This window comes from Miscanthus floridulus, chromosome 1, assembly GCF_019320115.1.
Source record: "Miscanthus floridulus cultivar M001 chromosome 1, ASM1932011v1, whole genome shotgun sequence".
Classification (NCBI taxonomy): Eukaryota; Viridiplantae; Streptophyta; class Magnoliopsida; order Poales; family Poaceae; genus Miscanthus; species Miscanthus floridulus.
In genome coordinates, this window is record NC_089580.1 from 158753519 (window position 1) to 158825119 (window position 71601).

At 45.1% G+C, this 71601-nt stretch overlaps 4 protein-coding genes across 16 annotated transcripts; 1 reads left to right on the forward strand and 3 right to left on the reverse strand.

The window, feature by feature from the left end:
* Positions 1 to 5685: 5685 nt before the first annotated feature.
* LOC136545144 (receptor-like protein kinase FERONIA) lies at positions 5686 to 8788 on the reverse strand. Its single transcript, XM_066537176.1, has one exon. The coding sequence runs from the start codon at positions 8625 to 8627 to the stop codon at positions 5946 to 5948; it is 2682 nt and encodes an 893-aa protein (XP_066393273.1). The 5' UTR covers positions 8628 to 8788; the 3' UTR covers positions 5686 to 5945.
* Positions 8789 to 12256: 3468 nt separating this feature from the next.
* LOC136545154 (uncharacterized) lies at positions 12257 to 20843 on the reverse strand. 2 transcript variants are annotated; one of them, XM_066537191.1, is made up of 18 exons: positions 20535 to 20841; positions 20274 to 20420; positions 20110 to 20200; positions 19887 to 20005; positions 19324 to 19514; positions 18872 to 19082; positions 18482 to 18719; positions 17501 to 17895; positions 17164 to 17263; positions 16820 to 17013; positions 15981 to 16319; positions 15643 to 15732; positions 15338 to 15556; positions 14278 to 14517; positions 13506 to 13715; positions 13144 to 13410; positions 12861 to 13064; positions 12257 to 12777 (listed from the first exon to the last, which is right to left on the reverse strand). In XM_066537191.1, the coding sequence occupies exons 1-18, from the start codon at positions 20673 to 20675 to the stop codon at positions 12625 to 12627; spliced, it is 3549 nt and encodes a 1182-aa protein (XP_066393288.1). In that variant the 5' UTR covers positions 20676 to 20841; the 3' UTR covers positions 12257 to 12624. The 2 variants fall into 2 exon arrangements, with proteins under 2 accessions (XP_066393288.1, XP_066393282.1); XM_066537185.1 differs by having other exon boundaries at positions 20274 to 20843.
* Positions 20844 to 22055: 1212 nt separating this feature from the next.
* LOC136545167 (uncharacterized) lies at positions 22056 to 27394 on the forward strand. 11 transcript variants are annotated; one of them, XM_066537212.1, is made up of 10 exons: positions 22056 to 22281; positions 22854 to 23336; positions 23553 to 23615; positions 24426 to 24488; positions 24622 to 24684; positions 25204 to 25266; positions 25371 to 25430; positions 25767 to 25904; positions 26042 to 26155; positions 26621 to 27394. In XM_066537212.1, the coding sequence occupies exons 2-10, from the start codon at positions 22926 to 22928 to the stop codon at positions 27020 to 27022; spliced, it is 1377 nt and encodes a 458-aa protein (XP_066393309.1). In that variant the 5' UTR covers positions 22056 to 22281; positions 22854 to 22925; the 3' UTR covers positions 27023 to 27394. The 11 variants fall into 11 exon arrangements, with proteins under 11 accessions (XP_066393309.1, XP_066393362.1, XP_066393298.1 ...); XM_066537201.1 differs by having other exon boundaries at positions 22057 to 22281; positions 22905 to 23336; XM_066537238.1 differs by having other exon boundaries at positions 22057 to 22281; positions 22905 to 23336; positions 26081 to 26155.
* Positions 27395 to 28727: 1333 nt separating this feature from the next.
* On the reverse strand, positions 28728 to 34214 carry LOC136499607 (probable inactive receptor kinase At5g58300). 2 transcript variants are annotated; one of them, XM_066495207.1, is made up of 3 exons: positions 34023 to 34214; positions 30173 to 31526; positions 28728 to 29609 (listed from the first exon to the last, which is right to left on the reverse strand). In XM_066495207.1, exons 2-3 carry the CDS (start codon positions 31446 to 31448, stop codon positions 28975 to 28977), a joined length of 1911 nt encoding a protein of 636 aa, XP_066351304.1. In that variant the 5' UTR covers positions 31449 to 31526; positions 34023 to 34214; the 3' UTR covers positions 28728 to 28974. The 2 variants fall into 2 exon arrangements, with proteins under 2 accessions (XP_066351304.1, XP_066351307.1); XM_066495210.1 differs by lacking the exon at positions 34023 to 34214 and adding an exon at positions 31731 to 32281.
* Between the last annotated feature and the right edge of the window lie 37387 nt (positions 34215 to 71601).

The following is a 71601-nucleotide window of genomic DNA, read 5'->3' on the forward strand; positions in this document are numbered from 1 at the left end:
AAATCGAAACGATTTCCATCGTAGGGGCATGACAACTTTGATTGCCTAATCGATCTCCATTACCATGACCTAACTTAATTGCCTCTGCAAAACACACGTTAGTCATAGTAATCTTGTATTGTCATTAATCACCAAAACCCAACTAGGGGCCTAGATGCTTTCACGCACCATCAGGGGTGGCCCAGCCCACAAGATCAAGGCGTGCACGATGCTGCTCGACGTGCACTGCAAGCTATTGTATAGTACCAAATAGGATACTTTCCTTGTAACCCTACCCCTCCAGAGTATATAAGGAGAGGCAGGGGTCTCCTAGTGGACAGATCGATACATCTCATATTCAATACAATACACTAAAGACACAGGACGTATGGTATTACGTCGATCAGACGGCCTGAACCTATCTAACTCATGTGTCTCTGTTGCCTTCTTGTTCTTGATCACACGCTTCTCTGCCGATCAATCTACCTTCGTGGGATACCCCTCGGATGACTGCCGATGATATTCTGTCGACATGATTCTAGATGAGTTCTAGTTTTTTTAAAAAAGCTTTCATATCTCCAAGTATATGCAATCTAATTAAATTCATGTTCAACACTTATCAAACATGTTGAACCTTTAGGTTCTGGATCCATCTCCTTGGATCCTAACAGGTCTAGCCAATAGTTTAGCTAATTGTTAGCTAAGCACACAACTAACAACTATTTATTAGTTGGACCAAGCTAGCTAATATCACCTAGTATTAGTTGTGACCTATTAGCAACTAATGGATGCAAACATGCCTTTGCTCATATTGCCATTCAATCTATCAACATTCACCAATGAGGTAAATGAACTTACACTCAAATCTTATAAATTGTTTTTTCATCTTAACAAACTCTTCAATTTTATTTACACTGTCGCTACTCAATACCTGAACTACACATCCAATCTATCCTGATCTAATAACACTCATATGTATTAACACCCGGAGCACCTAACCCTTGCCACCCTAAATCCTAGCACATTCATACAAGCGAATCAAATCAGTACAAGCGAACCAAATCCTAGCACATTCATACAAAGCGAATTAAATTCATGTTTTCCACTCCTTGCCTTCTTGGTTGCTTGAATCGGTGAAGAAATAGGAAGATCTAAGGGAGGAACCAGCGAGGCAGTGCTATGATCGGATTGGAGCTCAGGCTTTTGGAGAGGAGAGTGAAGAGAGGAGGAAAAAGGCCGGGTGGCGCTGTGGCGAATATATAGCCGAGTCATGCCACAATGCTTTGCGCGACCGCGTCACACCATCTCGTTTGGCATGACTCTGTCGTGCCAAATGCAGTGGCGTGACTGGTCCTCCACGTCATCTCCACATGGCTAACTCGATCCACGAGAGTCACAGTGGCACCTGACCGCACCATGTGCTTTGGTGTGATAAAAAAAGACGGCTTCTTAAAATTTAAGTCTAAAATATGTTGTTTTTTAATACTCCATCCGTCCACAAAAGAATGCAATTCTCGCTTTTCGAGAAGTCAAGCAATTTAAACTTTGACTGAATTTGTATAAAACAATACTAACATTCATGATTCATGACACAAAATAAGTACCATTAGATTATTTATAGAATATATTTTCATAATAAATTTATTTGGAGGCATAAATATTAATATTATTTACTATAAACTTGATCAAATTTGAACTCGTTTAGCCAGCATGGTTCCTATAATTGCTTTTTTTTTGCGGACGGGTGAGTATTAGTTTTTTTTCTAAATATAAAAATTCCTGTTCTCATTTCCTCCATTTCAAACAGGCTTAGCCTTTTAAGCCTGACATGGCAGCCCAGTTTGTTCTGTGCAGGGCTTAAGCCCAAGCACCTAGCCTTTTAAGCCTGACATGGCAGCCCAGTTTGTTCAGTGCAGGGCTTAAAGCCCAAGCACCTCACTGAAAAACGTGAGCTAATGCCTAATGCTTTTAGCACGTCTTTTTCCTACGAGTAGAGCAGTCCGCCCGGCGACGTGTTTGGTTGTTTGCTCGCGCCCAGTCGCATCAGTATTGGCTCGAGAATTGGTTTGGTTCTCTCCTCCTTACTACCAAAGTCTACTGTAGAGGACAGCGGCGGCCCGCTATTTACCATTTCGCTGCATGAAGTCCGTGGGCACGTGACTATACGATACCAATTCAAGCTTCCGTAACCTGCTTCGTGAAAGATAAGAGGACAACGACGGCCCGCTATTTACCCTTTCGCTGCATGAAGTCCGTGGGCACGTGACTATACGATACCAATTCAAGCTTCCGTAACCTTCTTCGTGAAAGATAAGATATGCATGCCACCGTGATATAGCTTCCGTCCCGTGGAACATTTGGAAGGGCGGGAAGGAACACACGCTTTCAATGATCACGATGTCGATACCGGCCAAATCATCAGGAACAGTGGAACACCACGGCCTCCAATCCACGGCCATGGTCTCACCGAGCAAAAAGCCGGGGGCTGCTACGGTCCGAGCATCGGACAGTAACCGCGCGCCGGCCGAGGCTGTGGCAGCGGGGCGCGCGCACCAGCAACAGTTTTCCCGCGCGCCAGCCGAGGCTGAGTAATCGCTGACATCAGCATGTACAATGTTTTTTTAAGTAAAAAAAAGTAATAACTACTAAACTAAGCATCCGGATTAAATTTCGATTGCATAGTCTTATTCCTTGCAATAAATCATTCAAAACAATATCCCACATGAATATATTTAGATAATTTTTTCCACGAACATTTATCTCACAAAGATAGAACATTTTCTTTTATTGAGCATAGATAATGTTCTAGGTTCAAAGAACAATGTTCTGTCTTCGTAAGAAAAATATTCTCGGTTTAAAAGAACGGTATTCTAGTTTTAGATTCAGAAAATTGATATTATAATATATATAATAATAAATAAATAAATACATGACATAAATAAATAATAATAAACGCCATGTTTGCTTGGCTTATAAGCCGTATTTTTTCAGCCAACGAACAATATTTTTCTCTCACAACAAATCAACCAACAGTACTTTCAGTCATGGCTTATCAGCCAAGCGAACCGAACAAAAATCTAGAGCAAAGCATAAGAAAAAAAATAAAAACACGTAACAGAGAAAAATTTAAAAGAACATTACGTGTATCATAAAAATATACTATAGAACATAACATGTATACTAAGTGAACATCACTAACTACACCATTAAGCATCACTAAATACATTATAGAACATCGCGTATATATTACATGAACATTACTAAATACATCATAGAATATCACATGTATAAGTGAACATCACCAAAGCATCCTAGAACATCACATGTATATTAAATAAGCATCACATGTATACTACGTGAACAACACAAAAACATCATAGAACATCAAATGTATACTACGTGAACATGATAAAAAACACAACATAGGACATTAAATGTATACTATATGAAAATCACACATATATATACATAGGAATATAAAAAATAAAATTAGTAAAACAATTAATTCGAGTAAAACAACAAAGAAGAAAAATACACATAAAAATATGATTAACAAATGATATATATAGAACATAAAATAAATGAATAACTTAAATAAGGATGAAAAAATTTTAAAAAAAAGAAAAAATAAAATAAGAATGAAAAAAACCTAGAAAACTTAAAAAGAAAAGAAAAAGGGAGAATAAATAGAAGCAAGAAAAAACAATATAAGTAAATCAAAAAGAAAAAATAAAAGGTAAAAATAAATAAGAAAATAATAAGAAACGGAAAGGAAATAATAAGAATGAAAAAACATATAGAAAACTAAAAAATAAAAGAAAAAGGAAAAATAAATAGAAGCAAGGAAATAAAACAATAAAAGAAAACAAAAGAAAAAGAAAGGAACGAAAAAATAAATAAGAAAAGAATAAGAAAACATTACGTACCTGCGTCCTGCGGCATCCCGCGCACGGTTCCGCACACCGCCTCCCGCCTACTTTTCCGCGCTCCGTTCGGCGCACTGCTAGGGTCCGGCCGTTCGGATGATTTCCGCAAAAAGCCTTGGCTGCTGGCTCCTCCATTTCTCATTGGACGTGAGCTGTTCGTTTAGCTGATAAGTCATAATAGATAGTATTGGTTGATTTATTGTGAGAAAAAAATATTATTCGTTAGCTGAAAAAGTACGATTTATAAGCTAAGCGAATATGACGTGGTACTGCGCTAAACAAAACGGCTGCATGTTCCACGGGGCAAGTTTAGGTCAGTAAGTGCTACTGCCTGGCCGTGCCCGTGCACCGGCTCACCACTTTGAACATGACCGCAGGCGTAAACGCGTGTGATTCCGAACGCAACTGTTGACAGCTGCCAGCAAGTGGCAGGTGCAGCAGCCCCCTCGCACGATCAGGGTCGCAAGTTGGAGCCCATGAATCCTTCTACCGGTGTCATCTCCCTTTCAATTTTCTGTTCTCAGCAGAGTTGATCCTTGCGCGAGAACGGTCAGGTTCTGCAAGCTGGATTGCAGGCACGACTTGCTCACCAATCTTTTTTTTTTCTTTTTAAATTAAAGATACGACTTGCTCATCAATCACCATGAGCTTTAGCCTTCTTTAAGAACGTTCGGCGCATAACTGATGCAGAGTGACACTGACACGCCTCGTTTGTTATGACTCATGTTCCGTAGCTGGGTATCAGGATATTGATGCAGTCTTAACGGAAGGATAATGGGGGTTGGCAGAGCCTCTAGCTGGAATTTGGAATAGCCAGGCTTGGCCGCTTGGGTGTGGACAGATGGGCTTGACGGTGGGAGAAAACAACTCACAAATGCGAGTAGAGCACAATCTGTGCCCTATCATTGGGCAGCAGATCAGGAGATGTGAACATGGGAATCAACAACCATATCGAATTGGTTCGTCGCCTCTGTTCCAACCGCACAGGCGCGACCGCCCGAGGCCAAAAACTGTGGGGGTTCTCCCGTCACCTCGGCAGCGTTTTCTCGACTGCACCAAAACAACCCTACAGGGCCTGTTTGGAATGCGGGATTTTTTCCCTATTCCTGTGTTTTTCCTATGAAATTGAACTGATTTCTGTGAAATTCCTGCGTGATTCCTGTGAAATTCCTGTTTCCAAGCAAGCCCCTAAACAAATTCCCAGCTCAGATGGGTCGTCGAAGGAGCGAGCTTAAGAAAGCGAAAGTGGCAACTGCCAGTGAATGCCAAGAAAATGGAACTAAACGGACACAATCCAGTGCATCATTATCATTGGTTTACATTTTTTTTAGATAATGTCTCATTGGTTTACATGATCTTTCCCAACTCCAGTATGAAACAAGAGGTATGAAGCATAACCCGCCATATTCTGTTAGTCACCATCACACAATCAATCAACATCCGCTACACAAAAAAATAGTATATTAGTGACCATAACACCTTAAGAGCTCTCGTGAACCGCCCAGTGCCTATAATCCAATGTGAAATGTCCACAGCGTTCACCTTGTCTAAAGGAAGAATATCTCAGCTGCCAGCTCGATTAGTTGTCGAAGACGGTCTATGGATTGTTTGACAATTGGAATTTGTCTGAAGGACAAAGACCGACACAACCTCAGTTCTGCTAATAACCAGACAACGATCTATCAACTTGTAATCCATAAAGATTGAAAAATGATTATCAAGTATAGATGTCGTATTCAGAGTTGAGACTCCTCCTAACAGCACGTCACACAACCACCCATACGAATAGTTCGTGCACATCACTTTCTCATTCAGTAAAATACTAGTTGGGTCAATAGCAGCAGTACAATACAAGCCATTAGATGTATAGTCATTACAATACTGGAGAAGAAGTACAAGGCAAGGCAGAATATCTAGTATGAAACAATTCTCTTACTTCTGGTTCATAACTTGAGAGAACATCAACAGCACGAACTCATGAAAAAACACGCTGAATGAATAAATTATGCCTGCAAGGTAACGAATGGGACCAGCTTTACCTCACCGCCCCTTGGGGTTCATGATCTGTGAGAAGACAGCGCTAGGCGTCAGCCCATCCGAGTCCATACTCGCAACGCTTTGATCGCCCATGCTTATAGAAGTGGTGGTTGTGGTTGTGGTGCTTGATTCGATCGATGGGTTATTTGGATCCTTCTTTCCGACCATCACAAGGGGAGTGCCCTCGTCCGACATCCCACAACCAAGGCTTCCACTCTCTTCTGCGCTTTCCTGCATCTGAAGGGCAAACTCCAAGTTCCAGAGCACATCACCCATCGAAGGGCGGTCAATACCCTGATCAGAAACACACTTCTCAGCTGTCTCAGCAAACTTCTTGAAGCATTGTGGAGCTATCTTTCCCTTCAGGTAGGGGTCAACAATCTGATCAAGAATGCCCTTCTTCTGGCAGTGCAACGCCCACTCCGCCAAGCTAACTTCTTCTTTTGGAAGAGTAGGGTTCAGGGCAGGCCGTGCACAGAGGACCTCAAACAGCACAACACCAAAAGAGTAGACATCAGATTTCTCTGTGAGCTGCTGCCTGCGGAAGTATTCAGGATCAAGGTAACCAAAACTGCCTTTGACAACTGTGCTCACATGAGTATGGTCCATAGATGGGCCAGTCTTGGACAGACCAAAATCTGAAACCTTGGCAACCCATTTCTCATCCAGGAGGATGTTTGTTGTCTTCACATCACGGTGGATGATGGTGTGCTTGGCACCAGTGTGAAGGTAGTGAAGCCCACGAGCTGCACCAATGCAGATATCCAAACGCTGCCTACAGGTAAGAGGTGGCTTCTGGGTCTTGTACAGGTGCTCGCGGAGAGTACCATGAGCCATGCAATCATAGACCAGGATCATTTCATTCTTCTCCTCGCAGTACCCAATCAGTGACACCAGATGACGGTGGCGGAGCTTGGACAGCATTTCAATCTCGGTCTGGAACTCATGCACACCCTGCTCAGACAAGGGATTGCCACGCTTGATAGCCACCTTAGTTGTTCCCCCATCAATCTCACCACGGTAAACTTTACCAAATCCACCCACACCAAGAATAAGGGACTCATCAAAGTTGTTTGTTGCGGCCTTGATCTCAGCGAAAGAGAAATGGCGGCACAGGTTGGATGGCAAAGATGAAGCATAGCTACCAGTAGTGTGTGACTTGGCTGAACTGGAAGTGTGTGAATTGCCATAAAGAGACAGGGGCAGCCAACCAGAATGTCCATCGCTCATGCCTGCATCCTTCCCAGCATTCCTCCTACGCTTGCAGATCACAGAGAAGCAGCAATACCCAAGTGCAAGAACCACCAAACCTCCAACCACTCCACCGACGATAGGCCCAACAGTTGACTTCTTCTTAGTTGTCCCATCATTCGCCGGGGCAACACTTGGGATAGGATTGAGCCCTGCAAGGCTACCATTGGTAAGCTGTAACTTGAACACCTCCATGCCATTGAGGATAGCATCATATATTTGTGGTTTTGTGTCAGGATCCGGATGGAGAGCTATCCATAAATCCATGGCCCCTACACCCGGTGTGCTCACCACATAGTCCTGATACACCGGAGTGCCAATAAGGGTGGTAGCACCACTCATGGCTGCCCACGCATTCACATCAGCACCCTTGACTGCAGTCTGGTTGTTAATGTAAATTTTGAAGACCCGCTGATTGATCTTCGTGATCGGGTACTGGATCTCACAGAAATGCAGCCTGATAAGGTACATGAATCCAGCATCCACCTGCAACATCCATGTGAGATTGAAGTTCATGTTCACTTCCTTAGTTGGTCCCATGGAACGCGCTGTGCCGTAGACATCCTCTGGTGCCACATACTCCGGCACATTGCTTGGATATGTGATGGTGACATTGTTCTCCTTCGGGTAGCTGACCCCGAAGCTAGCGCCAAAGATGTAGGTTGAGTCGTCGTCCCAGGACCGGTAACCGCCCGTGTCCTTGGAGGGCGAAATCGCCTGGCCTCCGACGTTGAGCCGGTACATGGTCTGCATCGCCGTGCCAGCATCGATTGGGAACTGCTGGAGGTTGCCGTCCCCGGCAACCATGTTGGGAGTGGAGATGTCGAAGAGGTCGGGGGAGGACACGACCTCGATGCCGTTGACGAACGCGTAGGCGTTGGGGTGGCCCTTCTCCGGGGTGAAGGTGAGGTCGAGCGTCGGGGACGAGACGTTGACGGAGAACTCCCGGATGAGGTACGAGTAGGTGATCGCGGCAGCCGTCTGGTAGGCGCTGAAGTTGGAAAGCAGCGTGAGCTTTCCGCCCGGGATGGCGGCGGAGACGGAGAAGAGACCGTCGGCGGCGTCGCGGTTGGAGTAGTTGGCCGGGTAGAAGTGGAGCCTGAGGAACTTGCGGCCCGGGCCGAGCGGGAAGGAGTAGGTGAAGGGCGAGGCCGAGACCCGCGCGGTGAGGTACGGCACCTGCGGCACCGAGGGATCCTGGCCGGAGGCGGAGGCCACCGAGGCAAGGTTGTCCGGCGGGGCGTACTTGGACCCGGCGTCCCCGGTCCACACCCGGCCGTCCGTGTCGTTGCCCTGCCCCTTGGCGCCGCAGTCCAGCAGGATGTCGTCCCGCGGCACGAACGGCGTGGAGGTGGAGTTGGCCCCTCCCGTCGCCTGCGCCGCCGCGGCGGCGCAAGCGGCCAGGAGCAGCGCCAGCAGCAGCAAGGCCCTCATGGTGGCGAGCCCCTCTCACAGATCGGACATCAAGCGGCGCGCCCGCGCCGATCTGGGGTGGATTCGCGGCCGGAGTCGGCGGCGGAGGCGAGATTTGTGGGGAGGAGAAGGTGGCAGCAGCAGCAGCCCGCGCGTGGGGAAGGGAGGGGGGAGGGGTGGTGGCGTTAGGGAAGGGGATATTTAACTTATTGCCATCCTTATGGATGGCACATCTCCGTTTGCCAGTTTTAGAATGGCATCTACACAATTGCCATCCAAAACCGTAATCCTCCTACGTATTTGTCACTTTTGCTGATGTGGCACGCCACGTCGACACACTAGCGTAGCAGCGTCCCTGGGAACCTCTACAGGGCACACAAAATTACCTGTTTACCCTTGTTGCTTCTCTCCCAGTCCATTTGCCTACGCGTGGGCCCTCTCCCTCCTCCTCGCTGACGCATGGGCCCCACACATCAGCTTCTCCTTCAACCTCTAGCCATCACCACGCAGCCAGAGAAAGGGGAGGAGCTCGTGCAGTCCCGGCCGGCGTTTTTCTCCATCCTCGGTCACCTTCTCCAGTGAGCCGGCTGTGCCGCAAGCAAGTTGTGCCGTGGGCGAGCTCCGCCGCGTGCCAGCTACGCCGCGGGCGAGCTCTGCCGAGCGCCAGCTGCGCCGCGAGCGAGATGCGTCGTAGGCGAGCTTCGCCGGCCGCGGGCGAGCTCCGCCGCGCGCCAGCTGCGCCGTGAGCGAGTTGCGCCATGAGCAAAATCCACCGCGCACCAGCTGCGCCGCGAGCGAGTTGCGCCGTGACCGAGCTGCGTCATGGGCAAGCTCCGCCTCTCGCGAGCCGGCCTGGGTGAGCTCTACCGCGGGCACGTCTTTTTCCTCCGTTCCGGATCTGGCGTCAGGGCGGCGTGGGCATGCAGCTCCTTCCTCGGCTCCGACGGGCACGGCCTTGGTGGCGCGAGCGCAGCCGGCCAGCACTGCACGACCTCCTCCCCTTCCCCTGGCTGTGTGGTGATGGCGGGAGGTTGAAGGAGAAGCTGATGTGTGGGGCCCACGCGTCAGCGAGTGGAGGGAGAGGGCCCACGCGGCAGTGAGTGGAGGGAGAGAGAAGCAGCAGGGGTAAACAGGTAATTTCGCATGCCCGGTAGATGTTTCCCAAGGACGCTGCTGCGCTGGCATGTCGACGTGGCGTGCCACATCAGCAAAAGTGTCAAATACGTAGGAGGATTACGGTTTCGGATGGCAATTCTGTAGGTGCCATTCTAAAACTGGCAAACGGAGAGGTGCTATTCATAAGGATGGCAATAAGTTAAATATCCCTTAGGGAAGAGAGAAGACTCCGGATTACGGGCGGTGCGGCATTAAGTGGGAGGGGACGAGCGAGGCCAGGCCAGCAACGGCAACGGCGACGGCGACCTACCCTGCTCCGCTGCGCTCTTTGCTCGCTGGTTTCACTCCCCCGTCTGTTGTTTACAGCCGTCGCGTCGGCGCGATGGTGGCGTTTCGGTGGGGACTCGCTGGCAGGTGGGGAAACGGGGGTGGACCCAACGTGCAGTGGCGTGGGCGCTAGCGCCGTGTGGTGCGCCGCGATGCGGTGACGGTGACGGTGACGGTGGCGCCGGGAGGTGGTGGTGGACAGCTCGCACTGTCGTGCTCGGTTGAGCTTGCGCGTCCCCGCTTTACCCTTTTCGCCTCGGCAGCAGCGGCGACGCGGTGGTGGGAATCGCGGCCCATGTGTGTGTGCGGGGGCGGGGTTATTGGGCGGGTCCCGCATGTCAGTGCCGTTGAGATTTTAATGAGGTCGTACTAAACGCTGGACGGTTTGCTAGTGCCGCAACACAGCCAGATTTATCGACTGCGGCCATTGACTCGTGGGCCCGGTATCCGGGGCCGAGCGGGGGCTGCGCGCCGCGGGCGGTGGAGCCAGCTTGAGTGGCCAGGCTGCAGCGGCACGGCCTGCAGCTGCCAAATGCAAGCTATGAGCCAGCCCGGCACGGCTGGTTGCCCTCCGGTTATTGCTTGTTTAGTTGGTTGAATTTTGAAATTTGGGTTATTATAGCACTTTCGTTTTTATTTGTCAATTAGTTTTCAATCATGGACTAATTAGGCTCAAAACGTTTATCTCGTAATTTTCAACCAAACTGTGCAATTATGTTTTTTTTTGTCTACATTTAATACTCCATGCACGTACGACAAGATTCGATGTGATAGGTACTGTAGCATTTTTTGAATTTTTTTTTTTGAACTAAACAGGGGCTTAATCTGTTGACGGCCATTCTCCGGTCGTGTGCGCTGGCGCAATCAGGGCCGTCGAATGGGGGGCCACACGGAATGTGGGCTCCGCACTTGGGCCCTACTAACATGCGGGGGTGTTCGTGGCGTCGTGACGCCCACCGTCCCTCTCGTGTCGCGTGATCGTCTCGGTCTACAGCTTGAGCGGGGGGTCGCTTTGACCTGCCATGTCTTGCCAAGCTGTTTGCCGGCATTACGCTGGCCCTACTAATCATCATTCAGCTAAGCGTATTATCTTATCAGCAAAATCGCCAGGTATTGGTTTCAGGACTCAGGGTTGTCACTCTTTGAGCCATCCCATTGTTTTGGTTTAGTGCTTTGGTTGTCCGGAGTTTCTTTAATCTTTTCATTTATACAGAGTACAAAAATTCAGTAGAACCATCGAGGTGTGCTCTATCAAATAGGACCACCCATGTCTGCACGTTACCCATTTTACTGGGAGAAGGTAAATAAGTGTACGTCTTGTTGCTTTCACCACGTTGTAATGTATATATCTAGCATGGGTGAAGCTTTGACAGCATTGTAATGTATATCCGACCTGAGTGAACTTGAATGGATGCATTATCCTGAAAAGAATATTGTTTAGTTGGTTGTATGGATTCAACCCATTCAACTGAGAAAATAGTTGGTTGTATGTATGGATTCAACCCATTCAACCGAGAAAATAGTTGGTTGGATGTATGGATTCAATCCATTCGGGGCCTGTTTAGAATACGGGAAATTTTTCCTGTTCCTGTGTTTTTCCTGTGAATTTTCTGCACGATTCCTGCGTGCGTTTCAAACAGGTACTCAATTGGGAGAAGGGAAACAAGTGTGTTTTGATACTTTCATAACACTCCATACATCCTACATGAATAGAAACAGGTTGAGTGAATACATTGATCTAAAAAGAATAATGGTAAGTTAGACATTTGATTGCCTGTGTGGGCAAATGTGGAGCTCTTTGCTAGAGAATGACCTATGGGCCAGCACATGATATTGCATCTACTAGCCAAAATGACTAGTGAAACTAATTTTTAGCATATTCATCAGGACAATATGACGACGTATTTTTATAACCACTCATGCAAACCGTTAAATCCACTCAGCAGACAACCAAACAAACTTATTTATCAGATTATACAGATTTTCACCTAGTCAGAATGAAGGAGATAGAACCAACCAAACACGCCCTCCTTCACACCGATATAGTTCATTTTCTTATGCATGTACTCGTTTGCTGCAAACTTGCACCATCGTTTAGGACGCAGACAACAGAGCTAAAAGCACATGCTACATACTAATTGCCTAAACGTCGACGACATGTCCTTGTCAGTCGGAACCAGTAACGAAACGTCGACGACATCAGAGTATCACAGCTCCACAAGAACATTCGGTACCTGAGGTAGTATACACTCCAAATTCTGACACACAATTTATTTGGGAGCTAAAGACCAAATGTGTTTGCCTAACATTAAGACAATATTCCATGTTAGGGTGAACGATACATAACTTCACGAGCAACCTAACTTGCCCTTCTCCGCCTAGAGTAGTGCAGGTAAGCTGAATCCAGGCCCTGATTATGACATTGTCATGCGTCTCCGCCCAGATGGGTATTGCACCTTTCAGAACTCACCAGCTATCAACTAAGAAAGATTGTGGCACATGTTCTGCAGAAGAGAACATGCCCTGGTTGCTGCTGGGTTCGTGGTGCATATATCACTTCTTCGCCTCACTGGACTCATCTGCGTGCACGCTTCTTTTGCTTATCTTCTTCCCGATATCTTTCACGCCTCTCTTCCCTCTGTCGTTTCTTCGTCAGTAGCTCCGTCTTGGCTTTCTCTGCCTCATATGCCTTTTTCTTCTGTTGTTCTTTAATTTTCTTCTTCTTGGCCTGCACGGATACAAGAGAATCATGAGCAAGAAGCAGAATAACGGCTGACAATCGAACTGGCTGCTGTGTGCTTGAGGCATTACCTTCTCTTGTTTTATCAGCCTTAGCTGTTGTATAGCTGCATGTGTCTTCTTCTCACTGGGTTGCATGATTACTGGCACCCTGTTTTCAACTGGTACTTTCTTCTGCTTAGGTGTATCCTTAGGCTTAGATTTAAAAGGAAGTAACTGTTGCAGCTTTGCAGGGATCTCAACAGGATTGAACTTCCGTGGTTTCCGCTCAATAGGCTGTGAAGTGGAGATAATACCATATGAGAGACAACAATCATGCAATAATGTTATCAGAAAACTAGTAAAGGCTCAGAACCTTGAAAACTGAGTCCTTGTTGTGTGGGGTAGGGATATTTTTTTCCCTCCGCAACTCAGCAGTTGTTCTCATGCCTTGCCAGGTCTGCTCTCTAGGTTGCAGAGCAGTGGTCACAGGGTTACAGTACGTGGGAACTTCAACATTAACCCAGGCACGCAGGAAAACAATGTCACTCATAAGAATTCTGTCCTCAAATGTGCATCTTGCGATTCCTTCTGTATTTTCCCCTTTTCTCTTCAACATATCTCCTGGCTCAATCTTTGCTGCCTGTAATGAACAAGAAATTATTTGCATGCTTACAGTTAAACAGTTAACATTTATAACCGTGACAAACTATGAAAGCATAGTATTTTACTCATTACCTTTTTAACCTGTCCTCGGATTCCACTTACAGTCCGAATGGCGGCACCTTCAAACCTAGCAACCTCTAAATCAGATGTGAACATTCCTTTGATTAGTGCAGTCTTCTTAAATATCTTGCATGGTGTGCCTGTGAGCTTGATCTTCTTCACAATTCTGGCAGTATTGTTGAATTCTTGAACCCATCCTGTTGCAGTTATCCTAAACGGCACCTGCGAAGATGTGTAAGCATTTTTGCAAAGTATATCAGTCTAAGGACATAAAATGATTATAACCAAAAGAGAGATAGAAAGCAAATTAATCAAAAGTAATTTGAAATGGGGTCCTGAGTTACACGTTGAAAGGACAACATTGATGTGGCTTACTCAATCCTAGTTCTCGTTAAACCAAACACTAATAAACACATCCACCCACTAAAACTCAGCTCTCTTTACAAGCTTCAGTATCTCTCTATAGTCATTAACCTTTTTTCAGATAAAGGAGTTGTGAAACATAAAAATGGCATCCGGGGCAGAGTCGACATTTAACGTCAGCACAACTGTGGACATTTTGTTTTGTTGAGCTATGAACAGTTGTTACAACAGACTGTTATCGATCATATACTTCACAGTAGTTCAGTCAACTAGAATCATAGTGATTCATGTCAAAGTAACAAAAGAGAGAAGTGCCCCAAAACAAGGCAGAAAAGATTATAAATGGCATTCGTGTGAGGAAGTTCTAAAATTTAAGATCACTAAATCATGTATGGACTAATGTACAGATCACTAAATCTACCTGATTGTTAGAAAGATTCTGGACTGCTAATACACCACTCTTCGGTGGAGCAAGTGGTCCCCAAAACATAGCAAAGCAATGCATATGCTCAGGCGTATACTTCAGCATGCGGTGTCGACCATTCCGATCCTCTATTGCATACACAGGGGTTGTTTGGAATCGCCTCCATCCAATTGAAACTATGATTGGATCCTTTGTCTTCAGAACTTTCCTGTGCCACCTATGGCGCTTCAAACTAGCCTACATGATGAATGAATAAGGTACATGTGAATCATGAACAGAAATTCAGAAACATACATTTGAACAGTCGTACTAAGAGAATACAATGCTGTAACAACAATAAACATTTTGCATTACGAAGGATGTACAATACACATATTTTTGAGAAGTGAGGAATGTGTGTGTAGCACAGTAGGGAAGAAGATGTGCAACCTAAAGGTTGTAGCATGATTTCAGTGAAATGCATGGTCCACTTATGGAGTTATGGTTGTAGCGTTATACATGGCCACAAGCGCGTCCTCGCTGTCGTGGTCTTTTCTCAACCGTGGAAGACAATCTTCTTCTTAATGCAATGCCTCAGGGGAGGCTTTCCCTTAGGGGATGAACTTTTTATATTTGAGAAGTGAATTCTATTTGTTATATAAGTGGGGCACTTATAACTGAACATACAGCTGTACTTGTTATGCAATTGCAACAGCTCTTATACCTTTATCCGTAAATCCTAGATCTCCTTTTCCTTGTTCTGATTCGAATGCAATACCCACCAAACATGGAGGATACAAATAATATTATTACGAAGGTACACCATAGATTGATTGACAAATTAAAAAAAAAAACTAATGATCACTAGCAACTATCCCAGCCCACAGCATCAGAAGGAAAAAGATCTAGCCCAGATAGGTGAATGCAGAGAGATGCATGCCACCTTCTTTTTCATGGATCGACAGAGAATTTGATATGGAAACACAATCGCAATTCTAGTATGTCAATTATTTAATTCTAGTATGTCAATTATTTAAATGAATTACAGAACACAGCAAATAGGACCAAAGAAACAGACCTGCATGAATCCCGTGTTCTCCTCACCAAGGCCAATACCCCCAACAAGAATGGGGTGGCAAGGATTAAAATGCTCAACAAGCTCAAATGGCACACCATGTACTTCTAACCTGACATAAGTACCAGTCCTGAATCCTTCAATGTCTACTCGAGTCTCTTCATCAAGGTCATTGAGCTCGGACATATTCATTTGCTTGCGAAGTTCCATTTCCTCCTTTAGCTGAATGTTCAAAAGCTAATTAGTATCAAGATATGAAGTGAAGAACCTCAAAAGAAGCAACTAGGCAAAGGGCATTATGATAATACTTTGTCAAAATAGCCCCCTCCGTTAGACTGTTCTTGTCTGGATTTCTTCTTAACATCATCAACTTCGTCATCGGATAGCTCAGAACCATCATATGTAAGTCTCAGTCAAAGAATCAAAGGAGAAGATAGAAAAGGTACTTAAGAGAGATAAAGGAATAAAAGTATCCAGTCAAAGTAAATAGACCAGGTAGAGATTTTTTTTCCGCATAAGCGAAACAAAAGAACACCAAGAAAACTGAAAATGAAAAAAAAATACAGTAACAGTGACTTTTCTCCTCAATATGATTGTAAGTGGAGAATGAAATGAAAAGGTAATAAACATGGACCATATATTAAGGATATTGTGCATCAAATTTTGCTCTTAGTGCAAGCTTCTTAAGTCTTCTTTCTTCAACTTCTGGACCATCTTTCCCTTCTGCATTTTCAACTGCCTGGCTCATATGTACCTCACCAGTTTCAAGATCTTCAAAATCACCATATATTTCCTCACCATCCTCTCCATTTTCATCTGTATCCTGTCCTCTTAAAGCAGCTTTTGACCAATTTCCAGTCACAAAACGATCACGGATGCTTTTGATGAGATCTTCATTAGACCAATCTCTTAGCTCTGCTTTGAAAAACTTGGAGCAATCCTCAGCATCAATATCGTCAAAGCTTGGTGATTCATTCTTTGCTTGCTGCAAACCATAAAAACCACACATTTATGTTCTATAAACCTATAACAAACAAGGGTCAATTGTTGCAACTGTCTGCAATATGCATTACATCAGGTACTGCATCACAGATTCACATATAGAAAAAGGGGAAATGGTTGATCCTTCACCCCTCACAACCCCCCAAAAAATGAGGAACATTTAAAGAAAGAAGCATAAAAAACACTTTCATTACCCAACAACATATAAGAAGAACAGTACAACGATAGGGTATAAAGGTGGTTTATAAATGTCCCTACTCTAGCAAACTCTACAAACCAATCAACTCATTGAGGCCTTGTTCGTTTCTACCCAAACCAAGGGGGTTGGAGGGGATTACCCCTTAATCCCCTCCAACCCCCTTGGTTTGGTGTAGAAACGAACATGGCCTGAAAGTGGCACAGGTTAACTTATATGATAGGTTATCATACAAAAAAGTATAGCTTGTATTGGACACATAAGCCATGCATGCAACAAATATGCACCTTTTGTCCTTTTGGTATGAAAAATTCGTCATCTGAGCTATTGGCTTCAATTTCATCATTTTCTTCTAGCGCAACACCGCCTAGCTTTGTTGAAGGTAGTCCATAGACAAGTTGCATCAAATTAGCACTCCGTCGGGACAGTGTTCTTGCAAGTAGGGATTCTTTCCATTTTGAAGTGCTCTCAATTTCATCCTCTAAAACAGAAAAAAATAGATGCAAAAACAAAAAAAATGATATCACTTTAATATGCAAAGATAGTTGTTTGAGCAAAGAAATTAACAACAATCTGTATCATAGATCGGTGCAGCAACCACGATATTCATGTGAATCTGTGAATATAGTACCTGAATCACTAGCTTCTCCACTATCATCTGCTGATGCAGAATCCCCAGACAACTGGTCATCACCAGAATCCTCATCATCACCGCCATCTTCATCAGTACCCTGTAAAATAAACAAAGGATTCATGAAATAATATGCAAGCACTAAAAGAATCAGTTTTGCATGAACTAATAGACTTCCCAACCTGGACTATGTACATTTCCTGGCTTGGGTTACAAACATATGCATATAATATAGTGAAAACCATGCTCTAAAGGACAAGGATCATAAACTGACATGCAATAGAGTCTGAGACAAGAAAAAATATCCATGACAAGGAAATAAGGGAAAACAATAGACCTCATCATCAACGTCATCTAGAAAATTAGCAGATACAGCTTTTCGCCTCAATCTTCCATTGCAAATCTCTACTTCTTCCCTCAAGTCAACATCACGATCCCTCAGCTGAATATCACCATTATCCTCTTCGCTATCACTAGAGCCTTCAGAATGTTCGTTGCTCTCCATGGTGACTGCATTGCTATTGTTACCGTCATCTACTTGCTGCAAGTTTGTGTTACCCTGATCATCCTGGCTCGCAGAGATGACATTGCCTTCAGCATCACTGTCTTTGGATTGAGCAGCAGGACGTCCACCAAAGAAATTTATAAAGCTTTGTTCCAACTTTTCATCAAGGGAGTATCTCGTGTTTTGAAGTGTTTTTACCAGGGCCACGCCGACATCTTTACCTTTCCCTGTAAAGTGAAAGACCAGCAGTCCAACATAAATAAAATTAAGAAAGGCATAAGCGGCTAAGCGCAGACTGAAGTAACGATTAAGGGCAGGAATCCAGATGCAAAGCTTAAGTCAATCCAATTCCAGAATAAGTGCACAAACAGTTATGCTTTAAAAGGTTCATATTGTACCATAGATCTGCCAAAAAAAGGCTCCCGTTATAACAGTTCACATTCTAAATGTATCGATATAGGTGGAACAAATGGAATGATTGACAAACCACAAATATACGATAGGGAGGATCAAGCACCAAAAATCATGAACACAACAACCAGCATTTTGTTATCCAGCATCATAAATAATTCAAAGCCAAGACATTCATCTGAATAGCACACTAGCTAAGGTAATGAACACAGGAAAAAAACGACATTTTCAGCTTGATGGCCTCATATTCTTGTTAATGAAAGCATGTTTTATGAATGGCACGCTCATCGGGACAGCATTAATTAGGATGAATAAGCATACTACAAGAAACTCCAAAAGCGATAATGCAATGAATGAACAAGGGACTCGGCATTAGGTATGGATAACCTATACCCTAGTTACCTTGCTTTTTGGGTGCATCATTTTCATCACTCTTTGAAAACTGAACAAGATGATCATTGATATTAATATAAACCGCATCCTTGTCATAAAGTAAATCCCCAAGACCAGACATTGGCGCATAGAACAGTTTTTCCTTGTCACGCAATCCTCTCTTCTTTGCAGATGATGGCAAAGGGCAAGGATCAGCCAAACCCGTCACCCCAGACAAGCTGAAATCACCTGCCCCTGTGATATGCACCTGCACAAATTATTGTGCTTCTTAATATAATACAAGTGCAATCATCTGGAAAATGTAACACTATAAAGCTGTTTGTTGGAACTTCAAAGCACAAAGTAACACGCTAACTCAACATCAAGTTACACTGATCATGAAAGGAACAAATGTTGTACCTTGGTCCCTCTTTTCATATTACAGCCACGGAGGTAACCGTACAATGTTATTGTTCTGTCACACTTTCTGTTCAAGCGCACACTTTCTGTAGGGGTGACATCCTCAAATCTATCAACTAACAAATAAGGATGAGCCATACGCCAACTCAATGGGATAGGTTTGATTACAGAGATGAATCTTGCAAGATTATGGACTTCTCTTTTGGTGTATCTGCATGAAATTTATATGCCAAATGGTCATAGGTCTAAGCAAAAAGGTTCATCACACTCAGCAGGTAAATACAAAATTGCATCGTGAAGCTGCACCATGAGAAAAAGCCATAAAAACTATTTATAACATATAATATGCTAAGTTGTGAGCTAAAACTGGTGCAAACTGACACAAGCATGCAGATTGATGTTCCAGTTAATTAAATAGAAAGTTAATAATATGAAAGAAGATGGCAACTTACTTTCCATGAATCAGACCAGACAAGTAGAATAATTTTGCTCCCTCCTTTATCTCGGCCCAGAATCGATGTTTAAGGCGCTGCTTAGTTTTCCTGAGTTTCTTCACATCTTTAAATTTATCAAGATGTGTGAGCACTCCCATCACCTTGGGGAATCCATGGACTTGCATGATATTAAGAAACTCAAATGTATCCTGGGAACAAGGATTCATTTACATACTAGTCCAAGAAAACATATTAATAAAAAATCAATTGTATGGCAATTTATAGTCCAATACAGCAATGTCAGTTGGACTCATCAGTATAATTTAAAGTCAACACCATCACACCATGTGGGTTAACACTGTTGAATACTAGATCATGAGAAAAGAACCAAATATATCATCATAGTAGAATATCAGCCAAACATATAGCAGGGGAAGGAAGTCACATCAAAAGATCTTCTAAGGTACGTTTAGAGAGAAAGGGAGGTTATTTGAACTCTTCTACACATGTTTGCTAGAAAACTTAACAGAGCTACATAGTAAACTGGTAACAATTTTGAAAATAGAAATATGACAACACACCATTTCAAATCCATAGCTTCCATCAATGAGCAATAAAGCGAGATCAGCTATTTTAGCAGCATCAATCATTCCATTGATATCATTTGGACACTCCACGAACTGTACCCTCCTGTTTTTACCTGCATCCAACAAACAAACGATAAGCTTACCATCTTCACAAAAATCTAGCATTATTCCATTAAATTTTGATTTCCAATGTACAATATGCAAAGAGTTCCTTAACCTGATACAACAGTGATGGGACCACGAACTTCTGGCAAGTTTTGTTTGGTGTAGTGCTTTACCAGACATTTTATCAATAGTGACTTCCCAACCTAATGAATTTGAGGTGAAGCGATGATAAGAGACAGAACATTAATAATCATCTGTGCAAATTGCAGAGCATACCTGTGGAGGTCCTTGAACTACAACAACAAAAGGAGGAGGTTCGCCGATGGAACGGTCCATAATTGGGACATGGAGACGCCGTTGTTCAATTTCAGCTGACCGAGCTTGTAGACGCTTCGCCTTCGCTGCTGACTGAAATGCAAAAGCCTGAAAGAATGGAAAGGTAGTCTGATTAGAACAACAAGCCTTCCGGACCCATGTCGCCCCGAGCAGGTCACTCCACGGACACCAATCACGAGCTTGCTCGAATCTGCTTCGTACCTTGGGGTTCTTCTGCTGGCCCCCTGCGTCATCGCCGCCGTCGCCCTTGCCCTTGCCCTTCTTCTTCCGCGCCTTGGCGCCGGACTTGTGTTGGCGGTGCGCCTTGTGCGGCTGCTCGCCGCCGCCGTCCGCCGGAGCCATGGGGCTACCTAGGGCTCCTGCCTCCTACTTACCTCTTCTTTTGTTCGCTGAGGCTGGGGAAGAGGGTTTGCGGCGGTAGGCCTTGCCGCCGCTGCCGGGAGGGAGGACAACAGACGAGACTAGCAAGGGTTTAGGGAGGCGGCGGCGCTTGTGTGGGTGGTTTCTTGGGTCGTGTCGCGGCTGCCTGAGCGGAAAGAAATCAGTGCCGAGAGCGCTCCCGCGCGCGGCCCACGGCTCAGATTCCCCACCGGCCCAACACAAAACATAAATGTAAATAAAATAAAAAAATCCACGTTACCTCTCTCAACTTTCGAGAAAGTCCGTTTTTCCTCCCTGAATTATAAAACCAGATAAAACACTTTTCTCAACTTTTAAAACCGTTCATATTACCTCCCTGACCCTGTTATAAGTAATTTTGAAGGCGGTTTTGTCTTTTTCTTTTTTATTTATTTCGGCTGAATCTTTGAAAAATTATAGTAAATCACAGAAAAATCATAAAATGGAAAATCCAATTTTGTTGGACTCCATATGAGTAGATCTATACAGTGAATATATAATATGGTATGCTTTAGTACAAAGTTTTCGTTGTGGCTTCAGATCTATGCTTTTATGTAATTAATTGGAATAATTCATAGCTGCAGTTTCTATGGTCCAATTATGATATTTTTTATGGTGAGATAATTATTGTATGATTGAACTATAGTAAAAAATTCATACTCATTGGATCATGTATAGCTTAGTTATAGATTTATTTATATTTAACAAGCATAAACTTAAATAAAATATATAACTAAATTATACATGATCCAATGAGTATGAAATTTTTACTACAGTTTAAACATATAATAATTAGACCACCATAAAAATTTCACCATAATTGGACCATAGAAACTGCAACTATGAATTATTCCATTTAATTATAGAAAAACATAGATCTAAAGCTACAGCAAAAACTTTATACTAAAGCATACCATATTATATATTCATTTTGTAGATCTACTCATGTGGAGTCCAACAAATTTGGATTTTTCATTTTATGATTTTTCTGTGATTTACTATGATTTTTAAAGATTCAGCCGAAATAAATAAAAAAGAAAAAGACAAAACTGCCTTCAAAACCGTTATAACCGGGCTAGGGAGTTAGTATGAACGGTTTTAAAAGTTGAGGAGGTGTTTTGCCCGGTTTTGGAGTTATGGGAGAAAAAACGGATTTTCGTGAAAGTTGAGGAGGTAATGCGGACTTTTTTTTCATGTAAAAATAACCATAATGGGCCTAAGGCTAAAGGAGGAGCTGCAGAGCCTAGCAGCCCAGTTTGGCCTGTGAAAGAACAGAGCGAGGCCCATTACAAGAATCACGAGCGCAGGCGCAGCGACACGCCACCGGGCGTTGCGCTTCCGCCAACCCGTCCTCGTCCTGCACACTCCTCACACCGACGCAGATCCCCACCAATTAATCAATCAAACAGGCGCACGCTTCCCCCCCTGAAAATCAACCCTCCCAGCTAATTTTAATCCCCCTGGTACTCCACTCGCCAGCCCCAGATCCCCACCCTCCGCCGATTGGAGCCAGGCAGAAGCGGCGGCGACTGCGGCGGCCATTTCTAGGGTTAGTTCTCTTGCTCCACAGGCATTTTCCAATACTTGGCAGCGAATCTTGTATAGCAATTCAACTCTCATAGCGATTCTGACTTCGATTACTTGTTAACTGTGTTGTCTGCAAAATTATAGTTTTTTCTGTGTGTGGAAATTCGTCGAGTTAGATCCTTAAACGTGGAACGCCGCTGTGTGTCATCTGGTTGTGACTACGAAGTCGCGTTGTTTACGCATGTTCACGAGCACGGGTGATGGGGAAAGGAGAATCTTCGTTGAAATTACTTATAATTTAAAGGTGTTTCGTGGTGTGTTAGGATTCTTGGTTTCGTTTGCAGGGTTTTTCTGGGATAGCTGAATAAGAGAGTTTGCTGTTGCTTTTATTTACCCTTCCGGCATTCATTATAGAGAGGTGTTGTAGTTTACTGCAAGTGGGAGATTTGTATGATTTATGATCTCATGAAGTTTGAAGTCGTGTGAATAAGCTAGCTGTGTTTTTTTTTCAATCACCACGTGCACTCGAAACATTGGACCTGCATTTAACATATTTAATTTTGCTGATCAAACACTCCGTTAATCAAAATGTAGCTGGAAATATATTCTTTTATCTGTATTCATCAATACATGGATTTGTTGAAGGGCTGAGCTGTGCAAAGAGAGATGGATTCCAAAAAGAAGAGGAACAAGAAGAAGAAGGGAAACCAAGGGAAGAATGCCGCTGATGTCACATCCAATGCTGGGGAAGCTGCTCCCCAGCACCACAATCACGAGTCAGCCCCAACAGATCATCATAAAGGTTATGATGCAGATGATGCCATGTCCAGTGTTGGAGAGGGAGTTCCTCAGTACAAGAATCACCAGCCAAATCTACAGGCAGATCATAATGGCACAAATGCTTATGAGACTACATCCTCCATTGGAGAGGGTATTGCTTGCTATCAGAACAATGAACCTATGATGACACAGGAGAATCACAAGGCCAGCAATGCAGTCCCTGCAGATCAGAGGAGTGTTGGACTGTCAGAGTCTAGTGTGGAGCTTGACATGCACAGACTTTTTGAAGCAAAACTCGTGAGTGGTTTGTTGGTTTGTGAAATTGCAAATGCGCCATCTCTTTTCATTTTCTTAGAATGCTTGTGAATTTTATCAGCACTTGAATTGATAATATATAGTACCTTCACAGTATTATTAGTTCAATAGTTGTATATTTATGTTGATCATGTGACTTTATTTTTGTTCCACACTTCTCTAAATGAGTCAATCAGACAATAAAGTATTGCAATGCAGGATAAATTACATGAGACAATAAAGCAGTTGGAGAATGAAAAGAGTTTATGGCTTCAAAAAGTGGTATGCATATATGGGCATGATTAAAAAACTGTTTTTGCTTATCTTTTCTTTTTCTGAAGCTTTTATTTGTTATTACAAATGTATTCACCATTCTACGTTTGCATCAACTTTCTCAATTACAACTGCCAATAATCAGTCTACCTGCTCTCATAGCAGCAATGGAAAAGATCTATCTTAAGCATATTTGAATCTACCATTTTCCAATTTACAAAATTCTACTGTGATGTAGGCCCTATAAATCCAGATATATAAAACATTTTTAGACTTACTCATGAACTTTTCCCTAAGTATAAATCATTCTACAACTTTGAGGTATATGGGTCTAGTTTCTTCAATTTTAGGGAGGACCATGTAGCAAAAAAAAAAGGGGAGGGCACCAATGTGATTTTCTCTTGCTCTTTAGGCCCTGTTTGGAACGTGGGGAAAAATTTCCTATTCCTCCCTGTTTGCTGTAAAATTGAACTGGCTCTTAATTTGTGTTTCCATTGCTCGAGTAACTTATATCTAGTATTGAAGGGAGGTGCTATGTCAATAAAACTATGGAATGTATTCAACTACCCTCCCCCCCTCCCCCCCTCCCCCCCCCCCTCTCAGTCATGCACCGTGTTTTGTATACAGGATATGACACATCACGCATGCATATCAAAGTAGTTTCTAACATGCCTTTACCATATTTTATTTATGTTTTTATGCCATATGTCTATGTGCTTACTACTTTGGTTTGATGAGTTCCGAGCCCATGCACATTCGTGTGCTAGAACCATCACATAAGAAATATTGTTTCATTCCCTCATTATCCTTCTCCTGCAGAGCACCATGGAGGGTGAACTTGAAAAGTTGCATAGCAAAGTGGGTTGTCATGCTCAAAATGAGGTATACTTTGTGTGCTGGACGCGAACTATCCTGTGATTTTATCAATTGCATTTTCTTCCTTTTGACAAGGTTGCTGGCAAGATGAATGACTCGAAATTTGTCCGTCTAAAATTTTCGTCATTCTTATCTGCAGGTCCTTTTGGAGGGAAAAGTGAATAGTCTACAGAGTGGTTATGATGTACTGATTAAGAAGGAGGTATTTAATGTTTCTTCAGCTGATTTCAATACTTGAGTGGACATATTTGTCAGTGTGTCAATCTTGCCTGATTCCAGTGACTGGGATTCTGGGGTATAGTTGTACATAGGGCATCTAGGGCCATGGCCCTTGGTGCAAGTATAAAATTCCTACAAAGACCTCAGTTATAGGTAGATCGATAATTGTACTCACTACATATTATGCACTGAAAAGGAGTTAAAGACAATGTAGAACCTTCTGTTCTCCTGATGATATTACAACAACAACAACAACAACAACAACAACAAAGCCTTTTAACCCCAAGCCAGTTGGGGTAGGCTATTCTCCTGATGATATTGGAACCCCAAATTGACGAGATAATTTTTTAAGCTGGCGCCATCAACTATTCAACTCAGATACCATATTAAAGGCTAGTGTATTAGCTCTTGTTGGGAGTTTTTTTTTTCTCAAACACAAACACAGCTCTTGTAGGGAGTTACATGCTCTTGTTATATGTCTGTATTCCCTGATTCCATGTAGGAAGTTTTGGATAACAAAGTCAGGCACATAGACAACATCAATGACACCTTAACTCATCAAGAGGTAACATATGGATTACTAGTTTTTTGCTTGAGATTCTGCACTTGTTTGAAGGCTAATGTTTTTTTCTTTCTTTCTTTGGCTGATGTATAACTGATCTTTTTTAGGCTTTGCTTAAAGAAAGATTAAGTGGGCTGGAGGAAACAAATAAAGCCCTGCTGGTACAGGTACAAGTTTTCTTTAAAACTGTTTCATTTTGTATTTGTATAGAGTTGGTTGTGCACTTCTGGCCAGTGGCTACCTAGTTGAGGAAAAAAAAACCAGTGAACTACTGAATATGGGTACCATTTGCTTTGGTGTATCAAGTAATCTGAATTTCTGTTTAAATTTAAATATTTCAACATGCTGCGTCATGTACACTTAAAGTTCTCTTGTTCTCATGGTTTATTTGCCAGAATGTGAACATGTCAAATTTGGCACTTTGACCATTTGAATGTCATTTGTAGTAGACATAATGTTAGTTCTGTCCTCTGATATTACCATTTAATAACAAAGCCTGGCAGGTGAAGGTGTTGGAGGAAGCTTCAAACAATACTTTTGAGGAAAATCAGATGTTGGTAAAAAAAATAGATGAACTTGATTCAAGACTACAAGCACTTGAAGCAAAGTGTGCTCCTAGTGAAGCCTCAATGGTTGAAAAGGTAAAAGGTTATGCACTGTATTTTAGTGGCAATTCTGAATTGTTCCATTATGGCTGCATGTTTGACTTTTTGATTCTTGCTATCTGCTACCTAATATATCTATTCGTACACAAGTGATCTTAGTGTTTATATTCTAGAATGTAACAAAAATTGTAATGCAGTTCCCTGATGATAAGGTGATGGATCAGGTGGATTTTGCCAATTCACCACTTCAGGAACAGACAATTGGTTTTTCCGAGGTGATAAGCAAAGTAAATGATTTTTTAGGTTAAATTATTTTAGTGTTTCTTTCCTTTCACAGTTTTACTATACATATATCGCCCTGTCATCAAGTGTTTATTGTACCAAATTACTTCTTACTCCCATGGGCATGGGAGGAGAGTCATTCCTAGCAAAATGTGGGTTGACATATATAAAGAAGAAACACAAGGGTTAGGCACAGAGGAAGTAATCTTATGATAGCATGAATTAAGGGAGTATGATTTATTTATAATAGATTATATTTACTCTTGTTCGATCAGAAGTAAAATGTTCATCTCATGTTTGTATGCCAACTTGACATAATATCAAGCATGTATATTGTAGTTAGTTCTTAAGCATATGTTTTCTTTACGATGGATTAGGATCTAATCATTCGCATCTCTGTTCAGAACTTATTTACTCGTATATTATGCAAGTAATAACTGTTTGCACAAAACAATTGTTTCTTCCTACAGGGTAACAAACTGATTGCTGAGAGAGGTTTGAGCAGTTCAGTGAAAATTAATCCTGATAACAGCTATGGTCAAATCTACGATATTCCTAGCAATGCCTATGCTAGTAATTATCCAGAGGAAACGTCAATACAGCTTCCAGAAATAGGCACCAGCAATAGCATTGTTCAAGGTCATGTTGATGTCAATGAGCATCGATTTGATGGACCAAGAACAAGTGAAGAAATCGTTCCACTTCCATTGGATGATATACAGATTCATGAGGATTACCCACAGCAACCGGGAGCAGCCGATGAGACAGATGAGGTTCCATTTTCCGACGCCCCAATCATTGGTGCTCCATTCAGATTGATCTCATTTGTTGCTAGGTATGTCAGTGGTGCTGATTTGGTTAACCAAAAATAACTGTCTGCATATCAAGAATTCAGGATCTGTATGTCAGGAGTTTCTTTTTGATTCTGCTGATAATTCCGTCAGTATATTAAGATAAGATGGGTGGATTGGATTCAGCATAGATGTGGAGGCTCTATTCGTTCGTGGTAGTGCTCACGTCACTGCCAATTCTTCTCCTTCCCCTGTACTTTTCAGGCGCAGGAGAAATTCTTGTTCCTTGGCTTATACAAGAGGCTATGTACCATGTGCCTCTTATACGGGTCTAACCATGCGAAAGTTGTTCTGGTCAGAAATTCCATTAACGACTGAATTTTGGTGTGTGACAGGAGTTGGTAAATGCATTGGCAATATAAACCTGTGACAGATAGCTACTTGCTTGATTTATTGCATCTTCTTGTTAATCTTAATCTTATTTTCTGTGTGGCGCAATGATACTCCTTTTTAGGTTGCTTCTTTATTTTTGGCGACATAAAACAAAGTGGTCTTTTAAACAAAATTTTATCTCTGGACTATCGAAGCGGTTTTCATGGCAAAACTTTCTCTGTGGGCTCAATTTTTCACACATAAACTATGAAAGTGGTCGATTCAGACCTTAGAATTTTCTTTTGGGCTCAACCTTATCCTTCGTCCTACATGGCTTGCCACAATATATTGTGTTTCATCAGCTCTAGTACCACTTGCGACTGGAGATAAACGGTTTTCTTTCGGTCTCAACCTTATCCCTGGCCCTACGTGGCGCTACAGAATCGTGTTTCGTCAGCTCTAGTACCACTCCCAACTGGAGATAGTCATCGTTAGGTTTTGTAGTCAGGAGGATATAACACCAATGGCTATGATGGCCGTCACTACTGTTGTTGTAATCCCCCAAAGTTGGCTCATGGGCTTCGATGCGCTGCTGCACGTCTAGGCAATGGGGGGAGAGTCTAGGCAAAGTCTATCTCATCCCAGACATTGTTGCAGCCACCGTAGTGATCAACGCTCTATAGTGAGATCGAGCGGAACCAGCGTGGGATCTGAACGCTAAAGCAAATCTTGGAGGTGCGGCACCTCAAAGGCCTCTTCAACCACAACACTCCATTGACTGCATTCGTTCGCCACCCATCGTCGTCATACATCTGTCCCATCGTGTGCAACCGTAGGTCACTGCTGCTTTTAGTGTAGTTGACATCTGTGGGTGGACATCAATCGTTTACCACATACGGTCACTGGACCAAGCTTATTCACCTGCGCATATCCTCGCCTCCCAGTTCGACAGTTCGACACGGCCCGTCCTCTCAACGGCGACCGGTCACCTCTACTCATGGTAGTGCTGGAGCTGACAAGGCATAACAAAGTGATGTGCCAAGTGCCATATAGGATGAGGAGCAAGAATGAACTAAAAAAAAGGACTGAAACAGACACTTCGGTAGTTCAGGTGTGGAAATTAAGCCCACAAGAAAAAATTGAGGATTGAAATGATCATTTTGATAGTTAAGAGTTGAAATTGAACCCAAAAGTAAACTGTAAGAACTGAAGCATCCATTTTTGTAATTAAGGGCAAAATCAATAGTTGAGAGACGCGGCCCTATTCTGCAGCACTCCTTCAGCGGTACTTTTCAGCGAACGAACAGTATTTTCCTCTCACAACAAATCAGCATAAGCCAAATTTCAGCGAAACGAACAGGGCAGACAATGTTTCTTGAAACAAATCAGCATAAGCCAAATAGCGAAACAAATCAGCATAAGACAAATAGCTATTCCACCGTTGTTTCTTGAAACATTCCATTGAACCAAAGTTACGGTAGCATGGTAGGATGAGTAGGCAGACAATGTGTGCACCCGGAATAACGCTACAGCTGTATATAACAATACACGCTGTATGGTCCCAGTGCAAAAGCCTCGGCACCACATACAGGACATCATCAATGTCATGGATACACGAATTCCGAATCAGAATCACAGATTAGATTGAAAAATCTAACAAGTCAGGCTGACCGAGGACTGGATTCCGTGGGATTGCCAATGGAGGTAGTGCGGCTCTCGGAAGCAGGCTGCCGGAGCTCCTCCATCATCCTGATCACCTCTGCCATTGTCGGACGTCGGTCTGGAGACCACGACGTGCATGCCATGGCGATATGGAGCATCTGGACCAGCTCATCTTCTATGTTAGGATGCTTCATCAGCTGGACATCAAACACTTCAGCGGTCCACTCCTCGCGGACCACTGAATGCACCCATCTTGGTAGATCAATGGCGACATCATCCTGACCCTGTGACTGAAGGGGGGCTTTGCCTGTCAGCATCTCCATGAGGAGAACACCAAAGCTGTACACGTCAGACTTGTGAGTGAACTTCCTTGATTCAAAGGTCTCTTGAGCCCGGTAACCAGTGCCAACTCGGGAAGTGTTGATTGGAAGGCTCATCAAAGAGCTCAGCCCATAGTCTGAGACATAAGGGTTGTGGTCTTGATCGAGCAGGACATTGGTTGACTTGATATTGCCATGTGCGAGCTTGGAGCCACCTTCTGAATGAATGTGTTCTATACTGCGTGCTGTTCCAAGTATAATCTTCATCTTGGTGTTCCAATCTAATGGGGTCTTCTCACACACGCCCTTAATACCTGTTTGTGATTACTTGGTGAGAAATACTATTAATAATGGACTACATAAATATTGCTGTGCGATATATTGGTGAAGCAGAAGTGGATGATGCAACAATACAAGGAGTCCTATTACTCAATAGATGAAACCTCTGAGAATAAATCCAACAGAAAAGAAAAACAAGTATACATAGGCAAAAGGCAATTGTGTAACTATGCAGGTAAATTAACAGTCACCCAAATCGTGTTTATACACTTGCTACTTGACAAGGATGCCATTCTTTTGACATGTAACTTTGGCCTTGCTTGCAATCGTGGACTTGTTTGGTGATATTTACTCAAAATAAATTGCTGGGCTCACACTCCCTTGAGGGATGAATTATTGACAAGCCAAATTTACCACTACTGTGTAACATTATCAAAGCATACTTTTATGAAAAAATTACTTGTATCATTACCATATATCCAAACTATATATCTAGACACAATGTTAATAAGCAAAATAGTCACCAGGTACATTTTGCACAGTAAAATAGACTTGTAAATAAGTAATGAACATGCAACAGTGAAGGTCAGTAGCATACCATGCAACAGAGCTGAGAAGCTGCCAGTAGCAATATACTCATAAACAACAAGCTTCTCATCCTTCGAGTAGTAGTATGCACGAATAGGTGCGATGTTTGCATGTTTACCTACCCTCCCTATGAGCTCCATCTGCTGCTCAAATTCTTTCTTCCCTGCCACAACATCCTTTAGCCTCTTGACTACCACACTAGTGCCATCCTCAAGTATAGCCTTGTAGGCAGTTCCATAGCTCCCTTTTCCAAGAACTTCAGCAGATGCTCTCAATAAATCCTCCAAGTCGAAGTTGTAACTACATCCCTCCAAGAAAACTAACTTGTTCTTATGCGCCATTTGGACACCACTACTGACATCCTCTTTGCGCTTCTCAATCCTTAAACCATCAGTAACCTTACCGTTGTAACCCACTTCATCTTTCTTCTCCTTCCTCTTTGAAATGCACATAGTGAACATCACAGCAGCTAGCAGAAATATGACAAAGCTCCCAGCGACAGCCGCAATTACCAAGCCATTGCCAGCCTTCTTCTCATGATGTGGCAATTTTGGTGGTGAAGGCGCTTGCGACGGTGTAGGTGAAGATAGAATGGAACATTCAGTTAGAGGCGGCCCACACAATCCAGAGTTCCCTAAGAACGAGCTATTTGAGAAGATTTGGAGAAAGGGAGGAATTGCACCATTCAGTTCGTTGTTGCTCAGATTTAGCCGTCTTAGGCTAGGAAGTTTGAGATCAGGAATTGGCCCGGACAGGGAATTTCCTGCTAAATTCAGGACAGATAATTTGGTAAGATTCTGCAAACCTGATGGGATTTGTCCTGTAAAGGAGTTGTAAGAGAGATCAAGGGTATTAAGGTTTGGGGAGAGAAATGGAGGCAAGTCTCCTGACAGTTCGTTGTGCTGAAGAAATATGGCTTGTAAAGAAGGAAGTGAGGCAACATCGTGTGGAAGGCTTCCACTCAAACGGTTAGACCTCAGGCTTAAAACTTGGAGGAACACAAGCCTGCCAAGAGTATTAGCAGGAATGGTACCAATCAAACCAGCACCTGGCACCCTAAGGGCCAATATACGCGATCGATCCGGTGAGCATATCACACCATGCCACGAGCACAGTGGGATATTTTGACTCCAATTCAGCTTGTTGCCACGGTAGACTGCAGAGGCAAAAGCAAGGAGTGCTTGCTTCTCGGAGGCTATATCTGCCATAGCAAATGGAAGTAGTGGCAACAACAGATGTAAACAGAGAAGTAGAGGGAGAGAGCTTCCATGATTCAGATCACCCATAGCTGATATATCTCTGAATCAAATTGATTAAACGAGCACCAGCATCATCAGTTTAAGACTGAGAAATAATCAAGCTGTCTGCAATGAAATCGAAAAGGTTAGTGCTAGATTTTGAAACTGAAAGTACAACTTAGTAACTCAGTATTTAACTCATCATGATTCTGAAGAAAATATGTGTGTGATGAACCCAGCAGAAAGCACAGTGTGATTTGCTTATGCACAAGCGACGAAGCATGTGTGCCTGTGACTGAGCTATGGAAGCCACAGTGAGGAAGCACTTACCCCACAAGAGGCTCAGGCCATCAAAATACCAAGGTGCTTTCTAAGGGACGATGTCATCTAAGAATTATAAGAAGCTATCTGTTCCAAACTAGTTCAAAATGCTTTTCAATAAAGAAATAAAATAATGTTGGGAAAGTGGTGATACCACGAAATTACTCAGTGTGAACTATAAACTGTGAAGCCTGCTCGATCGCCCTTTTAGAGGGCCCTGACAGTCTAGGAGAGAATCACTTTACCGACACTTCCCATTCACTAAACTTCTAAAGAGATTCTTCTCTCTTACCTCGAAGCAATGTTAAATCATGGGAATAAAAAAAACATAGCTAGTCAACACAAGGGACAAGGATTCAACTTCCAAAGAATGGCTAGAAGTTGCGGTAAGAAAGCAATGAAATTTGAAGGCCCAAAATAGTTGAAATGGTAGGGCCAGCATCTAAAGCCGAAAGGCATCCATGAAAGCATAAAAAGAGGAGACAATGCGAGACAGGGGCTAAAGCACAACCCGTCTTGCCTCAAAGAGAGCATATGACATCATGAATAGCTTTCTTGAATGAAACACCAAATTATGATTAATACAAACATGTTTAAACAAAAAAAAAAGTGATCCCCTAAAAACGAGTAAATCACATCACATGGTTCAAGAATTTCTTGAATGAAACAATAAAGTAAGCCCTGCGACAACATAGTCTAAACTCTAGACCAGAGCATGCTGCTAAGTTAGCCGCAGAAAACAACAAGCCTAAGCTCGCAGGACAAGGATCAAATGATTGCAGTTTTGGACCAATCATTACCGCCAAGTAATAATCAACTCCATTAGCGTGTTGGATAAAGAAAAAAAACTGGCAGCGTAAGCCCATACCCATAGAGGCATAGAGCCTCCCATACACTAGTGCAGCACGAGTAAGGTAGTGGCCACTGTAGAAAAGCTACTTGTTAAGAGAATCCCACTAAAAAAGGTGGAACAAAAGTGGGGCAAACAAAGGCGATTCTGAATTGCTCTTTTGGACAAAAGGAGCCGGAACCTCCAGCCACTAGGGATGGTAGGGCAGTGACAAAGGTAAATTTTTGCAGGAGATTAGCCGGGGTGAAACTGGACATGCAACTACTGGACGTACTGGTTTTCAACTTTGCAGGATTGTTTACTGACTACAAGATCTTGGTTAGTGTCCACTTGTTTAATCTCAACCTAAAAGGATCACATTTTTTTAATTCCAGAGAACAATCAAGTACTGGGCAGTCAGTCCTCCAGAACCCAATGCTAAAGACATGATTTGGAGAGGCTCATGGTTCACGACCTCGCAGCTTTCCACTCCCCGACAAATGATTATTACTGATCAAAACAGTTATCAATCATGCAAATTACTAACCTCGGGCCATGTTTAGTTCCCCTGAATTCCTGAATTTGGTACTATGCAAAAAGAAGATTCCCCATCACATCAAACTTATGGTATATGCATGGAGTACTAAATGTTGACGAAATCAAAAACTAATTGCACAGTTTGGTTGTACTGTGCGAGATGAACGTTTTGAGCCTAATTAATCAACGATGGGACAATTATTACCAAATAAAAACAAAACGCTACAGTACGCTACAGTGTTTCAAGATTCAGGCGGCGCCGAATCCATCCGCAACTAAACGCGGCCTCGGTTTCAATTTTCTTGTCGCTGCTAGAGAGAGTACAATATTTTGCTGGTGACAGGTAAACTGAAACGGTACTAACACTTGTGTGCCTGGCACTGATTATTGGCAACTCATATGCACATGCACCCCAAAAAATATGGGAAAAAAATGCACCATGGAAAACTTCTCTCTGAACCTAGCAACTAGCAAGAAAAAAAAATGTTGGCTTCCAAACAAGTCAGTCGGGTAACCATAACTTCTTGACGCAGTACACAAACAAAACCTACCAAAACTGAGAGCTCACTAATAGTCAGACGGGTACAGGGACCGCACCTAATCAGGCATAAATGCGCTCAGGGCCGAGTTCAGTAACTGAAGCTCTTCAGGTAGTGGAGGAACGCCCGTTCTGATTGCAGTTCAGACCCAGCGATAATAAATCATAAATGCCGCATCCAACCAAAATGCAGAGAAGAGGGGAAACACAGATATGACGAAGAATCAAATAAGCAAAATATCACAATTCGAGAACCCTCTCTCTCTGTCTCTCAACACGCAAGGGGCGTTCATCAAGAACGTCGACCAGGCATAGAAATGATCAAATGAGCACAGGCAAAAAAAGAGAGACGAAAAGAAGGCTTGAATGGCAAGGGGGAGGAAGAGCGGCGCAGTACCTCTACCGCGCGGAGAAGGGACTCCTGAACGATGCGGCGCCGGAGCCGCGGCGGAGGCGGACTCTGTGTGTGGAGAGACTCGCAGTAGATGCGATGCGCTGTGATCAGTAGGGAGTAGGGGCCAGGGAGAGGAGGGGAGCGTTTAAAACGAGGAGTAGAGGTGGAGCCGGAGCCGGGCAACCGGCGCCGCGACTGTTGGGTGCGCCACGCTCTTCTCGCTGCCCATGGCGATGGGCTCCTCTGTCTTTACCGTTTTGCCACCGGCTCTTGCGGGCCCGGCCGGTCAAACTCACCCGCTTTTCACCTTTTGTTTTTGGCCGCGTTTAGTTGACCACCGGATTCGGCGCCGGTTGAATTTGCGCAAGCGTCCATAGCGTTTTATTTTTATTTGGTAATAATTGTCCAATCGTTGACTAATTAGGCTCAAAACGTTCGTCTCGTAAAATACAACCAAACTGTGCAATTAGTTTTTGATTTCGTTAACATTTAGTACTCCATGCATATACCGCAAGTTTGATGTGACAGGGAATCTTCTTTTTGCATAGTGCCAAATTCTGAAATTTGGGATAACTAAACATGGCCTTTGTGTGGCAGAACCTCCTAAGTTATAGGGCCCACATGCACCTGTCACTGTCCGATAACCTTTGACATTTATGCATACGTTTCCAATAACTTAAAAAGACTGTCGGGTGTCCTCGGGGAACCCCGAATCATCCACAATTTCCGAGCAGGATCACGTTACAGAGTCATTGTAGTATTACAACATTTATTCAAATATCAGCACCAGAGTAAAAACAGCGGAAGTCTTACAATAACATAATTTACAAAACAACAGTTTCAAACCTCGCAACTAGGTTCGATGTTTGTTACAAAATGAAATAGTGGAGTGGCATTATAATATAATACAAAACACACAAGGAGATTGCCCTGCCCAAGGGCCACACATTTACTTCTCATCGTCATCACAAGGTACAACTGTCATGCAGCACGATCCAAAACAGATCTGCTCATGAGGCTCACCTGCAACAAGGGGTCAACGAACCCTGAGTACAAAAGTACTCAACAAGACTTAACCGAAATAAGAACTGATAACTCAGGAATGCAGGCTCAGGGATTCAAGGTATGGTTTTAGCAATAATCAAAAATTATTTTGCATAAAAGCTCTTTAACAAAATTCTTTTATTTCAACAATTTAAACTTCATAAATTCATATACAAAGATGACACGATCCGTAATGAGATCATGAAACTTCATATCAAACACCTTCATCGACCATTCTCAAGTTCCAGTTATTAATTCTACGATGATGAACAGTGAGTTGAGTCTCCATAACCGAGGAGCAACGACGATTCAAACCGATTATAAACCCAGCTGGGACTTCCAGACCACACGACATATGCAGGTCCCTGACCTACATATACCAACCTACCCTCGGATCCTCTGAAACAAGAACGGGTTCGCGCCACCCGAGAATACAGTACTCCACCATTCCAGCCCATGGCCACGTGGGTACACGCTATTCTCGCCATCTCTCCACTCCCAGTGCGCGAGTAGCCATTCTCGTAATAGAATCACCAAGTTCAGGCTTACCGAAGTATGTGGTTAGTACTACAAATTCTCACCTCATGCAATTCAACAACGGACGTGCCTTAATCGACACGGGCGGAAAGAACCCGCTCACAAGACCTCCATGTCTTGTGGCTCACACACACCGAGTCCGCCCGGTCTAGATTTATTACTCCACATTCCCATATCATATGCTAACATAATTAACCAATGTTCCATTTAAAACTTGCAGGTGATAGGTAATCGCCCGACTTTCATCGTTCTATGCATAGCTAAGCAAAACTAGACATATACGAGTTTAAAACTGGTAATATGGTAAATATGGAATAACAAGGGTGGTAATGCACCAATTTGTTTTTCATTTGACTCCTAATCACTTAATGCAGTAACGAGAAGCAAAAGCGAAATCAATTCGTAAAATACAAGGTAGGGTTGTATGCATCCGGGGCTTGCCTTCGTTGACGGAAAAGTCCGGCTCCTGCGACGTTACACAAGTATTCGATCCGACCTCAATAGACGGATCAACCTCCCCGACAACTTGATTAACTACCACGTGTTCACCTTCGTTTACTACACGTAATAACAATGCCATGTTTAACATGATGCGGAATACGAAACATGATGCTCGAGGATGGATGCAAAATTAATAATTTGAATACAACTTTCCTTTGCGGTACAGTTACAAGTCAAACTAATCAAACCTTTTTCGCAACACCCAATCAATTGCCAAGAATCATTATCAACTAATGATCCAAGGTCATCACTCAATCAAAATTTCAAACAAAACCTAAATCATTAAAGGTTACTATTTGCTTTTATGAATTAATTATTTAATTCAAAATTATGAAATAAATCAACTTATTCTAATTGAGCTCAAAATTTTTGTAAATGTTCATTACATGATAACTAAGTGGCAAAACAATTTTCATAATTTTTGGATAAATAAATAAGCCTAGAAAAATCATGGAAACTCATTTATTAATTAATTGAGCAATTTTTATCACATTCAAAAATTACTGAAAAACAACATTTCATATTTTTATTAAATAATATACATCACAGAGAGGTCACACAAAAATTTTCATAATTTTTGGAGCTCTAAATAAATCTACACAAAAATAACAAAATCTATTACTATTCATTCAATTCTGAAAAAGGAAAAATTCATTCTCAACGCTGAGTCACTGACATCGGACCCCACATGTCATCACCTACCTCCCGCGTGTTGACTACGACGACGACGGCGCTGACCGGCGCAAACTCACCGACGGTGAGTCCAAAGGCGACGATCATGATACTAAAATGACCACATCATCACAGCGCATCAACTGAAGGCACTAGCTAGACGAATTACTACGAGTTACGAGCTTGGCGTCGGCCATGGCGGACGCGGTGGCTCGGCGACGTTACGCCGGCGATAGGAGTACGGTAGCAGTTAATCAAAGGGCATAGGAAGCATCAGGAGCTCACCACGAACACTACGGAGCAGAAAGCAAGGCTGGAGAAGCAGCGTAGACGCGGGTCGACGTGAACAGCAACGGCGGCGGAGCAAGGAGCGTCGATGATGGTGTGCCGGCGACTGCAGTGGACAAAACAGCCAAGCAACAATGAAATGAGCACTACGGCATCGAGACGAAGCCAAAGATACACCAATCAAGGGCAACAGCTCACCGACGGGCTCTGGCCACGGAGAGGCGCATGCGACGGTGAGGTTACCGGCCGCGAGGAAGAAGGCGATGAAACTCGAGTTCCCGGTGAAGACAAGCCAAATTGGTGGGTCAGATGGACGCACAAGGTTTAGGCGGAGCTAGAACTAGCTTAACAGCGACGGTGGAGCACGACAACGACGGCACGGGCTCGCCGGAGTGGAGCAGCGGCGACGGGAAAAACAGAGGACGAAGAAAGAAGAACGGCGGCGGCTCCAGAGCTTTATAGGGCGGCCAAGGAAGCGCAAGGAAGCCACGACGAAGCCTTCAGCGTGCCAACGTGACGCCCAGACGGCCACGCGCGCGACTGGAAGCAAGCCGAAGCTCGCCGGCGGTGTAGCGCAAGCGGTGGACACTGTTCACAATAATTACAAGTTTGCCATTCGCCAAATTTCACAAATTACTCTCAAATTTTTATAACAACTCAAAAATCTCCAAAAACAAAAGTTGTTCAAAATCACAAGTTCTACAACTTTGCTTTTATAACCATCTCCTAATTCGGTTTAGATTTTGAAATAAACTTTTGAATTTGAATAGGGAAATTTAACGAATTACGCCTTTTTGAATTACTCAAATTTTTTCTAAACAACTTGAAAAACTCCAAAGATAAACTTTGCTTAACTAGTCAAGCTCTACACTTTTGCTTTTGGGCTCAACCCCAAAATGTGCTTAGATTTTGAAATAGATTTTCAGGGTAGGGTTTAAATGTCGAAAAGCGGGGTTTTCTCGAAAAATAATTCAAAATCCAAACAAACTTTGAATTTGAGTCAAACCATACAATTCAACACATACCACATGAATATAAACTTGTTTTAGTGTATGCATCTCAAAGTTTTTAATATGACCAATTGCCTTGCAATGCATATGATGATATGACAGTTTTTAGTATTTTAAACACCCGAGGTGTTACACTTTGTTTTCAAGGAGTGTGTTTAGTTTGAGGGCAAGTGTACATATCGCCTCAATGGGATGGATAGATAGGACATACCATTTTTTTTGTTTGGTTATTAGATGGATGAAAGTAGATAAAATAAGAATACTTGATTAATTGTATTTGTATTATTTAAAAATAACAGCTAATTATACACTAGTAAATATTACAAATAAAATATGTTAATTACCATCGTTATTATCCTGATTGGCATATAAAACAAGCACTAATCAACCTATTAGCACTTAACAAAAAAATCTTGCCACCATAATTACTAAGCAATAATACAACATAATAATAATTCTTAATTATTTACTAATGACATATTATAAACATGGATGAGCTCGCCATACAATTTACTATCAGAGATATCCATATCCAACTCGCCCGTGAACCACACATCGCTTGTCCATGGATCGTCATCTCCCGTCTAGGTATATCCACCAAACCAAACACACCTTAGATGTTTGGTAAGCATCCATTGAAAAGGGGACAAAACAGGGGGGGAAAGATATCACGTAAGCATCTGTTTTCATGGAGCCAGGCTTGTATAAGCATGTGGACCCGCATTTTAGGAATTACCTCACTCACCTCTCGGTTCTTCACCACGCCACTGCATCTTCGCCACCACCGGCAGGCTTCGGACTTTGCCACTGGCAAGAAACTGAAAGGGGAGAGAAGGGCGGTGGGAGAGGGAGCATGGTGGCTAGCAACAACGCAAGCTGCTCGCCCTCGTTGAGGTGCTCGTCATCCATCTCCATCAGCTCCGTCTAAGATTTGAACCCTCATTACGAGCACATACGCAGCCATTGATCTCCTCACTCGGGCATGGACACGGCGGAGAGGGAGATAGGCGTGGGTGCGGGTGAAGGGGGAGGTGGCTGTGGGGGATATGACCCTAGGTATCCATAGGACAAGACATGGGCCGCACCACCAGGGGAGGTCTAGCCCATAAGATCAAAGCCTATGGGGCTCAGCTCTGGTCGGCGTGCACCGCAAGGTAATAAGAAGAATCTTGAAGATAGAGAAGGATCTGTTCGGATATGATAGATATCGTATTCCCTGTAAATACTTACCATATAGCCGAATAGATCTAGATCTAACTGACTTGTAACCCTGTCCCCCAGACTATATAAAGCGGGTAGGGACCCCCTCGAAATAATCTCATATTCAATACAATCAACCAAAGACACATGACGTAGGGTATTACGTCGATCAGCTGGCCTGAACCTGTCTAAATCTTGTGTCTTGTCATCATCTCGCTCCTGTTCTCGCTCACCTCTACGACAAATCTACCATCGCGGGATACCCCTCGGTGGACTGCCGAGCATCTTTTGTCAACAGTTGGCGCATCAGGTAGGGGAGTGCGTGCTGATCCCTGGCGAATGAGATGGGATTTTTGCGATCAAGAAGCTATAACGACCTCAAGACCTACGACGTCGGTAGCAACCGGGCGTCTCTCGACATTGTGCATCGCGATCTGCTTCCATCGCTGGTGATCTCAGACTCAGCGTCATGAAGCGACTCAGGGTTGCGCGCAACAGAACTTGGAGTCCTACGTCAACACATCTCCGATAACAATTAGATGGATCAAGTTTTGCTGTGGAGCTTTGAAAGCTCTAGTTTGGTTTTGGTGAATTGATGAAACCCTAAGTGCTAACCTACTTTATCAAGTGTTCATAAGATAGATAGCACACTCCAAGTGGTGAAGCAAATGAAGATCATGACATGATGATAGCGATGCCATGGCGATGATCAAGTGCTTGGACTTGAAAAGAAGAAAGAGAAAAAACAAAAGGCTCAAGGCAAAGTTATAAATGGTAGGAGCCATTTTGTTTTAGTGATCGAGACACTTAGAGAGTGTGATCACATTTAGGTTCGATAGCCATACTATTAAGAGGGGTGAAACTCGTATCGAAATACGGTTATCAAAGTGCCACTAGATGCTCTAACTCATTGCATATGTATTTAGGATCTAGTGGAGTGCTAACACCCTTAAAACGTTTGTGAAAATATGCTAACACATGTGCACAAGATGATACACTTGGTGGTTGGCACATTTGAGTAAGGGTTAGGAACTTCACCAGTGGAGTGTCCGCCCGTAGAGTGCGGACAGTCTGATGGTGCCACTAACACCCTAGATAGAAAAGACGGAGGTCACTTTAAGTGACCGGACGCTGGTCTCAGTAGGACCGACGCGTCCGGTTAGGTGGAGCATCAAGATGTTGGCGTCAGTCTTCGATCGGACACTGGGTCACTTAGTGACCGGACACTGATAGGGTGTGTTTGGTCCAGCTGATGTGGCAGCGCACAGGGGAGTCACCGTGTGACCGGGCGCTAGGTGTGTCCGGTCGAGCATGACCGGACGCATCCGGTCGTGATTTTTCATTTCTGGATGCTTACTGGAAACGACTGGACACTGAGGTCCAACGTCCGGTCACTTCACAGCAGCACGTCCGGTCATCACTTGACCGTTGGGATCAAGCATTCAATATTTGAAGAGAGGGGACACGTGGTGTGCATCGCGCGACCGGACGCTGAGGTCCAACGTCCGGTCAATCTAACCGGTGCGTCCAGTCAGCCCGTGTTCAGTGCAGTGAGGAGCCCAACAACTCTATTTCGTGGGGGCTTCTATTTAAGCCCCATGGCCAGCTCAAGCTCACTCACTTGGCCATTTGCATTGACATAGCAACCTTGTGAGCTTAGCCAAAACTCTCCTACTCATCTCCATCATTGATTCATCAACTTTGTGAGATTGGGAGAGAATCCAAGTGCATTGCTTGAGTGTTTGCATCTAGAAGCACTTGGTGTTCGTGTTTCGCTGTGGGATTCACTTGTTACTCTTGGTGGTTGCCGCCACCTAGATGGCTTGGAGCAGCGAGGATCGTCGAGCGGAGGTTGGTGATTGTCTCCAGCTCCGGTCGTGGTGATTGTGAGGGGTTCTTGACCTTTCCCCGGTGGAGAGCCAAAAGGTACTCTTGTGAATTGCTCATGACTTGTGTGATCCTCATCTTGTGTTGGTTGTGCGGCACCCTATTGAGGGTTTGATGTGTGATGCCAATTAACGCGTGAACCTCCAAGTGAATGAATCGCCACAACGAGGAGTAGCTTGCCGGCAAGCAAGTGAACCTCGGTAAAAATCATTGTGTTCATTATTTGATTTCGAGGTGATTGGTCTTCATTGATATTGATTCTTGTGATTGATTGGTTCACTCCTCGACATGGCGGTATAACTATCTTGCTCTCTCTCTTTATATTACCGCAAACTAGTTATCAAGCTCTTTAGTGTAGCTAGTTGTGAGAGCTTGTTAGTTTGGTTAGTGTGGCTCTTTAGTTAGTCTTTGAGAGCACACTAACTTAGTGTTATGCCATAGCTATTGTTTGGTTAGAGACAATAGAAACTAAAATTGTGGTAGGTGGCTTGCATTTTTAGTAGGCTAGCGCAACACTTGCTTCGCCTCATAATTGTCTAACCGGTTTGTTAAGTGTTGTTGTAGAAATTTTTATTAGGCTATTCACCCCCCTCTAGCCATTAGGACCTTTCAAGTGGTATCAGAGATGAGATCACCGTGATTTGAGGCTTAACAACCTTTGGTGTAAAAATGGCTCAAATCAACAATACAAAGAAGCCACCCTAATTTAATGGCACAAACTATCTGTATTGGAAATCAAAGATGACCACACATATCAAGTCAATCAATAGGAAAGTGTGGAAGGTGGTAGAAACCAAAATTGAGATTAATGATCTAGAGAATCCCACCACGGACGAAGAAGTGCTTCTCCAAAACAATGACATTGCTCTAAGTGCCATTCATGATGCAATTGATGAGAGAATATTTGAGCAAATAAAAAATATTGAGATGGCTCATGAGGCTTGGAAGAAGTTGGAAGAATCATTTGAGGGCACTCAAGCCGTGAAGGGTGCAAAGGCATACATTCTCAAAGAGAAGTTTGCAAGCTTCAAGATGAGGGAGGATGAGTGTGCCGAAGATGTTTCATAGGCTTTAAGTGCTTGTTAATGATCTCAAAGCACTTGGAGAAGAGGTGAAGGACAAGGACTTCTCCCACAAGTTTTTGAGATGCTTGCCTTCAAGATTTGACACATTGGTCACTATTCTAGTGAGGAGTGGTTTGGACACTGTCGATGTTTCGAATAAGCACCGGCAAGTAAATTTATATTTATGCGCGTTAGGCCCGGATGGTGCGCTAAAGGACACAAGATTTATACTAGTTCGGGCTGAATGTCCCTACATCTAGTTTGTTATTGCTCGTGTTATTAGCACTGAAAATAGTTTGTAGTAGGGGGTACAAATGGTCGAGAGAGGGACTGGTCCCAGGTCTCTGATGGGAGGGTCGAAAGGATGCCAAGAGCTTGATAGTAGCTTGACTGTGTGTGATGTGTGTTGTGTTGTCTGTCAAAAGTTGGTCCCTCTAGTGGGGAGCCCTGCCCTCCCTTTTATAGACCAAGGGGGGAGCAGGGGCTACAGATGGGAGAAAGAAGAAAATAGCAAGGGTATAGGAGGTCCTTCGAAGGAGCCGGGTCTTCCTTTTTTCTAGCGCCTGCCCTGTATAACATGGCAGACCGTGTCAGAAGCGGTGTGCTTGTTGATCTTCATAGGCCATGCCTTGGCCTCTTTTAGCAAGTGGGTGCATCCCATCCCACCCCTGCGGGCGGCGTGTTAGACGGGGTTGTTGATCTCTGACCCCGTAGGGAGCGGATGGCGCGGTGACTGCTCGTTTGTCACTGTAGAAGACAGGAGTCCCTGCTTTGGAACATAGTGGTTGTCGTATGTCCGCGTCGGGTTCTTCACTCGGAGGTTGAAGGCGACGCCTACAACACTATAGGGCGAAGAGCACGCACCCGTAATACTATTTAGGCTCTGCCACGCTTGGAAGGGTCTAAGCGCCCGTCCCATCACTTCCTGATGGTACTTTCCTGTAGGGGTGCAGGGTATGGTCCTTGATGCCGCGGTTGACCCGAACGTCTTGTCTTACCCTATACCTATTGTTATGAGTGAGCGAGGAGTGGTTGTCAGGTGAGGCGGAGTCAGTCTTTGGACATCGAGCGAGGTGAGGTTCATCCTCGGACGTCGGGCGAGGTGGGGCCTAGCTTTTTATCCGTCGGGCGAGGATGAGCCCAGCCCTTGGGGGTCGGGCGAGGCGGAGTCTAGCCCCTAGCCCTCGGGTGAGGCAAAGCTAGCCCACGAGCGTCGGGCGAGGCGGAACCAAACTCCCGTCATTCGGGTAAGAAACGCAGTAGCGCCCTTATCCGTCTAGGAGTTTTTAACGTTCGATGGTTATTAATTCCATCTCCTTGGATACCCTAGTATTAGGTCCCCGATAGTAGCCCCTGAGCCTCTGGGTGATTCAGACAGAATCGGCCGGGGGGTGTTTTTGATTTCGTCAGAGTTTAATTCACTAGAGGGTGCGCACGAGCGCACCCGATGGGTGTAGGCCCCGAGCCCCCGGGTGATTTGAGTAGAATTGCCCGGAGGGTGTATTCGACTTCGTCGGAGTTTAATTCGCCAGAGGGTGTGCGCGAGCGCACCCGATGGGTGTAGCCCCTGAGCCCCCGGATGATTTGAGTAGAGTCACCTGGGGGGTGTATTCGACTTTGTCGGAGTTTAATTCGCCAGAGGGTGCGCGCGAGCGCACCCGATGGGTGTAGCCCCCAAGCCCCGGGTGATTTGAGTAGAGTCGCCCGGGGGGTAGTATCGGACCCTCCACGGGTAAGGCCGAAAGACTTGGTTTTTCATCAATTGGATATTTTAAGGGAATCATGGTATTCCGTTCATGGGAATTTTATTCAGGGCCAGCCTGGCTGGAACCCGACTGCGGATCGAGGCCCTGGTGATGCTTATGTCCCTGGGTTCTGGTTGCTTATGGGCACATCCCCTGTTGGGTTCGTCGTCGAGACCATTGGGCCGATCCCTGGACGTTCCAGGCCTAGGTGGGCCAGAGACGAAGCATTCTGACCCATATTCCCTCTGTGGGGAAAGAGTTCGATCCACTTGAGAAAGCGAACCGTCTAGTGCGGTTTTGGTGGGAAAGGATATAGATTGTGTGCGCGTATCGCGTGAGGTGACGCGGTGATGCGCGTGGTAGGCTCGGAGATCGAGGCGGATGGTTGCCCTTCTCGCATCCGCCGCCCCTATAAAACCACGGGGTTCACCCCTAGGGTTTTGTATTTCGCCTTCTCGCCTTCGTGTCTAAATCTTTCGCCGTCAATTGCTTTAGCTTCCAGCTCCCGTGCTGCTGCCGTTGTTAGGTTTGCATCCACGTCGTAGCCGCCATCAAGCTCGCGCCCGCGTTGCAGCCACCATCGAGCTCGCCCCCACCTTTTTCCCGACACCTCAATGGAGCTGTGGGGTAGATCTGGAATTACCCCTCGGTGTGTGGAGGGCCTTGTCCGCCGCGGCCTTCTCCGTCCATCGGCCGCTGCTGAGGGGTGGCTGCTGCCCGGTGATGAGGACCAGTCGTCGCCGCCCGAAGGGTATGTCGTGTCTTTCGCTATCTTTCATGAGCGGGGATTCGCCGTACCTGCGCATAGATTTCTTCGGGGGCTGTTGGATTACTATCAGGTGGAGTTTTAGCATCTTACTCCTAATGGGTTTCAACATATGGCAGCGTTTGTTGCCCTATGTGAGGGTTTCCTGGGGATCGATCCTCACTTTGATCTGTGGCGGCACTTCTATACCGTCAGTCTGTCGAAGAGGCGGATTGGGGGGAAGGAGGTGAGTGTGCCGATGGGATGTGCCAGCATTCACCTATGCCACACTCGGGCGAGCGGCTACCCATTGATGTGTTTGTCATCCTCCAACAAGGGGTGGCATTCGTAGTGGTTTTACATCAGGGACGACGTGAATGCCCCCCTGCCGAAGTATTCAGGGAGCCTCATTGAAGAGGCCCCAGAGTCGTGGAAGTGGGGCGTCCTGACTAGGGAGAAGAAGCATCTCACCGATCTTCTCGTCACCCTCCATACTCTGAAGGACCGAGGCATGAAGGGGTTAGGGATCATTGGTGCCTACCACGTAAGGAGGGTGGCGCCGCTGATGGCGCGCGCGCTCCCCCTACACTAGATGGTGCCTGGAGTGCTGTTTGAAGGGATAGTGCTCGTTGATGAAGCGCTTCCTCCCTACGAGGTGGCGCAGCGCATCAAGGAGACGATGGAGCCTACGAAGGACTCTGCCGGCGATGTCCTCGATCATGTGTATCCGGTGTCGGGGCATCCCCTAATGCGGCTGGAATCGGAGTTTTTCAACTTCGTAAGCTTTCTTTCCCCGCGCTCCTCTTTTCTCTTGAATTTCCGACTCCTTGATGTTAACTTTGGGATGGCGTGACGGTGGTGGGGAGGACCAGAAGGGAGCTGCCTTTGGCCCTGTTGTCAGGAGGCAGCCGCTCCCCCATGTGGGGTGAGCCGCTGGTCTAGTGGATGGCCGCTCAGGACCCAGCGTCGGTTCTTTTTTCGCTTGACAATGCTGCCGAGAGCTTGGAGCGGGAGAGTCTTGATGTCAGGCTCTCGGTGGTGATGGGTGCCTTGAGGGAGGCCAGTGGTGCCTTGCGTCAAATCCTCGTTCCTTCTAGCCAGGTATCTGCGTGATCTTCTCGCTTGTTTTCTTCTTTCTGCACACATTTCTGTGTTTTCGTGTCTTCTGATTCCGGTCCTCTTTTCAGAATATTGTTGCTCATAGCCGGGACAAGTCTCAGTTTCTTCGTGAGCAAAAACGGAATGGGACCGCCTTACCAAGGAGGCCAGGCTGTGAGGAGATGTGGGCGCGCAACTCGCTGTCACCCAGCAGCGGGAGGCCGAGGCGCGCCGGTGTGGTAGAACCACCTAATCTAATGCCTCACAGGAGTGCTTGTCTTCCATTAGACACTAAGCACTCGAGGGAGAACACTAAATTACTCGGTTCTATCGGGCACACCCCAGGGGAGAACCCGAAAATCCACATTTTTGCCATCAGGATCACAAATGAGAGAATAAAGCAGACATCATTCTTAACCATTTCTTACATCACTTTACATGAACGTCAGAGTATAACATTTATTAATATAACAGCGGAATGAAATCATTTTATTAGAGTTATGAATAATTTAGTGTAACAGCGGAATATAAACATGTTATTAGAATTACAGCGGAAATAAATATCTATTCATGACATGTTGAAGTATTGATATATAGCAACTATGACAACAGATTATAAACTTTCATTTATAAAAACATTCGGTGAGAGTTGTAAATAAAAACTACGATCGCAGCATAAAGGAATCCTCGCTAAGCCCACCAGGAGGTATCCACACACAAGGGTCAGCTTTAGCATCCACCTGTCACCTGCAACAGGGGGAATAAAACCCTAAGTACTCAATTGTACTCAGCAAGACTTATTCGACAGGAGAAAAGAAAAGACTCTAAGGATATGCAAAGCTATTTGGCTTGTGGGTTCATTGCATTTGCAGGAAGCATTACTAAACATGCGTCCTTATATTCAATTTTTATTAATAGCCATATTGGTTCATTAACTAACCATTCTATGTAAGCACCTATGCTACTTTCAAGCATATGGTAAGCAATCAAATTTCCTTTGTCCATCTTCCATCTTTCATCTTTCAGTTCTTACTATGATGCTAAACCGTAGACAAGCCGTACCGGATAGCCCGGCGATTCGCGAATCAATGTCCCCAGCTGGGTACCCCGAAAACACACGCCCCGCTTGTACCCCAGGCACAAGTAGGACCAACCCATCACTCTCCTATCCCGAGTGTCCAGGTCCCCATCCAAACTGGGACTCTAAGCCCCCGCCCCTGAGCCCTGGACTCAGCGCGGTGCAAGGACCTCCACCAAAATAAACCCTAACAGTCGGTCCGGAAAGAGCCAGATCCGCGACAAGAGAGCAACAAGTCTTCCAAGCGCTCATACACAAGTATGTGCTCGGGATAATAAGTCTGTGACCTACCTAGAGTCATATGCAACGATCGGTTCCTACAAGTATGTGCTCGGGATAACAGTCAGGATAATAATATTAGTAGTTTACTGTCAAATTTTTAGAGTCAACACTATTACCGATTTATCCGGAAAATTCCTACAAGTTCATCTTTTAACAATATTCATCATTTTAAAATAATTATATAGCTCCCAAAAATATTGCCAAACTTTGTGAACAAAATATACTAACATGTAGAGCATGATTTTAGGGGACTAACAAAACTGGTTTCGCTATTCACGGATTCCTATGCCATTTTATATTGATGTTACAATTTTATTCCCGAGACTCAATTAGCAATCGCTTTATAAAACTAAAGGGCCAGCGGCCACACATCTGGCCCAACGACCAGCGAGTTGACCTGGCCCGTAGGTGGAGGGGTGCAATCAGCAGCCCAGGCGGGACCAGCGGACGGGCGTGCGGTGGCCCAGCAAGGCGCGCGGCACCCGACGTGTGGCCCAATTGGTCAGGGCAGCCCAGGCGCGGACAGCCCAGCACGCAGGTGACCAGCCAGCCCAACGGGGCATACGGTGGCCCAATGCGGCAGGCGGCCCAGCAAGGCGCGCAATGGCCCAGGCGCGGGGCGGTAGGCTGGCCTAGTCGGTCAAGCCCACAGGTGCGGCAGATACGTGAAATGGCCCCTACGCTTTTCACTAATCAATCATAGGTCCAGAGTCCTGTTCAATGTGCCATGTATTATTGCAGTAAAAACCCCGTATAACGTTTTTGCTTGGATTAATACCCTTTCCTCACCTTCCTTCCAAATTCCAGAAGCGAAACGCAGGGAGCAGAGGAGCGCCGGGACAGACGCGGCCGGCCCAAAATTCGACCACCGGCACAACATGGCTCCCGGCGGGCGCTGCGGAGAGGGCGAGCCAGAAGTGAAGCAAGGAGCCACGCGAGCACGACGCACGGAAGGGCGGCTGTGCCACAGCGGGGCGCTCCACCGACTCGGATGATGGCGGGACGCCGGCGCACGGGGAGGAAGATGAAACGAGGCAGAGCCACACGCTGGCAGGAGGACTCCACGGCTCCGAGAGTGGCTGGGCACTACGAAATGGCAGCGCCGTGGCTAGCACGCGCGCGGTGCACCAGGAGTGGCATGGGGAAGGCGCGAACCAGCGCATAACTGAGCGCAGCGGCTGCGTGGGCTCGGTGGTGGCGTGGTCCGGTCGGGTGCCCAGCGCTGATGAGGAGTGGGGAAGTGAGGGCGGTGCGCCTGCTCGTGAAGGATGGCAGGGGGAGAAACGGCTCAATGGCGGTGCTTTGGAGTAGCGAGCGGTGAAGTACGGCCGGCTACGCTAGAGCGTAGAGCGCGCATATGCGAAGACGGGGGCAACACCGATGATGGAGGCGCTGCGGCAAAGGTGATGGGGATGGGGACCAGCGCAAGGCCACGGCATGCACGCGGGACGGCAGCACGGGGAGCCGAGAGCAAGGTGGCGGCGTGCCATACCTGGCTGGGAAGATGGACGGCCACGGTGGGCGCGGACAACGGGGTGCCGAGCGGGGCGTTGTGGCTTGGCGCGCGAGGTGAGGCAGTGTGGAGCCACACGCGATAGGAGAAGTGAGGAGGGCGCTGGTGTGGGCGTGCGGTGGATGCAAGGTGCTACAGAGCGTGAACGGCGGGGCAGCGCGGGAGAGATGGCGCTGCTGGCACAAGCAGCGGGGACGCGGCCGCGCCTGGCACGGACACGCTACGCGTGGAGCAGCTGGTGCCACGTGGGACCGTAGGGACGCCAGCGCGTGGCGGCTCGGGCGCTGTGGGGAAGGGAGAGGAAGAGCAGCAGGCGGGTGCGGGGCCGAGGGGCACGCGAAGCACGGAGGGACAGCGCTCGCGGCCTACGCCCAGATTTCGCCGCAGAGAGGAGGAGAGGGGATGGGGGAAAAGCAGCGCTCGGCCAAAAATCAAAATGACGGGGTAGTGGAGTTCCTAGCTGGGGCGCTCCCTCCTCGGCACAGCAGAGAAGAAAGAAAAAGAGGGGGAAAAGCGTCGGAGAAAACGATGACACCAGACGCAGCCAAGGCTGGTGCTCGGCTTGCAAATTTCGTAGAGACAGATGCAGACAGAGCCAGCGTGGCAAGCAGACAAGAAAAGGAAAAACAATGGAGACTGCTCGCTGGCTCGCCCCAATTTCATAGACGTGACTGTGGGATAGTGGGAGGACATCATAGCGTGGTCGTCAGCTGCTCGCCTGCGTGCACATGGAACATGAAAGGACCTGATGAGGACAGGGTAGACAGCAGTATGCGGATCATGCACGTCGTCTACACACCGGCACTACGAACACGTCGGGAGCTGAACACATAGACAGCCAGCGACAGGCAAGGACGATCAGAGACAGAGCAAGCAAACAACGTGAAGGTTCGGCCAACTCCATCAGTGCAGAGACAGCGCGGCAAAATTGACACGAGTTGACTCAGAAATAGGACCACGTACTTCTGACTCAGGCACTCTTATATATAAATGGTCATAACAGCACTTTGCATTGGAGCACGTTCATCCGTCGTAACTTTTATGCGGTTTACTAATTTACGCAAGCTTCGCTTATCGTTCCCCGTATATGTTGTGAATCAAAAATTCGAGAAACTCGTTCGAAAGTTTTACTTAGGCCTAAATCGCGGCGCTAAAAAGGATCGTAACACCGGGGTGTTACAACCAACCCCCCTTAAAAAGAATCTTGTCCCAAGATTCGAAACTAGAACCAGAAAAGGGGAAACACAATTACATTCCGTAGATCAGGGATTACATGAAAGATTACACGACTTTGAACACTAAACCACACGGGGATCTAGGGATACCTGGTTAAGAGCAACTTGATACACCCAAGACCTACTCCCAAAGTCAGGATAGACGAGGACAATGGAGAATCAACAAGAAGATGATTATCCAAAACATGGCATAGCACCAACAAATCTAGAAACAGTCGACTGAGAAGTAAAACATCATGAATCCTAAGGCCAACTAACCAAGGGGATTGAACTTCTTCGACGAACCGGATCCTTTCTTCTTCACAGATCACACCATCACCTTAGACAAACGAACCTAGCTTCCCAACGTCACCTAGATTTTGTAGTTCTGCTGTGAAAGCGAGAGGAATGGGGATGAAGAAGAGCAAGGACCAAGGGTATCTTATATAGGCGAACGGAGGTGAGAAGCAACACACCGGAGGCGGATGCGGCGGGGATGGGCTACACCGATGGTGCATGCTGTGGAGATAAGGTCTGAAACATGGTGTGCTTCCTGCGCGAGCGGTGGAGGGGAAAATAAAGGAGAGTAGAGGAGCTCCGCTCGACGAGACAGGCGTGCGGGCGGTCGTGTCACCAAAAGAAGAAAGAAAGGGAAGGGGAAATGGGGGGGGGGGTCCGATACAGGGACGAGGCGCGAGAGTCGGGAGCCGACTGGATGCTAGAAAAAGGAGCAACGCCCAGTGCATAAAGACGGCGAGCACTGCACGATGCCGCGGCCACGCGAAAACGGGGAGCTAAAGACCCGATACAGACAACGTTCATAGGACACGCAACGAAATGACCCAGCATGTGAAGCACGGTCAACTAAAAATAGGGTTGGGACATGACGTCCACTCTGACTTTTCTATTACTCCCGGCTATCCACTGTTAACCTTCCTTACTACTCTTCTTTTTCTTTCCTTTACTCGACCACATCCGTCTTTCAAGTGGACTGAGATCATGTCATACTTTCTTTCCCCAAAACCATCTCTTGTTTACCTTGAGAGAACACCTCTGCATCAACCCATTGTGGAATTCCCGTTTGAACACCTGAACATTTCCAAGGAGAAAATTTTTAAAACAAAACGGTATGGCGGTGTAACTTGGTAAAGGTACTTGGTCAACAACCTCGATACCAGCGCGTGCCGAGCAGCGTCACCATGTGGCAGCTATTCCATAGGGAGCCCTCGGTTTCATCGTGGCACCAAGCTTTTAACCAGGCAACTACTACCAAATTACATGCCATGAAGGCAGTGGGGTCGTAGACCACAGAATAAGGGAAGTATTGCAATGGAAAATTCAAACAACAAGGGTTCCCTTCACAACAAGGGACAAGGAATTCAAATCCAATGGCGGATTTGGTTTAAAGAGATTCAAGTGTTCTGTTGGGACATCCACCATTAGTCTATACAGTGTCCAATAACACCCAATCACGGATGATCTGCTGGTATCAGAATGGCAACTTCTCTTGTAACCCACTTGATATCACCCATGAAACTCTTAAGCACACCTAACGAACTTAAGGTAGATGAACGCAATAAACACAGCGAATAAATAAAATTCATGTTCCAACGGTCTTATACGGGTACAACGTATAGGCATTCAGGCTCACATTCACGGCATAGCATTCACCTACAGTTGGACGATCTCAACAACTACGGACGGCAACAACGGCAAGAGTACAATACAGGGGGACAGCAATGAAAAACACTACTACTACGGGCACAATGTCCCAATGCAACTAGTCTACATCCTCGCGGGGCAATGACTGAGTGAGAGGAACCAAGGGCTCTTCATCTGACACTTCCGAGGGTGGAGGTGCGGGAGGTGCTGTAACACCAGTTCTTCTTTCTGGCGGGTGGATAGGGATCCCTTCCAAGATCGGGGCATCCTGCCTTCCAGTAGCCAACGTCCTCCGCTCGGCCCTGGTGACAAGATAGGCCACCCACAGCTGATGAACATGCCGATCTTCGGCCTCCTTTAGAACTTCCTCCATGGCAGCCTCTCGGCTCTTAGCAGCTGTAGCACTAGCATGCGCTTCGATGAGCTGCACCTAGAGCATCCGGTTGAAGATCTCGGCTTCCTTGGTGCGCTGAAGGCACGCCCTTAGCTCCAAGGCTTGACGGTCGTACTGCTCATCTAGAGCGAGCAGGTACGTGGTCAAGTGCACCATGGTGGGACTGTCCTCTTGCACATCTCGTCCTTGCAAAGCCCTCCATGCCCGCCGATTCTTGTCCAAAGGAGGAAAGAACTGCATGGGGGTATGGGCAATGGGCTCCTCATAGATCTAGCAGAGGTACCACAAGGCTTTGCAGGCCACAACCTGGTAGGTGTCGACGAAGCGAAACCCGGTTGCGGTCACACTCTAGGCTTCAGTGAGGTCAGGGAACTCCTCACTCTTCCCGATGTAGACGGTAACCTCACACCACTCGGTGCCATGCTCCTCATACTCACGACCCTCATACTCGGGGTGATCATTGACTCTAAGCTTTTGCAGGGTGGCGTGCAAGATTTTGGGAAAACCCTCAATGTTCATGTAGTAGGTACTAACCTAGGCTCCTGCCATCCTTGGCGGTGGTTGCAAGGGAGGCTGAGCAAAAAGCTGGCTCAAAGGAAAAGCTAAGAGAGCTAAAGTGCACCGAGTGGTGGTACCAATGGCTAAACCAGGCTCTACTTATAAAGGCAGAGCGTTTAGTGGTCCTAGCGCAGTTCACTAGGGTTCCCGCGCGGGGTCACTATGATGAATCGACCAATTTCCACGAGTTCGAGGCGAGCGACGTGCGATGCCATTACTGACTAGTATGACTACAGGGCAAGGGTCCGACAAGAGCGCAGAGAAGGGGTACAGAGAGACGTGGGTCACGATCGGCGCGAACCACGGGCGAACGCGAAACACGAAGTCATAGCACGGACCTAACTCTAGAACAGGAACGAGTCCTTCGTGCATAATATGACACGCGTGACACCTATGGATGGCATATCTACCAGCAATACGAGCGCTACAATGCACAAATAGGATATGCATGAATGCACATCCTATACATCCTTGCACTGTTGCCACATATAGGGCAACTGTTCTCAGAGTTTTGGCACATCGTTCTCTCCCTGTAACTAGCCGATACTATCGGACTATGCTCGAGTCAGTGTACCTGCAGAAACTTGATTAAGTCTACCTAAGTCAGCAGAGTGCCATCTATCCTGGATACATAACCATAGTAATAGGGCTACTTATATAACTTCGCATACAAACGCACTAACATTTTGCAAAAACAGGTTGTCAAATTTTAGTTTAGAAAAAGGTTTTTGAAGCCTTATTTCCTCATTTGTGCTCTGATACCACCTGTGGCAGAACCGTCTAATCTAATGCCTCACAGGAGTGCTTGTCTTCCATTAGACACAAAGCACTCGAGGGAGAACACTAAATTACTCGGTTCCGTCGGGCACACCCCAGGGGAGAACCCGAAAATCCACATTTTTGCCATCAGGATCACAAATGAGAGAATAAAGCTTACATCATTCTTAACCATTTCTTACATCACTTTACATGAACGTCAGAGTATAACATTTATTAATATAACAGCGGAATGAAATCATTTTATTAGAGTTATGAATAATTTAATGTAACAGCAGAATATAAACATGTTATTAGAATTATAGCGGAAATAAATATCTATTCATGACATGTTGAAGTATTGATATATAGCAACTATGACAACAGATTATAAACTTTCATTTATAAAAACATTCGGTGAGAGTTGTAAATAAAAACTACGATCGCAGCGTAAAGGAATCCTTGCTGAGCCCACCAGGAGGTATCCACACACAAGGGTCAGCTTTAGCATCCACCTGTCACCTGCAACAGGGGGAATAAAACCCTGAGTACTCAATTGTACTCAGCAAGACTTACCCGACAGGAGAAAAGAAAAGACTCCAAGGATATACAAAGTTATTTGGCTTGTGGGTTCATTGCATTTGCAGGAAGCATTACTAAACATGCGTCCTTATATTCGATTTTTATTAATAGCCGCATTGGTTCATTAACTAACCATTCTATGTAAGCACCTGTGCTACTTTCAAGCATGTGGTAAGCAATCAAATTTCCTTTGTCCATCTTCCATCTTTCATCTTTCAGTTCTTACTACGATGCTAAACCATAGACAAGCCGTATCGGATAGCCCAGCGATTCGCGAATCAATGTCCCCAACTGGGTACCCCAAAAACACACGCCCCGCTTGTACCCCAGGCACAAGCAGGACCAACCCATCACTCTCCTGTCCCGGGTGTCCAGGTCCCCGTCCAAACTGGGACTCCAAGCCCCCGCCCCTGAGCCCTAGACTCAGCGCGGTGCAAGGACCTCCTCCACCAAAATAAACCCTAACAGTCGGTCCGGAAAGAGCCGGATCCACGACAAGAGAGCAACAAGTCTTCCAAGTGCCCATACACAAGTATGTGCTCGGGATAATAAGTCTGTGACCTACTTATAGTCATATGCAACGATCGGTCCTTAACCGACCAGACGGGGAAAACAGTGTAACTAAGCTATGCCCCGTGTCCACGGCGACACAACTCCTTACACTCCAATACCCAAACCATATCCCTGTCCAGTCACCATTTTCCTTTCCACCATTTTCATATTTTTCCAAGTGGTAGTAATCCAATGATATATTTCCTATCTCTCGCGAGTGACAGGCAATCACTCGGCTTCTACCGGGGTCCTGTAGCATAGCATTCTACACGATCCTATCATACTAGTAAGAATCATAGGAATAAAGATATATATGCAATTGGGTTTCATCCAACTCCTTAAAACTTAATGCACAATTATAATTTAAACTACAGAAAGTAGGGGTTGTGCACCGGGGCTTGCCTGGGTAAAATATAATCAGAAGTTAGCTCTCCATCATGGCGACATGATCTCCAAAAGCACCATTTCTCCAGCAACTCCCGATGACTCCGTGATCCATCGACGTCCCTATCATGATATGCAATGTGATGAAATGCAAGGGTATGATCAACTGACTGCAATCGTGACTCGTATAAATTCGCTCTACGTCCCTCAAGTTAACGGGCTAATTCTAACGACGATCGTACTTAGGCTACATATACACGTTGTCGGATGAGGCGTTATTTCCCAACAATTATTATAGTTATATAAACCAACGACATTTCTACATTTCATTGTATCGATTTAATCGTTATTCAAAATAGAGCATCATTATCTACCTAGCAAACTAACTCTTATCGAGCTACAAATTTTACAGTGAGTATGTAATAATATTAGTAGTTTACTGTCAAATTTTTAGAATCAACACTATTACCGATTTATCCGGAAAATTCCTACAAGTTCATCTTTTAACAATATTCAGCATTTTAAAATAATTATATAGCTCCCAAAAATATTGCCAAACTTTGTGAACAAAATATACTAACATGTAGAGCACGATTTTAGGGGACTAACAAAACTGGTTTCGCTATTTATGGATTCCTATGGCAGTTTATATTGATGTTACAATTTTATTCCCGAGACTCAATTAGCAATCGCTTTATAAAACTAAAGGGCCAGCAGCCACACATCTGGCCCAACGACCAGCGAGTCGACCTGGCCCATAGGCGGAGGGGTGCGATCAGCAGCCTAGGCGGGACCAGCGGACGGGCGCGCGGTGGCCCAGCAAGGCGCGCGGCACCCAGCGTGCGGCCCAATCGGTTAGGGCAGCCCAGGCGCGAACAGCCCAGCACGCAGGCGACCAGCCATCCCAACGGGGCAGGCGGTGGCCCAACACGGTAGGCGGCCGAGCAAGGCGCGCAATGGCCCAGGCGCGGGGCGGTAGGCTGGCCCAGCCGGTCAAGCCCACAGGCATGGCAGATACGCAAAATGGCCCCTACGCTTTTCACTAATCAATCCTAGGTCCAGAGTACTGTTCAATGTGCCATGTATTATTGTAGTAAAATCCCCATATAACGTTTTTGCTTGGATTAATACCCCGTCCTCACCTTCCTTCCAAATTCTAGAAGCGAAACGCAGGGAGTAGAGGAGCGCCAGGACGGACGCGGCCGGCCCAAAATCCGACCACTGGCACAGCGTGGCTCCCGGCGGGCGCTGCGGAGAGGGCGAGCCAGAAGTGGAGCAAGGAGCCACGTGGGCACGACGCATGGAAGGGTGGCTAGCAGGGCGGCTGTGCCGCAGCGGGGCGCTCCACCGACTCGAATGATGGTGGGACGCCGGCATGCGGGGAGGAAGATGAAACGAGGCAGAGTCGCACGCTGGTAGGAGGACTCCATGGCTCTGGGCGGGCCGGCGCAGCCATGGCTGGGCGCTACGAAATGGCAACGCCGTGGCTAGCACGCGCGCGGTGCACCAGGAGTGGCACGGAGAAGGCGCGAACCAGCGCAGAGCTGAGCATAGCGGTTGCGTGGGCTCGGTGGTGGCGTGGTCTGGTCGGGTGCCCAGCGCTGATGAGGAGTGGGGAAGTGAGGGCGGTGCACCTGCTCGCGAAGGATGGCAGGAGGAGAAACGGCTCAATGGCGGCACTTTGGAGTAGCGAGCGGTGAAGTACGGCCGGCTGCGCCGGAGCGCAGAGCGAGCGTATGCGAAGACGGGGGCAACACCGATGATGGAGGCGCTGTGGCAAAGGTGACAGGGACGGGGACTAGCGCAAAGCCGAGAGCAAGGTGGCAGCGTGCCATACCTAGCCGGGAAGATGGATGGCCACGGTGGGCGCGGACAACGGGGTGCCAAGCGGGGCATTGTGGCTCGGCGCGCGAGGTGAGGCAGTGCGGAGCCACACGTGGTAGGAGAAGCAAGGAGGGCGCTGGTGTGCACGTGCAGTGGATGCAAGGTGCTGCGGAGCTTGAACGGCGGGGTAGCGCGGGAGAGATGGCGCTGCTGGCGCAAGCAGCGGGGACGCGGCCACGCCTGGCACGGACGCGCTGCGCGTGGAGCAGCTGGTGCCACGCGGGACCGCGGGATGGCAGCGCGCGGCGGCTCGAGCGCTGTGGGGAAGGGAGAGGAAGAGCAGCAGGCGGGTGCGGGGCCAAGGGGTGCGCGAAGCACGGAGGGACAGCGCTCGCGACCTGCGCCCGGATTTCACCGCGGAGAGGAGGAGAGGGGATGGGGGAAAAGCAGCGCTCGGCCAAAAATCGCAACGACGGGGTAGTGGAGTTCCTGGCTAGGGCACTCCCTCCTCGACACAGCAGAGAAGAAAGAAAAAGAGGGGGAAAAGCGTCGGAGAAAACGACGACGCCAGACACAGCCAAGGCTGGTGCTCGGCTTGCAAATTTTGTAGAGACAGATGCAGACGGAGCCAGCGAGGCAAGCAGACAAGAAAAGGAAAAATGATGGAGACTGCTCGATTGTAACAGAACCGCCCAATTTATACAAGATCAAGTACAGCTGTCCCCGCTAACACGTTGACACGCGCATACTTTCACTCATATAAACCCGGTAGTCCGCCGAGTGTCCCGAAAGACCTCGGTAAATCAACATCACAACCAAGATCGCGTGATTAAGCAAATACACATCACATACGCAGGGTTGCAGCGGAAAATAATTTTACAAATGGATTCATAAATAATAGTACAAGTTTGGGTTTCAAAACCGATTAGTGAAAACAATATAGCTTTCAAAAGATTACATTAATATATGTTCCAAATACATTGCTAGCATAAGTGACATCATCCGACAAAAGCATATAGATAAGAAGTAACTATAGAATCACCGAGCCACCGGTGGTTAGCCACCATCTTCACAGGCCAAGAACTTCACCTGCAACATGGTGGGATAAACCCTGAGTACGAGAAGGTACTCAGCTAGACTTACCCGTCAAAACCAGAAATAAAGGACACCAAGGATCATGCAAGGCTTTTCAGGTGGGTTAGCTTGACACAGTTGCATAAAAGAGCTTATGATTATAGTAACCAATTTAAACTTAGCATCAAGCTTATCATCATTTACCTGTCCACTAGATTAGCACCTGTACTAGAGCACTCACTTATTAGGAGCAAACAATATTAACCATAGCAGGTATAATAAGGCTGTCATCATCATATCATCATTTCCGAACCATTAAGTTATTTAGTGTATCTACATTGGAGATAAGCCCGTCAAGTTCTCACTAACCGGGAGAGACGGCGATTCGAATCGAATTACAACTCAGCTGAGGGGGTATTCCTAACTCTCACCCTGGCATACTTAGCAAGGGTAGCCGTGGGTCACCTTTGGGACATCTCAGGAACCAAATTCGCGGGTTCGATCAGCGCCAGCACTCTCAGGGATTACCCTTCTGCCAGGACGACCAGGACTTTTAAATCACCTGCCCTTGGACTCACGCCTACGGCTCCCTTCCGAGGCGCACTTTATACTTATCGACTCCCGGCCTGAGGTGAGCTACTCGGCTTCGTGGTCGGTCTCCAGACCCGGCCAACTAAGAGAGAGGCATGCGTTCAACATGAACAGGAAAGGCTCCAAGATCCAGTCCTTAATCGACACAGACGGAGTCACTACAAACCGGCAAGCCTCCGCCCGGTCTTCATTTCAAATTTAAGCCAGGTTCTTTTCCACGATAGCAAATATAGCCAACCGTGCCATATGTATCTTTCTATATCTCGCAGGTGACAGGAAATCACCTGACTTCTACCGTGTTAAAGCAGGGCTAAGCACTACTCGAACCTGAGCTATATAGGATTCAGGGTAACAATATCTGGACAAGGATTGGATAACCAATGCAGCAAGTGTTTGCATCCAACACCTAAACTTAATGCAACAATATATATATGTAACAATAATACTTTAACTGTATTTCGGAAATTAGGAGGCTTAATATGCTCCGGGGCTTGCCTGGGATCCGACACGAATCAGTCAAGTTAGCTTGCTCCGTCTTGACGACGTCTCCACTCTAGGCATGCACTCCAGGGTCCTTCCACCCTCGGGAGGGATCCACCAACACCATCTTCGGGTTTGGCTCCAACATCTCGTCCTTCACGTGGTGCATCTAGCGTACCTAGATGAGATGCAAGATGCAAGTGCATGAATATGAAGAATAGTACCATGAGACGCATCACAAATAGCAAGCAAGACAAGCATCGTTTACACTAAACACACTTAAGTACTTTGCGATGCTTAACTTAACATCACACAATCTATCATGCTAAGATAACAAAGAATATTATACATGGCACATAAGTCTCACAAGATCTCAGGTGTATTTAACTTAATTACCAAGGACGTGAACTACACCTAGCAACATGCAAAGCAAGTCAAGGTGAAGCAACAACTATAACCGGAATATGCCAATTTCTAGACTTGCAAACAGCGGCTTCATAAATCAATCATATCTGGAGTTTTATAAATCCAAATGATATGAAACAAGACATTCTGGAAAGCTTAGGAAATTATCTACATTTCATCTTTAATCATCTCAGCATGATTCCCAAGTTAAGTAGGTCGAAATTATACATTTACAGAAACTGGTCCCCAATTGACAGAGAGCAGCCATTTCTGAAACCCAACTTTAAACAGGCATAACTCACAAACTACTTGGTCAAATGATACCAAATTTTAACAGCAGCTAGATACATGAATTATCTACAACTTTTGTATAAACAAGTTTCACAACAAAGCACATTATCATGAAGAACTTTGCTAAGTTCCCAGATCTGTCCATAAACCACATTTGTAAGAAATTAAATATTAACTTATGTTGCAAACACATAATTAGACAAAACCAACTTTACCAACATGTCACACATGACTAAATAACACCAGAAAACCTAGTGTCCATGACCAAATAAATTCTTTTAATGCATTTCTTAATTTAATTTAGATAGCAAGGTGACTTAATGAACATATACCAGAAGTATACAATAAATTCTACAAAAATTACAGTGGCTCACATATCCTCTCAATAGTCTACTGTCCAAATTTCACTCCATTTGAGTATGTATAGCACCCTCTATGAAAAAGACAAGTTGCTAAAGCAAGAAATCATGTGAAAGCAAGATAAACCAATAACTCACTCATACTTCATCCAATACTCATGAAATTTTTACCACACATCAAATATCACATGAGTAGCGTGCCACAAAAATTTCACTTCATTTGGAGCCCTAGATCTACAGTTATGGAAAATAACAAATTCAACTAGCATTACAACCTTACTGCACAAATCTATTTTTACCGCAAAATATTGAAACTAAAACATGCCATATTATAGATCTAATGCATAGAGAATTTCACAAGGATTCCAAAAAGTCCTTATTTGTTATTTTACGATTTTTCTACTAATTATTACGATTTTCCAAAGTTCAGCACAGAAATCTGCAAAAGAAAGATTAAACCGAAAAAGAAAAATACTTTTGCATTAGTAACCCTAGAAATCTTAGAAACCAACAAAGCCCATATATGTAAATACATGTGTCTGGCATTTATGCAAAGTGAACACATGAAAGAGCTTCTATTTACGATTCACCCCTTCTTCTTCAACCTTACGCATGAAGCAGGGAAGGGACAGCGGCTTCGGGTCGGCCAGCAGGAGGGGGCGTCGGCCGGCGGCGGTGGCCAGCCAGGACAGGACCGACCTGGCCGCACTAACGCTTGGCCCTCGCCCAGCCACATCCGGCCTCGGCCTGACCATGGCTGCTGGCGGCGGTCTGACGGCGACGGCGACTGCCGGCCGGCTCCGGTGACTACGATGGCCGGGGAAGCGGCTGGAGGGCACAACGTGGCTTGCAGTGGTGACTGGAGTGACTTTGCTACATACAACAGAGGAGGGGGAGAGGGAGAGAAGTGCCAGCTAGCAGCAGCGGCATCTCGTGCATCTCGGCCATGGCGCTGACAGGGAGGAGGCAGAGAAGCGAGGGAGAGGGAGAATGAAGAGGGTAGGGGCAGGCTCGGGCACGGCTTCTCAAAAACGACTAGCGACGGCGATGTGGCGAGCGACGCAGGCACGGGAGGCCACGCGGCGCGGGCATGCTGTGCACTGTCGGAAGCTGTTCATCGAATTCAAATACTGAAGCCAAGGATTGAAATACCACCTCAAAAATGCGACTGAAGGTCCATTTTCAACGATCCATAACTCCAAATCTATTCGTCCTTTGCCACAATTTCAGTAATACAAGATGTAGAGCTACATGGGAACTACAACTTTGTCAACATGAGTTAGAGCTGGATCGACCTAGATTGGGAGTTACATTGTTCCAAAGTATGAACCCCGAAACTGTAAAACAGCTTAACACTTAGCAAAATTTGCTAAGTCTAAAACAGCCCCAATTCTGCCATGTGGGCCACTTTTGAGGGTGTTCTGATCATTTTCATGAGATGACCATAAAACAACTTTTGTTCCTTAGCAAGTTTACTACAACTTTGCTTAAGGGTGCTCCTCCATGCAAACACTCCAAGCTGCATTTTTTAAATAGTCAAACAAAACTAGTTCTAGGGTCAACATGAGTCAACTAGGGCTTAGAAACCTAATCTGGACTAATGACCTTTATGAACATTGTTCCTAATGACATTATAAATGTAGCTAGGGTGTTTTGGTGGGTCACCACATTCATTTGCATGTGATGCAATTGCTCTAGCTTCTCAAATCAATTTAAACATGCATTTGCAACACATGGAATGTTAACTCGAAACAAGCGAAACAATCCGTTGAAACACTGGACCCTAGTACATGGGACATGTACAACCCCTCTAGGGTACTAGGCATAACACACAGACACCACAGAAGGTACAAACATACATGAGCAGTAAAGAACACCGTGTTGCAACATGGAAACATAGAATGATGCACATGTGGTAATGATATGAATGTGCTTATGTGATGCAATGCAGATGCACCAATGTAAGGCAAACACCAGGGGTGTTACAGCCCTCCCCCCTTAAAGGAATCGCGTCCCGAGATTCGGTGCAAAAGACTTTTAAGGGAAGAGAAACTTGTCATCCAGTTCCCAACATCAGTGATAGCATTAGGCTACTTAACTTTGGAGTATCAGAGAGGCTAATTTGGTCACGACACTTTCTGATACTTGCTCTTCATCATAAGCTATTGTCTGAAGAATTTCCTTCGTTGGCGTCCATAAAGCATTGTTACATTGGAAGGAATCCAAGATAGCACTGTCCTACATACTTCGTCCTTGATGTACTAAGAGCGATACAAACGTAGACTAAATACTTGCAGCATCTACTTCCCAAGTGGATATAGCATAGACCTATGGATTTTGCACTAGACCACAGTCTGTTAATAGATATTCCTTCCAATGGTGCTATATTTGTTCCCAAGGTTTGAAAAGTAGTTCTCTATTAAAGTGGCTTGAGCACAACTTTTTGTAAAGGATGTGATCAAAGATGGGGTAAACATCTTTTGAGGGTATGAGAAGCTAGTTAACCAATTTCCAAACTGGTTGTAGCGGTGCACTCACTCATATGTCAACTGATGGAAAGCTACATAATGTTCCATGTGTGCAGTGCTCTTTCTCTGATAACAATACTGTATTACCTGAGTCAGTTGAGTGAGCGGTGAATGTGATAGCTGACTTTGTTGACTCGGCATTTTCGACGACCATTATTTAAGGGAATTCTCGTGTCCAAACGGCAACAGTTATCTGAGTTGTATCTGAGGCAACCCCTTGGGTAAAACACATGGAAGACACCTTAGGCATGTCAGCATTGGAGAACCATTGATGCAGAAGGATGTTAGCGAGGCTTGGAGGGCAACATAAGTTGCAAGTAATCACAAAACTAGGGACTAGTTCACTACCAAGCAGGTTAAGTACAATTTGCCTTCGTGGTGTAGTTGCACAGCAAGTTGGGTTTACTTGCATCGTAGCAAAACCAGCTTTCTTAAACTATATTTGACATCGTGGCTTCCATTCTTAGGCCAATCAATATCTCAAAAACCATAATCCAAAAATCTATGGTTTGACACCTTTCCAATTACTTTCGAATTGCAAGGGCACAATTTGAAATCTGTTGTTTGACGCCTTTCAAAATGCTTCTGATTTGCAAGGGTACAAATTGACTCGTAGAACACCTCAATTGCTCACACATCGCTGATCTAAGCGGGCAAAAGCAAGGCACATAGGGGTGCAATTAGTCTCCTCAAGGGTATGGGGGTTTGTCTAATAGCAATACACCTACAAGTTGTAATTTCTTGGTATGAATTACAAACACAACCGTCTAATGCAAAGGAGGATCGCAGTCACAGCGAAATTGCAGATTCTGTACCCTTTTGTTTTCTATTCATATCTCACAAACTAGTGCTCCATTGTGCATGAATTTTGGTAGGAATATAGATCCATGGGTCTTCTAACTACTCACCAAAATTCAACTCAACCGTATACCGTTTGACCATCCAAACAATTCATCTACCAAAACTGCTCTGTTCAGAAATGGCAGCAAACCGAGCCGACAAGATATCTCTCAAATCTGATGTTTTACTCAACCAATACTCAAACCAACTTAAGACATTGAAGGGTCCTAAGAAAGGAATGAGCTCACCAAGTTTGGGGTCAATCCAACTTCATTTGGGTCACTAATCGCCGGCTTGAAGATAACTGGTTTAGTGCCACAAAATCTGGACAGATTTCATGTTCTCCCTTTTCTTTGCTTCGCACATTGAGGTGTGTGTTTTGCACTCTATAATCTTTCTCATAGCAGCAACAGCCTTTCTCTAGCTGGAGATGGAGGCTATAGTCTTCCTGACATGTTTCTTAGGTAACAATTTCCGCCGTTGATCTAGACACCAACTTGACGATGCACAAGCGTTGGACTTGTGGGCTATTTTCACAGGGCACAAAGCATTATTCTACATGTAGGGCATTCCTACAGAGACAAGGAACCATTCTGAATATTCTCTGGCACTTGGTTCAATAGAACCTTGAACAAATCCGTTTGTGGTACCTAGGGGCACAATGATGCTGATCGAAACTAGGCACATGCTTTAGCTAGCTCCTTACGTAGCCGATATAGCATCCAGCACTATCTGTGTGATTGTCCAAGATGGACTTGACTTGACAACATAGGGCTTGGAGAAGGAAGCAGTACTAGCATCGATGACCGGTTTTGCTATTCGTTTCCTTAACATTGTTTTGTGAGCTCTAGCCTTCATAATTAGCAAAAAGTTATCACCCAGCCGGAGGTTAAGCTTTCTACTAGTAACTAATCAGTTGTCTCTCAACACTAAAAGTTCTAAATCTTCATTCTTGCCAACATAGTTGTGATTGACGCATAACAGATGGCCGCCATCAAAGTCAGTAGGCAAGGGGTCACACTAGAGATGGTTGATCTCGACTGTGCGATTATCATGCACATAATAATCAAGACTTGGATAGCCAGGTCATAATCATAATGTGACGTTCGATTCTTATCTGACTAACAACTTGTCCAACATTAAGTGTTGTACGCCTTTCTTATCCAACAATGATGACCTAAGTTGTTCACTAGGTGACGGACATCAATACTGAGACAACCAAGTGGAGTCACTTGTCTACCACCTCTTGTAGTCTGTTAATGTTTATGTCAGTGACCAGTTCTTCAAGGGATATCCTTTTTGTGACTTCAAAAGGAAGCTCTACTACTTTCGGTCTGATATAGGGATCTTCGATAAGATATGGAGAGATAACCAAGGAAGAGCTCACGTGAAAATAACACATCGATGCAGTCCGGCAATGGATCATGACTAGAAACCTCGATACCAGCGCGCACCCAGCAGCACAACCATGCGTCGGCCGCCCACAAGGAGGCCCTAGGTTCCATCGCGGCACCGTAGATCGCTAATCGTGGCACCATTACTGAACATACAACCAAAGTGAAACTTCTAGTGGCACCAATTAGATTGTAAGAACAAGCATTGTGCAAAAGAGGGATAGCAAACAAGGATAGTCACAAGGTTAGGAATCAACAAGGAGGCGATCAGACGATCAAAACATAGCGCAAAAGAACATAGCCTAATTGCCGAAGGCAACTAAGCAGGAGACTCTTGCTTAATTTCCATAAATGCCTCGTGTCCACCAAAGTGATTACCAGATAAAGATTAACATGAGATTTGGTCTTGTCGAGCAACAACATGAGATCAAGACTGATAAACATCTAGAGACTTGAAAGAGTTGGAGACAAAATACACGAGATTTGAGGGACAGAGCCATTGCACTAACAAGGGATTTAGTCGATAAAGCAATGACATGATCTATGAGGAAAAGGTTCCAAGGCCAGGGTAGATAGCGATTAGTGTTTCACTAGATCATCTGTAAACGAAGGAGCAATAAGATCTAACAAGGATTTTTGAGCAGGGTCCTCCCACACAGGAGTGGGACAACCACCAAACATGCAAGCAATCAAGGGAACTAAGCTTGGGCCTAAGGTCAAGCAAAGGCATAGATAAAGTCTTCGTAGCACAACGTTCAAGGGCTAGCAACCACGTGTATAGGCTCAGGTTCCTAAGAGAGAACTTAATTATAGACGACAACCCTGAGATTACCAAAACTTGGACGCTGCTCCAGGATAGCGCTCTTCCACACTCATATGCTTACCGAGGGCAAAAGGGTGACAACTACGGCACTACCTAGATAACGAGCATCCACGCCTACATCATGGTCTTAAGCGAGCATTTCGAAACACTCAATCCAATTAGCTTAAATGGCTATTACGAAGCACAAAGCTCGTACATAACAAGCAGTCACCTACAACAACACCACTACACATATCAGGCAAAACATGGTGGTAAGGCACTGTTATCTTTTATTTCCCTTTTTACTGAGTAGGTGGATATCTATACAAAACAAGTTTTACTTACATTTAGAAATTTTAGTTTTCGAAGGGGTGAGTTTTTGCCAATTAATAACTTGTCATCTATTTCCTTTGGAAGCAACATACAAGACAAAACTAATCACACACTACCTTCAAGCATAGCTATTCAAGCAGCATGGGACAAGGCATTTTGGCTAGCTTCACACAGGGAAAATAGTGACATCACATTAATCACAAGTTACTTAGCATTAGAACAAGGTGAGGGAAGCATATTTATGCACAAGCACAATCATGATGCATGCTCGTCCTATTCGTCCTCACAAAATTGCTAGCCTAAGGTGGCAATCCCGTTCTATGTCGGTGGCATAACACGTACTCTCTCGATATATAGCTAGTCGTCAGTTACATTCAATCTACGCATTCGTGGTTAGCGTACCTGCAGGCAAATTCATTGCAACCCATCCCCACAAGAGATAAATAAGCACACAATGAAAGCAGTAAACTAAGATACTCTGCATATATACATCCCCAAATGTATATACTTCGATATCCATAGCTACCCGATAATTATACCCACAATTAAGTACCTTCATATATATACATGTGTGTGACATGTAAATATTCCAGTAACCACAGCTAACTTTCCCCTAGACCGACAGTTGGACGGTCATGCTCTCACAACTCACACTTACCTGGGCGTAGAGACAATTGATCCATACATTACCATTCAAGCGAATGGCATCCATACAATAGCACGCCGTATGGACGACGAAAGTAAAAACCCCCAGGTTAGTACTTAGATAGCCACCTAATAGTCCTTAACTGGGCATAAAGGAGGATGTCGCTAGCATAGTTTTGCAAATTAGTTTTTGACAAATTTGCCTGTAGCTAAAGTTTTAGTTAAAATAGGCTTTTTAAAACCAAAACTTTGTTTTTAAAACAATGTACATGACAGTATTATGCTTAATCTTGCTCTGATACCAGCTGTAACAGAACCGCCCAATTTATACAAGATCAAGTACAGCTGTCCCCGCTAACACGTTGACACGCGCATACTTTCACTCATATAAACCCGGTAGTCCGCCGAGTGTCCCGAAAGACCTCGGTAAATCAACATCACAACCAAGATCGCGTGATTAAGCAAATACACATCACATACGCAGGGTTGCAGCGGAAAATAATTTTACAAATGGATTCATAAATAATAGTACAAGTTTGGGTTTCAAAACCGATTAGTGAAAACAATATAGCTTTCAAAAGATTACATTAATATATGTTCCAAATACATTGCTAGCATAAGTGACATCATCCGACAAAAGCATATAGATAAGAAGTAACTATAGAATCACCGAGCCACCGGTGGTTAGCCACCATCTTCACAGGCCAAGAACTTCACCTGCAACATGGTGGGATAAACCCTGAGTACGAGAAGGTACTCAGCTAGACTTACCCGTCAAAACCAGAAATAAAGGACACCAAGGATCATGCAAGGCTTTTCAGGTGGGTTAGCTTGACACAGTTGCATAAAAGAGCTTATGATTATAGTAACCAATTTAAACTTAGCATCAAGCTTATCATCATTTACCTGTCCACTAGATTAGCACCTGTACTAGAGCACTCACTTATTAGGAGCAAACAATATTAACCATAGCAGGTATAATAAGGCTGTCATCATCATATCATCATTTCCGAACCATTAAGTTATTTAGTGTATCTACATTGGAGATAAGCCCGTCAAGTTCTCACTAACCGGGAGAGACGGCGATTCGAATCGAATTACAACTCAGCTGAGGGGGTATTCCTAACTCTCACCCTGGCATACTTAGCAAGGGTAGCCGTGGGTCACCTTTGGGACATCTCAGGAACCAAATTCGCGGGTTCGATCAGCGCCAGCACTCTCAGGGATTACCCTTCTGCCAGGACGACCAGGACTTTTAAATCACCTGCCCTTGGACTCACGCCTACGGCTCCCTTCCGAGGCGCACTTTATACTTATCGACTCCCGGCCTGAGGTGAGCTACTCGGCTTCGTGGTCGGTCTCCAGACCCGGCCAACTAAGAGAGAGGCATGCGTTCAACATGAACAGGAAAGGCTCCAAGATCCAGTCCTTAATCGACACAGACGGAGTCACTACAAACCGGCAAGCCTCCGCCCGGTCTTCATTTCAAATTTAAGCCAGGTTCTTTTCCACGATAGCAAATATAGCCAACCGTGCCATATGTATCTTTCTATATCTCGCAGGTGACAGGAAATCACCTGACTTCTACCGTGTTAAAGCAGGGCTAAGCACTACTCGAACCTGAGCTATATAGGATTCAGGGTAACAATATCTGGACAAGGATTGGATAACCAATGCAGCAAGTGTTTGCATCCAACACCTAAACTTAATGCAACAATATATATATGTAACAATAATACTTTAACTGTATTTCGGAAATTAGGAGGCTTAATATGCTCCGGGGCTTGCCTGGGATCCGACACGAATCAGTCAAGTTAGCTTGCTCCGTCTTGACGACGTCTCCACTCTAGGCATGCACTCCAGGGTCCTTCCACCCTCGGGAGGGATCCACCAACACCATCTTCGGGTTTGGCTCCAACATCTCGTCCTTCACGTGGTGCATCTAGCGTACCTAGATGAGATGCAAGATGCAAGTGCATGAATATGAAGAATAGTACCATGAGACGCATCACAAATAGCAAGCAAGACAAGCATCGTTTACACTAAACACACTTAAGTACTTTGCGATGCTTAACTTAACATCACACAATCTATCATGCTAAGATAACAAAGAATATTATACATGGCACATAAGTCTCACAAGATCTCAGGTGTATTTAACTTAATTACCAAGGACGTGAACTACACCTAGCAACATGCAAAGCAAGTCAAGGTGAAGCAACAACTATAACCGGAATATGCCAATTTCTAGACTTGCAAACAGCGGCTTCATAAATCAATCATATCTGGAGTTTTATAAATCCAAATGATATGAAACAAGACATTCTGGAAAGCTTAGGAAATTATCTACATTTCATCTTTAATCATCTCAGCATGATTCCCAAGTTAAGTAGGTCGAAATTATACATTTACAGAAACTGGTCCCCAATTGACAGAGAGCAGCCATTTCTGAAACCCAACTTTAAACAGGCATAACTCACAAACTACTTGGTCAAATGATACCAAATTTTAACAGCAGCTAGATACATGAATTATCTACAACTTTTGTATAAACAAGTTTCACAACAAAGCACATTATCATGAAGAACTTTGCTAAGTTCCCAGATCTGTCCATAAACCACATTTGTAAGAAATTAAATATTAACTTATGTTGCAAACACATAATTAGACAAAACCAACTTTACCAACATGTCACACATGACTAAATAACACCAGAAAACCTAGTGTCCATGACCAAATAAATTCTTTTAATGCATTTCTTAATTTAATTTAGATAGCAAGGTGACTTAATGAACATATACCAGAAGTATACAATAAATTCTACAAAAATTACAGTGGCTCACATATCCTCTCAATAGTCTACTGTCCAAATTTCACTCTATTTGAGTATGTATAGCACCCTCTATGAAAAAGACAAGTTGCTAAAGCAAGAAATCATGTGAAAGCAAGATAAACCAATAACTCACTCATACTTCATCCAATACTCATGAAATTTTTACCACACATCAAATATCACATGAGTAGCGTGCCACAAAAATTTCACTTCATTTGGAGCCCTAGATCTACAGTTATGGAAAATAACAAATTCAACTAGCATTACAACCTTACTGCACAAATCTATTTTTACCGCAAAATATTGAAACTAAAACATGCCATATTATAGATCTAATGCATAGAGAATTTCACAAGGATTCCAAAAAGTCCTTATTTGTTATTTTACGATTTTTCTACTAATTATTACGATTTTCCAAAGTTCAGCACAGAAATCTGCAAAAGAAAGATTAAACCGAAAAAGAAAAATACTTTTGCATTAGTAACCCTAGAAATCTTAGAAACCAACAAAGCCCATATATGTAAATACATGTGTCTGGCATTTATGCAAAGTGAACACATGAAAGAGCTTCTATTTACGATTCACCCCTTCTTCTTCAACCTTACGCATGAAGCAGGGAAGGGACAGCGGCTTCGGGTCGGCCAGCAGGAGGGGGCGTCGGCCGGCGGCGGTGGCCAGCCAGGACAGGACCGACCTGGCCGCACTAACGCTTGGCCCTCGCCCAGCCACATCCGGCCTCGGCCTGACCATGGCTGCTGGCGGCGGTCTGACGGCGACGGCGACTGCCGGCCGGCTCCGGTGACTACGATGGCCGGGGAAGCGGCTGGAGGGCACAACGTGGCTTGCAGTGGTGACTGGAGTGACTTTGCTACATACAACAGAGGAGGGGGAGAGGGAGAGAAGTGCCAGCTAGCAGCAGCGGCATCTCGTGCATCTCGGCCATGGCGCTGACAGGGAGGAGGCAGAGAAGCGAGGGAGAGGGAGAATGAAGAGGGTAGGGGCAGGCTCGGGCACGGCTTCTCAAAAACGACTAGCGACGGCGATGTGGCGAGCGACGCAGGCACGGGAGGCCACGCGGCGCGGGCATGCTGTGCACTGTCGGAAGCTGTTCATCGAATTCAAATACTGAAGCCAAGGATTGAAATACCACCTCAAAAATGCGACTGAAGGTCCATTTTCAACGATCCATAACTCCAAATCTATTCGTCCTTTGCCACAATTTCAGTAATACAAGATGTAGAGCTACATGGGAACTACAACTTTGTCAACATGAGTTAGAGCTGGATCGACCTAGATTGGGAGTTACATTGTTCCAAAGTATGAACCCCGAAACTGTAAAACAGCTTAACACTTAGCAAAATTTGCTAAGTCTAAAACAGCCCCAATTCTGCCATGTGGGCCACTTTTGAGGGTGTTCTGATCATTTTCATGAGATGACCATAAAACAACTTTTGTTCCTTAGCAAGTTTACTACAACTTTGCTTAAGGGTGCTCCTCCATGCAAACACTCCAAGCTGCATTTTTTAAATAGTCAAACAAAACTAGTTCTAGGGTCAACATGAGTCAACTAGGGCTTAGAAACCTAATTTGGACTAATGACCTTTATGAACATTGTTCCTAATGACATTATAAATGTAGCTAGGGTGTTTTGGTGGGTCACCACATTCATTTGCATGTGATGCAATTGCTCTAGCTTCTCAAATCAATTTAAACATGCATTTGCAACACATGGAATGTTAACTCGAAACAAGCGAAACAATCCGTTGAAACACTGGACCCTAGTACATGGGACATGTACAACCCCTCTAGGGTACTAGGCATAACACACAGACACCACAGAAGGTACAAACATACATGAGCAGTAAAGAACACCGTGTTGCAACATGGAAACATAGAATGATGCACATGTGGTAATGATATGAATGTGCTTATGTGATGCAATGCAGATGCACCAATGTAAGGCAAACACCAGGGGTGTTACATCGATGGCTCGCCCCAATTTCATAGACATGACTGGGGGACAGTGGGAGGACATCGTAGCGTGGTCGTCAGCTGCTCGCCTACGTGCACACGGAACACGAAAGGACCTGATGAGGACAGGGCAGACAGCAGTATGCGGATCATGCATGTCGTCTACACACCAGCACTATGAACACATCGGGAGCTGAACACATAGACAGCCAGTGACAGGCAAGGACGATCAGAGACAGAGCAAGCAAACGACGTGAAGGTTCGGCCAACTCCATCAGTGCAGAGACAGCGCGGCAAAATTGACACGAGTTGACTCAGAAACAGGACCACGTACTTCTGACTCAGGCACTCTTATATATAAATGGTCATAACAACACTTTGCATTGGAGCACGTTCATCCATCGTAACTTTTACGTGGTTTACTAATTTACGCAAGCTTCGCTTAT

Coding starts and splice junctions, on each gene's coding strand:
- LOC136545167 (XM_066537212.1), top strand. CDS start 22,926: ATGGATTCCAAAAAGAAGAGGAACAAGAAGAAGAAGGGAAACCAAGGG. Junction 23,337..23,552: donor GACTTTTTGAAGCAAAACTC/GTGAGTGGTTTG, acceptor ATTGCAATGCAG/GATAAATTACATGAGACAAT. Junction 25,267..25,370: donor ACACCTTAACTCATCAAGAG/GTAACATATGGA, acceptor GATCTTTTTTAG/GCTTTGCTTAAAGAAAGATT.
- LOC136545154 (XM_066537185.1), bottom strand. CDS start 20,675: ATGGCTCCGGCGGACGGCGGCGGCGAGCAGCCGCACAAGGCGCACCGC. Junction 19,515..19,886: donor GAAGCTATGGATTTGAAATG/GTGTGTTGTCAT, acceptor CCTTGTTCCCAG/GATACATTTGAGTTTCTTAA. Junction 17,264..17,500: donor TAGATGACGTTGATGATGAG/GTCTATTGTTTT, acceptor TTTATTTTACAG/GGTACTGATGAAGATGGCGG.
- LOC136499607 (XM_066495207.1), bottom strand. CDS start 31,448: ATGGGTGATCTGAATCATGGAAGCTCTCTCCCTCTACTTCTCTGTTTA. Junction 29,610..30,172: donor CTTCTCAGCTCTGTTGCATG/GTATGCTACTGA, acceptor AATCACAAACAG/GTATTAAGGGCGTGTGTGAG.
- LOC136545144 (XM_066537176.1), bottom strand. CDS start 8,627: ATGAGGGCCTTGCTGCTGCTGGCGCTGCTCCTGGCCGCTTGCGCCGCC.